General features: G+C 41.5%; 4 protein-coding genes and 1 pseudogene across 5 annotated transcripts in view; 1 reads left to right on the forward strand and 4 right to left on the reverse strand.

The window, feature by feature from the left end:
* Window positions 1-19,523: 19,523 nt before the first annotated feature.
* Window positions 19,524-29,366, reverse strand: LOC110496044 (chloride intracellular channel protein 1). Of its 2 annotated transcripts, none has more exons than XM_021571686.3 (7): window positions 28,067-29,366; window positions 27,681-27,759; window positions 26,584-26,693; window positions 25,593-25,718; window positions 25,168-25,274; window positions 22,681-22,862; window positions 19,524-22,048 (listed from the first exon to the last, which is right to left on the reverse strand). In XM_021571686.3, the coding sequence occupies exons 2-7, from the start codon at window positions 27,720-27,722 to the stop codon at window positions 21,887-21,889; spliced, it is 729 nt and encodes a 242-aa protein (XP_021427361.1). In that variant the 5' UTR covers window positions 27,723-27,759; window positions 28,067-29,366; the 3' UTR covers window positions 19,524-21,886. The 2 variants fall into 2 exon arrangements, with proteins under 2 accessions (XP_021427361.1, XP_090064561.1); XM_090208435.1 differs by having other exon boundaries at window positions 27,976-28,073.
* Window positions 29,367-29,488: 122 nt separating this feature from the next.
* LOC110496045 (uncharacterized) lies at window positions 29,489-31,649 on the reverse strand. Its single transcript, XM_021571687.3, has 3 exons — window positions 31,436-31,649; window positions 30,589-30,699; window positions 29,489-30,004 (listed from the first exon to the last, which is right to left on the reverse strand). The coding sequence occupies exons 1-3, from the start codon at window positions 31,488-31,490 to the stop codon at window positions 29,796-29,798; spliced, it is 375 nt and encodes a 124-aa protein (XP_021427362.3). The 5' UTR covers window positions 31,491-31,649; the 3' UTR covers window positions 29,489-29,795.
* Window positions 31,650-37,598: 5,949 nt separating this feature from the next.
* Window positions 37,599-39,686, reverse strand: LOC110496046 (uncharacterized). The gene is made up of 3 exons (XM_036952525.2): window positions 39,545-39,686; window positions 38,699-38,809; window positions 37,599-38,114 (listed from the first exon to the last, which is right to left on the reverse strand). Exons 1-3 carry the CDS (start codon window positions 39,597-39,599, stop codon window positions 37,906-37,908), a joined length of 375 nt encoding a protein of 124 aa, XP_036808420.2. The 5' UTR covers window positions 39,600-39,686; the 3' UTR covers window positions 37,599-37,905.
* An 11,120-nt stretch (window positions 39,687-50,806) lies between these two features.
* Window positions 50,807-52,293, forward strand: LOC149975507 (uncharacterized; annotated as a pseudogene).
* Window positions 52,294-66,729: 14,436 nt separating this feature from the next.
* Window positions 66,730-72,089, reverse strand: part of LOC110496048 (uncharacterized) — an 11,544-nt gene continuing 6,184 nt past the window's right edge. Inside the window, exon 3 of the mRNA XM_090208436.1 lies at window positions 66,730-67,018. Coding sequence (XP_090064562.1) covers window positions 66,807-67,018 — 212 coding nt within the window. The 3' untranslated portion in view covers window positions 66,730-66,806. The remainder of the gene's footprint in view (window positions 67,019-72,089) is intronic.

The raw sequence follows: 72,089 nt of genomic DNA on the forward strand, positions 1-72,089 counted from the left end.
TTTTAAGTTAATAATTAATATTGTGGATTCATTGCAACATTTACCTGGAGCTAACTCTGCAAATAGCACTGCTGGGTGATTTGAAAAGTCATCGTCAATTGATCAATAATATAATGATACTTTTAGCAAAAAATGTATCTTTCATTTACAATCTGTAGAAACCATGAGAATAGAAAGGTTCAGAACTTTTGTGAAACATCACAGCACAGTTGAAAAAGATATGGAAAATGGATGGTGTTCAGAGATAGATAGGAGGGGTTGAGTGGAGATGAAGTGTTGGGACTAAAAACAACAAGATAACTAATGTCAAATATACTGTGTCCGTAAAATGTTTACAGATTCAGAACCTTTGTGAAACAGCACAGTTAAAATGATATGGCAATCAGAAATTAGACTGGATGTTCTTCAAAGATAGATTCGAGGGTGTCTTGTTTTGCACACTTTGTAGAAAATAATAAAATGCAGTACTACAGGATATTTCTTAACGTAGCTCTTTATTAGCTAGCTATAACTGGCATGTTCACGTATCGCCAACCAGGATCAAACTGCCTGTGACCTAACCGTTTGGGTGGCCTTAACCAATCATAGCACAGTATGACATGGCGGTAAAATGCATCCAATTACAATTCAGTATGTTTACACATATGAATATTACATCCCCCTTCTTTTAAAACAAAATAAACATGTTTTACGTATTCTAAGGGTTTCTTTTGAATACATGCTCTGTAGTTTGAACTCACGGTAAGTAACCATTTATATTGCATACTACACCAACTGAATCAACAGACTCTGAAACAATAATCCAACATACTGTTACTTTTCAAACAAGGGATTCTCAGCAACTCAGCTTTCACTGTAGAAATAACATCTTAACATTTCAAACAAATACAATACCAAAGCATTTCAAGTGAACGTTCAATAACAAGTTTACAGTCTGGAACTCTTTTAGGGCAGCGATCCGCCTACACCCTTTGACATTTCACAGGTCTAGGACAGCTCTTGGCTTGACCTCTCTTCCTGACCTTGTGCGATATGATGCTGAGCATGCTTCTGTGTCAGTCAACTGTTCTTGTGGTGTTGCAGGTAAGCATGGTGTATGTTGTGCTGTGTGTGTTTAGTCCATCAAGTTCTCTTTCAGGGGAACAGTTCATCTCATCAGTGTGTTGTTCTTTTGAGTTCAGTAGGTGATGACGATTGCGGCGGTACACCGCTCCTTCTGTGGTGCGGATGTGATATGAAAGTTCAGTGTCAGCTGGCTGGATGACGACTGCTGGCTTCCAGAGGCCATGCTCCTGGATTCTAACTGACTCTCCGTCGATCAGTGGTGGCAGTGGTCTAGCTGACTTGTCGTAGTATCGCTTTTGTTGTTGTCTCTGTGCATGTTTTTCATGCATTTCCTTGTAGCTGACGACCTCAGGTTGCAGCTGCTGGTTGGTACTTGGAAGGATTGAGCGAAGTACGCGGCTCATCAACAGTTGGGCTGGTGATATAAAGTTGTCAACTGGAGTGTTGCGGTATTCAAGGAGACTGAGGTAGGGGTCTCTCTTGTCTGCTTTTGCTTTGTCCATGAGTGATTTAGCAATCTGCACAGATTTTTCAGCAAGGCCATTACTTTGAGGGTAATGCGGGCTTGAGGTGACGTGTGAACTCCCATGCTTTTGTGAAGGATTCAAACTCATTGGATTTGTAACAGGGCCCATTGTCAGATATTAAAGTATCTACAATGCCATGCCTGGCAAAGGCTGCTTTCAGCTTCAATCACAGCTGCAGATGTGGTGCTGTGAAGCTTGTTGAGTTTGAAGTATCTGCTGTAGTAGTCCACTGTTACGATGTAGTTCTCGTTGTTCCAGGTGAACAGATCGGTTGCCACGACCTGCCAGGGTCGGTCTGGGATACAATGAGATAACATTGGCTCTTTGGTGTTTGAGGGGTGTCGTTCAAGCCATATGGCACATTTACCAACAATGTCCTCTATTTGTTTGCACATTCCGGGCCAAAACAAAATGTCCCGTGCTCTCTGTTTGCACTTTTCCATGCCCATGTGTCCAGCATGGATCTTTGTCAAAATCTCTTCTCTGAGACTGGAAGGAATAATGATTTTCTCTCCTTTGAAAATGATTCCTTGCTCTGTGATAGTTCATCACGATGGTTCCAGAATTCTGAGACGCTCTGAGGGCATTTTCTCCTCTCCTCAGGCCATCCATCCTGTATGACTTTCCTCAGCTGTGTGAGTTACGAGTCCTTTTCTGTTTCTGCTTGGATCTCCTTCAGTTTTGTGTCACTAACTGGTCAGTTGCTGTACAAAGTGTGCACTTGCATGTCCATGCCTTCACTGAGGCTGCTGTCCTTATAGGTAAGAAACTTCCTGGAGAGTGTGTCTGCGACAGGGATGTCTTTTGCCTGGACGGTGAGTGATTGTGAAGTCGTATTTTTGTAGTTGAAGGATCATTCTCTGTAGCATTGGCGGGGCAGCGACTAGTGGTTTCCTCACGATTGACTCAAGGGGCTTGTGGTCGGATTCCACAATGACTTGTCGTCCATATATGTACTGATGGAAACGTTTACATCCGAACAGAATGGCGTAGAGCTCCTTTTCGATTTGAACGCAGTTGATTTCACAGTCTGTGAGAGATATGGAAGCATAGCCGTTGGGCTTTCCTTCTTGCAGTAGCACTGCACCTAGTCCATACTTCGACGGGGTCGTAGTAGGCCAGGACTGGTCCTGGTCCTCTCGTGATCAAGTCTTTCACATTCTGGAAAGCAATGTCGTGTTGCTTGTCCCAGAGGAACTCACTGGACTGCTTTAGCAGTTGACGCAGGGGTCCATTAGCGTTGGAGAGGCTGGGTGCGAACTTGGCTAAGTAGTTGACCATGCCAAGCACTGTTTCCAGCTCTGCACGGTTCTTTGGTGGCTCCATTTCTTTTATGGCTGAGATCTTCTGTGGATCTGGCTTGATTCCATCGGTCGTGCTCCTCTTTGGTTCGACCATAGACAAGGATGTCGTCCACAATTGCCACAACTCCGTCGATGCCTTTGTACACTTCGTCAATCTTTCGCTGAAACTCGTCTTGGGCTGAGATAATCCCAAAAGGTAGGCGACAGAACCTGTAGTGTCCAAATGGTGTGTTGAATGTTGAGCTTAGATGACTCTTCTGTGAGTTTGATAGCCCAGTAGCCTGATCTAGCGTCCATGACACTGAAGTAGTGTGCTCCCGCTAGCTTGTATGTGATGCCATCTAGTGTCGGTAAAGGATAATGGGGGCGTTTGATAGCCTTGTTCAAGTCTCTTGGGTCGAGACATACTCGGAGCTTGCCTGTGAGTGGTTTCTCCACTAACACATTTATCCAGTCAGTCGGTTTTGTAACCTTGCTGACTATGTCAGATTGCTCCATGCTCTCCAACTCTTTCTTCAGACGGGCACGGAGAGCAAGGGGAATCTTTCTCGGTGGGTAGACCACAGGGGTTGCGTCTGGTTCAAGGTGAATGGTACATTCTCCTGGGAATAATCCTATTCCTGTAAAAACATCAGCAAACTCCTCCAGTAAATTGTCTGTCTCTACTGGTGCTGTCACTGATAAAACTAGCTTGATGAGGTCCATGTCTAAACATGCTTTAAGATCTAGCACTGCAGGTGCTCTAGTGTCAACAACATAAAAGTTCAACATGTCACTTTCCTTGTATTTGCATTTGAAAGTGCATGTGCCTTTTACTGGGAGCTGTAACCAGTCAGTCTGCACGTGGTGGGCTGTAGCTCGCACTCAGATGTCAAGCTGCTGTACTTATTCAGAGGAATAATGTTTACTTGTGCACCAGTGTCTAGTTTGAACTTTAGCTTTGTGCTTTGTGTTCCTATCTCAATGTCAGCAAAGGCTTGCTCTGTCTCTGATATTTGACTTTTCTGTGTCACTGAATCAATAAACAGTTCATCAGCGTTTGACTCTTTGATTGACATTTCATCTTCACTCACTGTGTGTACTGTTTTTCCACGGTAAGCTCTGCACACTTTTGCAAAGTGATTCCATTTTCCACATTTAGTACACTGTTGTTAGCTGGGCAATTTCCTTGTTCGCCGTGCACTTTGTATCCACAATATCCACATGTTTTGAGTCTGTGTTGCTCTGTTTTGGAGTTACGTCTCCCTCCGTTCTAAAACACGCTCTCTGTGCACCGCAGGTGTGCTTTGATGTTTGCCTGACTGCACTGCTTGTTCACATGATGCTCTCGTGCTGCGGCGCGAAATGGTTTTCATCTGAGCCTGTGCTAGCTTGTGAGATCTGGCTATGTCGATAGCTTTGTCCAGCGTTACCTCAGACCCAACATTCAAAAGTTTCTCTCTCACTCGCAGTGAGTGTATTCCAAATACAATAACGGTCCCTGACCATTGTGAGGGTTGAAATTATGCTTGGCCTATCATGAGGGTGTAGGTGTGTGTGTGTGTTAGAAGTAACATTAGCGGAAAATGGCCTTGGGTGTAGGCAGTTATCATGAGTTATGGGGGACACATACAGAGCATAGTGTTGCGAAAACAGACTGTCTTTTGTTAGAACTGCCCAGAAACAGCTACACCTATCAACTGGAGCGCCTAGGGGCTGGGACCAACTCGTGCGCCAACAATCAACGATAGGTTGAGTAAGTTTAAACCACACTTGACCTCTACTCTGACAGTCCGGCTCGGAAGCAGGAACTACTTCTGTCAGAGTATTAAAGAAGATACCTTTAGGGTGTTGGCCAGTTCTCTGCGGGTTTGAGTTGTTTAGAGTAGGCAAGGTTGTTACTTGGGCAGAGCCAGGTATCAAAAGGGGGATGGGTAAGTTGTGGTCTAGGATAGGATGGGGCCTATTGGATAATTAACAAAAAATATATATATATTCTAGCTAACAAATAGGCATAGAAGGTAAATATATAATCAGATAGAACAAATTAGAAACTGTTTGTTAACCAAACCTGTATGTCCAATATGTTATGCATTACAGGTGAATTACAGGAGAAGGTGATTCACTCAATCCAGTCCCTGAGGAGAATAGACGGGAAGCCCGTTGGGAGGGGCCATACCAAGTACTCCTGTGAGAATAGCTGAAAGAGGTACCTGCATTCATATCGCACTGCAAAGTGGTAGGACACACTGACACTGTCGAACAATCACAGTGTTAGAGAGGAGAACTGGAATCAACAGGATCCGGGGGTAATCTCTCTAACAAACTCTTTAACCCCGTCATTTCATCCCTGTGTTTGTTCGTAGAAGTGGAAGTGTGTCTGGCCTCTGGCTGCTGATATGTTTTCCGGGAAAGGGCGGGGCTTTACAGGTGTGCTGGCCGTCCTGAGCTGTCTGATCGTGGGAGCCATATTCCTGATACACCATGAACCCCGAGAAGGCCAAAGAGGGTAACTTGACTCGTGCTAGATGAGCGGAATTTGATATTACCATTGCATCTTAACAGGTCACTGGAACTGAATAGTAAGGAAGGGAGAGTGAGATTGGGAAGGATGTCTCAGTGGAGTTCTATGTAGACCAAATGGGGTCTCTGACTCCTTGGCAGTCTAGGACTATGAGCCATTATGGAAGATATCTGTGCAAGTCCCTGTGTAGTTTGTAGACACAGGTCATATCTCACACCGAGAGAGAGGGCAACATAAATCCACATACCCAGTATGGAAGAAGATGGAGTGTAGTGAAATTAAAGGTTTAACCTAGTGCCATTCTGGGTAGAAGTGCAGATGAAAGATCTTAAGGAAGTAATTGAGGTGGAAACTGGTTATGGGGATTCTAACCTATGGTTAGAATGGATTCAGTATAAAGCCAGATCAGTAGCGAAATAACAATGTTAGGCCTGCGTCTCAGCAAAACCTCAGTTCATAACCATTCCCTTTCCATTTGATGGAATTGATACACCCAGGGGAATGGCCTGTATGGTAAAGCTGTTCATGAAGGCAGGGAGCTGAACAATGACAGTTGCATTGATCTGTGATATGTGTCCCCAGGTGCCGATTACATCCAGACTTTCCCCTTTTCACAGTTACAGGAGGATATTAGTATTGTATGGCTCGCTACATAACACACAGATGGGACGTAGGGGAAGTAAGAACATGCAATAGGACAGAGAATGTTACAACCGACGAGACAATGAGGGAGATGAGAAGGCTTAGAGTGTGGAGGTATGAAGCTGTGACCTAACCTGCCTACCAATTGGACCGGTAGTTGTGCAGTTAGGCATGCTCTTTACCCTTACCTGGAGCCAGGTAGAAGAGAGAGAAGGAGTGCTCCGTCAGGATCTTTTGACAATAGAGTTTACATTGATAGCATTGGAGTTCAAAGGGTTTTTCATCTGTATTCTTTGTAGCTGTTTACATACCACCACAATCGGAGGCGGGCACTAAGACAGCATTGAATGAGCTGTATTCCACAATAAACAAAAAAGAAAACGCTCACCCAGAGGTGGCGCTCATAGAATCCTGGGACTTTAATGCAGGAAAACTCTGTTTGACCAAATTTCTATCAGCGTGTTAAAGAAGATACCTTTAGGGTGTTGGCCAGTTCTCTGTTTGCCCTGCGAGGTGTGACAGAGAGCCCGTATATACGAAATCCGCATTTGCCATTTATTGCTTGAGTTAAATAAATACGTGTAAGAAAATTGATGACTCTGAATTACACTTTATCCCGATACCAGATTAGGTAGACGCAACCCTTAACACCATCTCATCCGTGTTTGCATAATCACAGTCTTTCACAAGCAGACGCAGCTCTGTCACAAACTGTTCAAATGACTCGCTATCTCCCTGTACTTTCTCATGGAATTTGTACCTAGCGACAATCGTATTGGTCTTCGGCGCAACATATGCTTCGAAACGATCGTAGTATATTTTCAGTACCTTTGATTCAGCCTCGGTTAGTGTCCATGTGTTGTAAATATCTCTCCCTGTTTCACCGATCCAGAGGAGCAGGTAGCTGCATTTTTCCTCTTCTCCTCTGTCCTTTTAATTTTTTTAAAACAAATGTAATAATGTGTAATGTAAGTGTAAAACAATTAAAAGCTGAAATGTCTTTTGTCAATAAGTTAAGCATTCAACCCCTTTGTTATTTTCATGCCTAAATAAATTCAGGATTAAAAATGAGTTTAATAAGTGGCACGTTGCATGAACTCACTCTGTGTGCAATAATAGTGTTTAAAATGATTTTTGAATGACTACCTCATCTCTGTACCCCACACATACAATTATCTATAAAGACCCTCAGTGAAGGAGTGATTTTCAAACACAGATTCAACCACAAAGACCAGGAAGTTTTCCAACGCCTCGCAAAGGGCAACCATTGGTAGATGGGTAAAAAAAAAAATGGACATTGAATATCTCAATAATAGTCTCAATCTACAAGATCAAGGTCATCAAAACAGTCAAGCAGATCCTCAAAGGCGAGTTCTGCATCCATCAAAGCACGCGCCAAGGCAGACGCAGCACGTGCACAAGTCTCTTATGCTGAGAAGGAAGCTTCTGTGATGAAGCAAAAAGCTGACCTCGAGGCAACTTTAAATGTTCTCCAAGGTGAGAGAGCAGCTGCTGCTGCGTTGGCTGAAGCTGCAGCCTTTGAAGAAGCTGTAGGATCAGAACGCAGAGAGCTTCGCAAAGAACTAGACACAGGGACACAGCCCTTAAGTCCAGTCCAACATTCATGTGAGTATGTGCAACAACATGCTAGGCCCTACTTTGCTGAACTTCCATTTGAAGTGGAGAAACAAGAGCTTAGTGTTGACCCAGCTACATGCCATAATCCAGTAAGTAGCAAACAACAGAACATGAGCAGAGACTCTCCGTTCAAAAGAAATGAACAGCAGCAGTGGAAATGGAAAGCAAGCCCACTTCCAGTCACACACACAAAACTTCTCACGTCGTGAGATGGTGAGTTCCGGACTCCTGAAGTTTGATGATCGCCCTGAAAATTATTGGGCATGGAAAGCATCCTTTCTCAATGTGACCAGAGACTTGAATTTATCAGCCAGGGAAGAGTTAGATCGAATTACCAAGTGGCTAGGGGCAGAGTCGTCTGAGCAAGCAAACACAATTAGATCTGTCCATATTTTCAACGCAGCAGCAGGGCTTAACATGGTCTGGCAACGACTAGAAGAGTGCTATGGTACACCCGAAGTGATCGAGAACGCACTGTTGAAGAAAATGGAGGATTTTCCAAAACTGGCTAACAAAGACAATCACAAACTAAGAGAACTAGGTGACATTCTTCTTGAACTGGAGTGTGCTAAAGTAGAAGGGTACCTTCCAGGCCTCGCTTATCTGGACACATCTCGGGGGGTAAACCCTATTGTAGAGAAACTTCCATTCAGTTTACAAGAACAATGGATAGCACAGGGATCCAAATATAAGAGGACTATCGGGTAGCATTCCCACCATTCTCGTTCTTCTCGAGATTCATCAGGAACCAGGCGAAAATTAGAAATGACCCCAGCTTCACCCTCTACACCTCAACTAACCAGGTGTCTATGAAAAGTGAGAAACCTGCCAGGTACAGCAGCAAGACACCTGTGACTGTATACAAAACAGATGCGTCATCTGAGGCCTCAGACCACCAAACCAAACCCAGTAAGACAAAGGTTGAAAAACCTGACCATCACTGCCCAATACATAACAAGCCTCATCCTCTTAAAAACTGTTGTGGGTTTAGATACAAAACTCTAGATGAGCGCAAATCATATCTCAAAGACAATGGCATTTGTTTCCGATGTTGTGGGTCAACTCAGCACAGAGCTAAAGACTGTAAGGTTTCAATCAAGTGCTCTGAGTGCGACAGCGACAAACATCTTGCTGCTCTGCATCCAGGCCCAGCCCCTTCAAATACAGACACCGCTACAGCAGAGACGATACTCTTCTATCTGTCACCTCAAAGTGTACAGAGATCTGTGGTGAGGCAGTCAATCCAAGATCATGTTCAAAAATATGCCTAGTCAAAGCTTATCCGGCTGGGAAAAGAGAGAAAGCTGTCAAAATGTATGTAGTGCTTGATGAACAGAGTAACAAATCTCTGGCCAAGACAGAGTTTTTCAATCTCTTCAACATCAATAACAACTCTGCTCCATACACCATGAAGACGTGTTCTGGGGTAACAGAGACTTCAGGCAGGAGAGCCGTCAACTTCATGGTGGAGTCTATAGATGGACACATACAGCTCACTCTCCCTACTCTGATAGAGTGTGATATAATGCCAGACGATAGGATGGAGATTCCCTCCCCCGACATTGCGTATCATCATCCCCATCTGCAACCAGTTATGGACAAAATTTCAGCGGTGGACCCAGATGCTCCCATCCTCCTGCTCTTGGGACGAGACATCTTAAGGGTACACAAGGTACGAGAACAAATCAATGGGCCTCAAGACACTCCTTATGCACAGCGACTCAACCTCCGGTGGGTCATCGTAGGTGAGGCCTGTCTGGGAACGGCTCACCGACCAGCCAATGTTAACGTGTTCAGGACAAACATACTTCAAAATGGTTGCACATCCCATCTGAGCCCTTGCCCTGACATCATCCAGGTAAAAGATAACTACAACAGCGTAGCTCAGAAACACATCTCTCCCTCTACTCGAGAGATCCAATCACAACTGTGAACACCGACAGCCTGGGATGTTCCGTGTTCGACAAAACACAAGACGATGATAAACCAGCACCATCAGTGGAGGACAAAGCCTTCTTAGACATTATGGACAAACAGGTTTTCCAGGATGATGGAAACAACTGGGTGGCTCCTCTACCCTTTCACCCCACTAGACGTCGCCTTCCTAATAACAGGGAGCAGGCCATGAACCGTCTCACATCACTTCGCAAGACTTTAGACAAAAAGCCTGACATGAAGCGTAATTTTATTGACTTCATGCAAAAGATGCTGGATAACGACCAAGCCGAACCTTCACAGCCACTAGAGGGAGACAAAGAACGTTGGTATCTGCCCATATTTGGTGTTTACCATCCACAAAAGCCTGAACAAATAAGAGTAGTATTTGATTCCAGTGCTAAGTGTCAAGGCGTGTCACTTAACGATGTTCTGCTCAGTGGTCCAGACTTAAACAACACACTCTTGGGTGTCCTAATGCGTTTCCGCAAGGATTGCATTGCACTAACAGCAGATGTGCAACAAATGTTTTACTGTTTTGGTGTACGTGAGGATCACAGAGATTACTTAAGGTTTCTCTGGTATGAAGACAACATCCCAGATAGAAACATAACTGAGTACAGGATGAAAGTCCATGTATTTGGGAACAGCCCTTCACCAGCCGTAGCCATCTACTGCATGAGACGAGCAGCGCTACAGGGTGAGAAGGAACACGGGTCAGAACCCAAGCAATATGGAGTGAGGAACTTCTACGTCGATGATGGTCTGACATCAGTAGCTACTACAGAAGAAGTTATCAACATTCTAAGAAAAACACAAGCAATGTTGGCGGAGTCCAACATGAAACTACACAAGATTGCATCCAGTAGCAAAACAGTTATGGAAGCCTTCCCTATGGAGGACCGTGCAAAAGACTTAAAAGATCTGGACCTAGGAGTGGATCCTCTCCCCTTTCAACAGAGTCTGGGACTTTCCTGGAACCTGGAAACAGACAGCTTCTCATTCCAGGTGTCCCACAATGAGAAACCTTTTACGCAGAGAGGCATCCTGTCCACAGTGAATAGTCTTCATGACCCGCTTGGGTTCGTGGCTCCAATAACAATGCAAGGTAAAGCCTTAATCAGAAAGGACATTATTTGTTTCTTGATATGTTTTATTTCATAGTGGCACAATTTCATTATACCAGGCAGGGAGTGTGTTGACATTCTGTTAGAAGGTAACAGATTATTTTATTACAATGGTTAAATTGGATTTTCATTGTGTTCAATGGTGTTATTTGCCCCCTAGTGGAGCTTTCTGGTACTTAGAAAGACTACGCAAACAGGAAGTAGAGAATTTGTTCTGCACGCATAGAAGCAGCTACAAACAACGCTACGGTGCAGGGGACTGTTGCACAAAAGTAGAATTAAGACATCCGGGATAAATGACTCAGCTGAGCTCAATGAAGCCAAAACATGTGCGTCCAGGCTTAATTGGTTGCACAAAGACCAAGCCAGGATGAGCAGACACGGATTCATTAAGCCAGGTGAAACCAATCCTGGATAGGTGCGCGCTCACGGCTCACTCAAATAGACCCCGCCACAGATCACAGATTAACTGATTTACCATGGCAACTAGAGCCGCGTACTTTTCCCCGTCGGAAGCACAAATCCTCATGGAGGCATACGAGGAGGTAAAAGATATAACTAAGAAGAAAGGCAACACCGCCACAGTGATAAAGCAAAGAGAAAAAGCGTGGCAAAGTATTGCAGACCGCCTGAATGCGTAAGTAGTGCACAATTACACACTCACCGCTCCGCTGAAACATCACAATTACAATTCAAATATTTAATTCACATCTCCAAAAATGCAGTTGTACTGTAATTATGAAACGGTTAATTTTTTTTATTGAAATGCACTGCAGATATGAGTGAAATTGTGTAAAGTAACTCCATCACACTGTATAAAGCTATGATAAAATTTTTGATATTTTTTACTGAAAACAAGACAAAAATACCAAGTAATTTTTTGCAGTGTGACTCCATTAAGTGTGTGTGTGTGTGTGTGTGTGTGTGTGTGTGTGTGTGTGTGTGTGTGTGTGTGTGTGTGTGTGTGTGTGTGTAGATTAAACATGAACGGGCCAAAACGGACATGGCAGCAGGTCAAAATCAAATACAAGAACATTCTGCAGAATGGTATGGTCCCTGACTAATATTTAACAAAGCACAAGCATATATTGTACCCAGAAGGTGCCTGCTCACACATTGTCTGTACTGTTTTAGCAGTGAAAAAGAATACCCACAGACAAGGCACGGGTGGTGGGTCACCAAAGGCTGACCTTACCCCAGCAGAGGACATGGCCTTGGAGCTAAATAAAGGCAGGCCCGTCTTAGAGGGGATCCCTGGGGGGAAAGAGACGAGCATAGGTTCCTCCCAAGATGCCACCCGCTTCATTCAAGGTATGTCCTTCCATCTCTACATGGGATACAACCACATTCATATTGAATCAATTTGGACTGTCTGACTTTGGTTTACCTATTGCCTTGCAGTGTCTGGCAGCACTGTGTTCCTGTTAGAGCCACCAGCACAAGCACCAGACGATGCTGATCCAGTGAGTACTCCATCAAAGGCATACTGTAGGCCTGGCATGTCTTGTCTACTAGCTTCAATATGAATCCGATTAAATGTGATAGGGTGAAGGCCCCAGTGCAGCAGCAACAGCACATGATGGAGACGATGATGAGGAGGAGACCATCTCTCTGGATTCCAGAAGGCATGAGGTATCATGTTAAGACTGTGAAAGTACTATTTACTCTACAATGGTGAGGAGTCCTCATCAAAATCAAAAAATCTAATTTATTTTACAGGACCCAGATGCTATACAGTGGGAAAACCAGCCTGGCAACATAGTGCGTATTAATAAAAGGACACCACATCCTGCCAAATTCCAGCTGCGCTAATTGTATTGTGTTCACAGAGCTCACAAGCTATCAGAAAGTTGTATGGCAACCACCTCCGGTGCCAAATAGAACTGGCAGACATAGACATTCAGTACAAGAAGAAAAAGATGGAAAATCTTGCACTGGAGTTCGAAATAAAAAAGAGGACAATTAGGAAACTGGACCTTGAAATAAAAAAACTTGAGAGGGAGGTGAGATATGCCTTCAATGTACACTGTATGCTAACTGTAACACAAATGTATTAATCATTATTTTTCTTTCCTCCCCCAGCTCCAAGAAGATGACACAGCTCAAAATAAAAATTAGGTATATTCTCGTAAAGTCAAGTGAGCCATGACATATGAGCTCTTATTGTGAGCACACAGGACGGTGGCATCTTTCTAAGGTTTTTTTTATTTTCCCAGCAATCAGTACAACCAAGTCATCGTTATAAGGCATCGCCCTCTTTTGCCCACCCCCCCCAGCACCAGGTGTGGCCACTAGCCTATATGAAGGCCCAAAATTGTGTGTTCCTTTCTGCTCTGACAATGGCATGCCCATTCGTGCGAGATGTGGTGGATGAAGAAGCACTTGTGCTGAGGAGAGCCTTCAGGTGAGAAAGGGTCTTCAGGGACCGGTTGGACCCACTGGCCTTCCCTGATGACCATCTATATGAAAGATACAGGTTTTCTGCAGATGGCATCAGGTATCTATGCAGACTACTGGGTCCCAGGATTAAGCACCGCACTGCACGGAGCCATGCACTGAGTGTGGAGCAAATGGTTTGTGTGGCCTTGCGCTTTTTTGCTAGTGGAGCCTTCCTGTACTCAGTGGGGGATGCAGAACAGCTGAACAAGGCCACAATTTGCCGCACAATAAGGAGTGTGTGTCTGGCTATCAAAGCATTAGCAGATGTCTTCATCTCCTTCCCTGGCCACAGAAGACTCTGTGACATCAAAGAGGAGTTCTATAGGATTGCAGGTAAGAGGATCTACAAATTACAGGACAACTGTTAACACATAGTAGGATACTCATTACTTTGTGTGACAGGTTTCCCCAATGTCATTGGTGCAGTGGACTGCACACACATAAGGATAAAAGCCCCCTCAGGTGCCCATGAGGCCGATTTTGTGAATAGGAAATCCTTTCACAGCATTAATGTTCAGGTGAACATAACTTTTTGATATTGTCCATTGACGAACACTCTGCATTGCCAGTGATGTGCATTGATTGGTGTAATATTCCTCATCTTATGATTTCAGATGGTCTGCAATTCTGACTGTGTGATCAGCAATGTTGTGGCAAAATGGCCTGGCTCAGTCCATGACTCCAGAATCTTTCGGGCCTCTGAAATCTATCAGTGCCTATCACAAGGTAAGCCACACAACCCCTATTTATAACCATCATGGCTGTGTCAAGAATATCACTGTGTTTATGAGGTAGTAATGATGAGATTTTGTGTTGACAGGTGAATTCTCTGGTGTGTTGCTGGGAGACAGGGGGTATGGCTGCCAGCCTTTTCTCCTGACACCTTTCACAGACCCCCAGGAAGCACAGCAGGCCTACAACCATGCCCATGCCAGGACCAGGGCCAGAGTTGAAATGACCTTTGGCCTCCTGAAGGCACGCTTTCACTGCCTTCACAAATTAAGGGTCAGCCCTGTTAGGGCATGTGATATTACTGTGGCTTGTGCTGTCCTCCACAATGTGGCCTGCCTGAGGAAGGAGAGGGCCCCCAGAGTGCCACCAGCCATGGACTGGGACAATCCGGCAATCTTCCCTGATGACGACAGTGGTCGGCTGCTGAGGGACCAATATGTGTTGAATTATTTTAGTTAGTATGTGTGCTTTCAATTTTGGTTAAATATGTCCTGCGGTGGCAGAGGAATTTGGGTTTTTTTGGGTTCGTTTTTTGACGAATTTGGCCTCTTATGATGTTTGTGCGGTATACTGTGTGTAATACAAGGCTGCAGGGAGGCTACTGCATCCATTCATTTGTCTGTTCAGTTGATGTGTATGGATTTGTCCTGCATTTATTTTAGTGTGCAGACATGCAGGGTGTGTTATACACATTCAAAGGTCTGTATATGTATCATTTTGTATAATATGCTTAGATTCTGTGCTTTCCATCTTGTAGAGTCACTGTGACTTCAGTTTTGAAAGGAGCTGATGGTTTACCTGCTTTGTTTTGTCCTTATTCAATAAAGGAACATAATGTTACACATTGTGTTTTTATATTCATATGGAATGTGTATTTGTTTATATGACAGAGTACTAGGGCCACACTGAAGAAAAAGGATAAAGTCATAAATTTATGAGGCTGGTTCTTTCTGCAGAAAAGCTACATATTGTTTTTACAGTTTTGATACTTATGACAATGTGATACTTAATATTCTGGCACATCAGCATGTCTTTGTTTATGAAACCATACTGAAGTACAATTTCACGAAATGCCCCACATCTGTCATTTTAACAACTGTCCTCCTTTAAAACAACTGGTTACAATATTATGACTTGTGTTTTTTTCCCCTCTGTGGCCCTAATATTCTAGCATTTTATATATAGCCTTATAGTCTATGGGAAACTGTAAATTATCTAATGATAGCAACATCATCTAAAAATCATTTTTTATCCAAAATCATTGAAATTAATGATCACAAACGTTTAAATAACAGTGGGTCTAGTTATATGTGATAACAATGTATAGTGAGCAGTGAAATAACTATTGGTTTCCATTTGTGGTGACTGCTGACTGACATTAGGGATGAGATTAAATAGATCCTGGAATTTAGCCTGGTCTGGAGCAGGCTAGCTCCACAGAATAAATCTCCATGGTAATTTATACCATAACATATCCTCCTGCCCCCTATCCATCTTTAGTGCAACCGGATTACGGATCAATTGAGCCAGGATCACCAAGATATCCTGGCTTAATCCCTTATCCTAGTTTTGTGCAACAGGCCCCAGGTCTTTCAATGTAGTTATTTCTTGTCACGCTTCAGCCTTGGAAAATATTTGTTTGTAAATTCGATTCAAGCATTTAGCTAATGATGATAATCTTGTTATTGATAGAGTTGCTTACATATCAATGTTGGTATGTCGTTAGCTGTATTACTTTGCTCGTGCGTCATGCAAACGAATTGTAAAATATACAATACTGTAGTTTGTTACTGTTTATAGTGTAATGTGCTTTGTTATCCTACATGGATGGTTGTACATTATTAGAGTAATGAAAGGAGCCAATTACCATATGAGTAACAATTAGCTATATGGTTTGGCATCATGCCAGATGCATGGTACCTTAGCACGTGCTTTGTATTTATGCAACTTCAAATGTTTAATGTACAGCTACAGTATGTCGGTGTGAATTGAATACTAAAGTATATTATTTTCTGTATTTTGCAGTTTCACAACATAAACGTTTTCAATATATTCATTCAAGAAAAATCACGCCTTGGGAGTTTTATTGAAGACTTAGTTGTTAGCTATATGTCTAGTTTTGCATGGGAACGCAACTCAAGGGCAGAATAGCTGCCAAAGGTGATTCTAACATGTATTGACTCAGTAGGTTGAATCTAATCAAGATACATTTGATACAAATGTTAGAATTTTTGATACAAATGTTAGAATCTTCCACTTTTACAACAGTTTTTGTGTAGTTTGTTGACAAAACAATAAAATGAAATCCATTTTAATCCCACTTTGTAACATAAATACTTGTGAATACTTTCTGAAGGCACTGTATCAATTATTAATTTGTAGACAAACTATCAACCAAATATCAGCATTTGATGGAGATGTATCTTCTGCTTGGATAGTACCATCAATGCCATTGACCTAGTCTGGCTTTAATTCCAGTTTAACTACAAATGAATCATTGATATGTTAGATTCACGTCTCCATCTCAACCAAAGAAAAGAATAGGACTAAATCAAATCAAACTTTAAATGCACTTCAAATAATGTTTGATTCAGTCCTATTCTTTAAAATTTGATATTTGGTTGTGTTGTCAAGCAAGCACAATTCTTTATTACTTTTGTAATACAGTAAATCGCCTACATTTAAGGCCGTATTGCAAACTGTAACAGTATTTCTTCAACCTCAAAATGAGTAACAAATCCATGGCCACATTTTGAAGTTACTGTAACTATAAATGTATTCTTATGTAATCATGAATATATGCAAAGGTCACAGGTTTGTGGAGATCTTCACAATTGCTATAATATTCAGTGCAGAATCTCAAACAGCATTGATCACTTGCACTATGTGCTTATACTGTAATCTCAACTGCAATCCAGGTCATTTGGTTGTGCTATTAGATGAAGCACAGTGATAACACATTAAGTTGTTGTATACACACCAAATATCTGACATTGTATTCCCATTTTCATTTTGTTGTGCTTTTAAATGGTTAAAAGTACAGTGATACATTCAGATGACAACTAAACCAAAAATCAGACATTGTCTTTCTGTTGGAATTTGGTTGCTTTTAGATGCTTGAAAGCATAGGGATAACACACTGGGAATTCAACAAACTTCCTTTTAAGTGCGTAAATAAAGGTTGAAATCGAATTGAACATTGCCTTAACCAAATATGACCTAAATGTGCCCAGTGGGTCATCCCACATGTTGAGGAAACGAAAGTATAAAATAGCTGACATAACAACGCCACCTCCGATGCTAAATATGTTGCAAATGACATCCCCATGGCTGTACTATTCAATAACGTGAATGGCACTTAGGTGATAGTCTTACAAAACCTTACCCTGGAAGACATACAAAATACACGGAATGTACAAAACATTAGGAACAACTTAATATTGAGTTGCACCCCCTTTTGCCCTCAGAACAGCCTCAATTTGTCGGCGCATGGACTCTACAAGGTGTCAAAAGTGTTCCACAGGGATGCTGGCCCATGTTGACTCTAATGCTTCTCACAATTGTTTCAAGATGGCTGGTTGTCCTTTGGATGGTGGACCATTCTTGATACACACGGGAAAATGGTGAGCATGAAAAACCCAGCAGCGTTGCAGTTCTTACATGTATTGAACCATTTTTGTTGTTGTCATTTAGCAGACTCCAGAGCGACTTACAGTTAGTGCATTCATCTTAATAAGATAGCTAGGTGTGACAACCACATATCTCAGTCATAGTAGGTACTGTACATTTTCCCTCTAAAGTACACTGTAAAACTTGATTGTTGTTTTGACAGTATTATACAATAAAGCTAACAGTAAAATACAGTTATTTACAGTAAATTGCTGCAAATGGTAATGCACTCTAGGTGATTTTATGCGTAAACAGTAAATGATACCGTAAATTCCAAATAAGCTTTGGCTTAAAGGTCTGAGCAGCCATTCTGATTCCCATGTAAAATAAGCCTTTTGAATGACTAAAACATCACCCAAAATATTTTTTCCAGATAAAAATGCTCAAAATCGGACAAAAATGACTTTTTCTCTCATGTCAAACTGCCAGTAAGACTGAAAAGATACACTGAGTGGACGGGGAGCTAGTAGACTGAGTGGGCGGGGAGCTAGTAGACTGAGTGGATGGGGAGCTAGTAGACTGAGTGGACGGGGAGCTAGTAGACTGAGTGGGCGGGGAGCTAGTAGACTGAGTGGATGGGGAGCTAGTAGACTGAGTGGGCGGGGAGCTAGTAGACTGAGTGGCCGGGGAGCTAGTAGACTGAGTGGACGGGGAACTAGTAGGCTGAGTGGGCGGGGATCTAGTAGGCTGAGTGGGCGGGGAACTAGTAGGCTGAGTGGACGGGGAAATAGTAGGCTGAATGGGCTGGGAGCTGGTAGACTGAGTGGGCGGGGAGCTAGTAGACTGAGTGGACAGGGAGCTAGTAGACTGAGTGGATGGGGAGCTAGTAGACTGAGTGGACAGGGAGCTAGTAGACTGAGTGGATGGGGAGCTAGTAGACTGAGTGGACAGGGAGCTAGTAGACTGAGTGGATGGGGAGCTAGTAGGCTGAGTGGGCGGGGATCTAGTAGGCTGAGTGGGCGGGGAACTAGTAGGCTGAGTGGGCGGGGAACTAGTAGGCTGAGTGGGCGGGGAGCTAGTAGGCTGAGTGGGCTGAGAACTAGTAGGCTGAGTGGGCGGGGAGCTAATAGCCTGAGTTGGCGGGGAGCTAGTAGGCTGAGTGGACGGGGAGCTAGTAGGCTGAGTGGGCTGGGAACTAGTAGGCTGAGTGGGCGGGGAGCTAGTAGGCTGAGTAGGCGGGGAGCTAGTAGGCTGAGTGGGCGGGGAGCTAGTAGGCTGAGTGGGCGGGGAGCTAGTAGGCTGAGTGGACGGGGAGCTAGTAGGCTGACTGGACGGCGAACTAGTAGACTGAGTGGACAGGGAGCTAGGAGACTGAGTGGACGGGGAGGTAGTAGGCTGACTGGACGGCGAACTAGTAGACTGAGTGGGCGGGGAGCTAGTAGGCTGAGTGGACGGGGAGCTAGGAGACTGAGTGGACGGGGAGCTAGTAGGCTGACTGGACGGCGAACTAGTAGACTGAGTGGGCGGGGAGCTAGTAGGCTGAGTGGACGGGGAGCTAGGAGACTGAGTGGACGGGGAACTTACCGTGACACACTTCAAACAGGTCCGCCAGGCACCTACTACCATACCCGTTCAAAGGCACTTACATCTTTTGTCTTGCCCATTCACCCTCTAACCATTCGATATTAAACTGATTATGGCAGAAGGCCACGTATGGCATTAGTCATGTAAACCCCTTACTCTGGTTATCCTAATCGGTTTAAGGTCAAAATCAAAGTAAGCATACGCCGATTAAAACAACTGGTTTTCTGAGCAATCTTTCAAATTATTAGCGGTGTATTTGATCTGAGCATGTGCCAGCATCGGTAGCGCAAGCCTCCATCTTAAACGCGAGTGAAGTGAGTTGTTAAAAACGGAAAGTATGCATCTTATAAATAGCTTTCACACACAAACTTTATGTGTCCGAACTCAGAATCTAATAGTCTTCTCAAAAATAACATGGTTACTGTGGTAGAACGTTTATTTTGATTGGCTATTTTCTGCATTTATCAAAAGTCCCATCAGGTAGCCTGACTTCAGATGTGTCCATGTAAACAGGATCATTAGGGAAATTGGTATTCTTGCAAAGCATGTTAACATTTTAAGCAAACTACTATATTAACCTGACTATCCACAATAATCATATTATTTTGTGCATGTCACCGCACTTCATGTCTCAATTGTCTCCAATCCTTCTTTAACCCGTCTCCTCCCCTTCATCTACACTGATTTGAAGTGGATTTAACAGGTGACATCAATAAGGGATCATGGCTTTCACCTGGATTCACCTGGTCAGTCTATGTCATGGAAAGAGCATGTGTTCCTAATGTTTTGTACACAAAGGTTTTGTACACTCAAATTGGATCAGCTTAAAACAAGGCTGTTTTAAGCTGATCCACTTAAGTCAGTACCATGAGACTGCACCATCTATGAGTCAGTCTGAGCGCTCTATTCGATCTGTGTCGCTGAAGATTGCACTATAGAGAGCTCATTTCCGATTGAGCGGCATATGCAGCGTTTAGCGTGAATACAATCTCCTTTAAAGCCGGAACATTGCCTTTAAATGTCAATCACGCTGTAACGCTGAACTTGATACGCTGATATGGATTGTATAGAACCCAAACAAATATTTCCAGTTCTTTCCCAGGGGACTGAATTTCAAGTCACTGTAAAATGGAAGACTTCAAAGTGTGCACTACAAAGCACAGGACGGTAGTAGGTTCAAAGGTGTTGTCGATTTAAACAACCTAAACAACACCCACCTCAATAGACCTCAAGTAAAACCCTTCCTTTGGCTCACTAAAGGTTCAAACTCTTTTCTTTTTTCAAGTTTAATTGAGTCTTTCATTGTCATTAACCATATCAAAGAGTACAAACTCACAATCCCGTAGCATTCTCCCCTTGGAGATTTCCGTTTCTATGCAAAGAACATCTCAAATTTGTATGAATGTGACGTTTATGGTTTAGTCATGCGAGGAGGTGTGTGCACGTCTGCATTACATCCTGTAGTTTTCCCGCAGATTTACAGTGAAACATGACTGAACGGGCTTGGTGCCTCAAGGCCATACAGAGTCAAGTACTTCCTCAAAAACCTAGTTTAACATAAACAGCGACAATAGCCATATTACTTTGTCTGGAGTAACTCAACTGCTCTGCAATAGGAGCCTCTCACAGTTTTTTTTTATTGTATCAAAAATATCCTTCACTTTGAATTACCCCCTGTATATAGCCTCGCAATTGTTATTTTACTGCCGCTCTTTAATTATTTGTTACTTTATTCTCTTGACTTTTTTTTAAAGGTATTTTCTTAAAACTACATTGTTGGTGAAGTAAGCATTTCACTGTAAGGTCTACAGACCTGTTGTATTCAGCCCATGTGACAAATACAATTTGATTTGATTCACTAGCAAAAGAGCCTTTACAATGGGGACATAAGCTTGATAAACCCTTCACAGCGCTACAAGCCGGAGAAAGGAGAAGCCGAGATCTGTTGAAATCGTTTTCTGTGTGGATAAATGTGTGCTGAGAAACACCTCTGTATAGTGTGCCCCAATGTACTACAATTGGCCCAAGACCTGCTTTCCCGTTCCCTGAGCCTAACTTCTGATCATTTAGCATGTATAAAATGACTGGTTCAAACTGACCATGTCATCCACCCTGTTAACGGCTGTTTGCCCTGAACAATATATCAACACTGTAATAATATGTCGGTAATAATGTATAATTGTAGACACGCCTAGAACTAACCTCTCTCTTTCAGCTGCAGGTAGCAGTTAAACTGGTCTAGGTATGCGTGTCTGTGTGTAATCACAACAGGAACAGTTTTTTTTATGGCTTGGCCGAGAGATAGAAATTAATAGGGGGTAATGTGGCAATGTATGCAGTGCAGAATTAATCATAGAGACTGAACAGACCACTATACCTTCAGTTGGATGCAACCATATGTAACCTACTGCCCGTGTATACAACTTTAACTGTGTGTAACTGCCCCTGAATACACAGTATCAAGAGTGGATGTGCCACGTGACAAAAAGGGAACCATAAACTATACGCCTCAGAGAGTTTCACAAACTCTTAAGTGGTCAATGAAAAATGTTCAACTTGATCTTACAGTGATTTGATTTCCTGTTCTCAAGAAAAGACTGTTGGAATGGTGTGCGTGTGTCTGAGGGAGTGCCTGTATGTTTGAGTGCATTGGTGTGTGTGTATGCTGCCACATGTACAGTGCCACAAGTAGGTAGGTGAGTGTGTCTAGGATATCTGATCAGGTGTGTGTGTATGTGTGTATTTGCTGGTGTGTGTGACTGATGAGATCCCCTTGTCCTCCTACTTAAGTGCTTTAGCCACGGCTGAGTAGGCGATGTGTATCTCTGTGTCGTTGGGGCAGGTAGAGGAGAACTCCTCGTGGGCGTACGCAGCATCCAGGTACCGCCACAGGTTGGAGAGAGACTTGGGGATGGAGAAAGTGCGATACTTCAGACACACCACCTTCGGGTTGGACAGAGAGACAGGGAAAAAGAGAAGAAGAAAGGGAGAGTTATTTCCCCCATTGCACATCATCCTGTAAAAATATTTTTTATTCATACATCTCTACATGCATAGTTCTAATGGTGCTTAGTGTTCATAGTGTAATCTGTACTTTCTGGCTTTTAGCTTCAGTGTATAAATTCTGCGTCAATATATTTAGTCTGTATATTCTGCTTATTGTCCGTCTGTATATTCTGTTTATTGTGACAGCACCATTTCACTGAGTCAATTCCTGTACATGCAAATGTATTTGGTGAATAAAGGTGATTCTGAATACACGTGGCCACTGAATAACCAAACAAAAAGTAACATACAAAAAAGCTAAGACAAGAAAGGTAACCGTTATAGCCAATAAATATAATTGTGCGTTTGTAGTCCAAACAATAATGATCAAAAGAGCCCATTGGATCTGCCTGAACACTAATGCTAATATGTGAATATGTCCTTGTGATCTTACTTTGCAGTTTTCACTGAAGTTACTACTGTACATGTGGGAACATTTAGCAAACAAGTGGTCCACCAACCTCAATTAATACTGATTTGATTATAGACCTCATGCTAGGCCACAAGCAGGGCTTAAAACAAAGGATTACCTTGACAATGTTCAGCTTGGGAAGCAAGTTGCAGTCGGCCAGAGTGAGGACCTGCCCATCCAGGAAGGGACGGGAGGAGGAAGTGACATCATCAGCGCTATTCTCATCAATCTCGTCAGGAAGTGGGGAGCCAAGGTATTCGTCTAGCTTTTTCAGGGCCTTGAGCAAGCCTTTCTCTAGGTCTGACCATGCAGAGAACACACAAAGTACAACACATGGATTAAGACTGAAACACGTACATAAACTGTAGTACGAGCAAAGGTAAAGCTCCTCAGTAGTATCAAGCGAGAAAAGCCTTCATTGAGCTCCCTGTGATTAGACTGAAACAAACCTCTGAAAGAAGGAATTGAATGTGCTGCACCATGAAACAATATGACTCATAGAAATATAATTACTATTCTATATATATGGTGCATCCGGAAAGTATTCAGACATACCCGTGGTATACGGCCTGATATACCACGGCTGTCAGCCAATCAGCATTCATGGGTGAACAACCCAGTTTATAAATAAAAAACCCTTTTCTATGAGACTCAAAATTGAGGTCAGGTGCATCCTGTTTCCAATGATCATCCTTGAGATGGTTCTACAACTTGATTGGAGTCCACCTGTGGGAAATTCAATTTTTTGGACATGATTTGGAAAGGCACACACCTGTCTTTATGAGGTCTCACAGTTGACAGTGCATGTCAGAACAAAAACCAAGTCATGAGGTCGAAGGAATTGTCCATAGAGCTCCGAGACAAGATTATGTCGAGGCACAGATCTGGGGAAGGGTACCAAATAATTTCTGCAGCATTGAAAGTCCCCAAGAACACAGTGGCTTCCATCATTCTTAAATGGAAGAAGTTTTGAACCACCAAGACTCTTTCTAGAGCTGGCTGCCCAGCCAAACTGAACAATCGGGGGAGAAAGGCTTTGGTCAGGGAGGTCACCAAGAACCCAATGGTCACTCTGACAGAGATCCAGGGTTCCTCTGTGGAGATGGGAGAACCTTCCAGAATGACAACCATCCCTGCAGCACTTCACCAATCAGAACTTTATGGTAGAGTGGCCAGACGGATGCCACTCCTCAGTAAAAGGCACATGACAGCCCACTTGGAGATTCTCTGGTCTGATGAAACCAAGATTGAACTCTTTGGCCTGAATGCCAAACATCACATCTGGAAGAAACCTGGCACCATACCTGCGGGGAAGCATGCTGTGGGATGTTTACCAGTGGCAGGGACTGGGAGACTAGTCAGGATTCAAGTAAAGATGAACGAGCAAAGTAGAGGAGGAACATTGATGAAAACCTGCTCCAGAGTGCTCAGGACCTCAGACTGGGGCGAAGGTTCACTTTACAACAGGACAATGACCCTAAGCACACAGCCAAGACAACGCAGGAGTGGCTTCGGGACAAGACTCTGCATGTCCTTGAGTGACCCAGCCAGAGCCCGGACTTGAACCCAATCGAACATGTCTGGAGAGACCTGAAAATAGCTGTGCAGCAACGCTTACCATTCAACCTCACAAGTTTTGAGAGGATATGCAGAGAAGAATGGGAGAAACTCCCCAAATACAGGTGTGCCAAGCTTGTAGCGTCATACCCAAGAAGACTTGAGGCTGATATCGCTGCCAAAGGTGCTTCAACAAAGTCCTGAGTAAAGAGTCTGAATACTTATGTGAATGGAATACTTACATTTTTCACGTTTCTAAAAACCTGTTTTTGCTTTGTCATTATGGGGTATTGTGCGTTGATTGATGAGGGGGAAAAAACAATTGAATACATTTTAGAATAAGGCAGTAACGTAACAAAATGTGGAAAAAGTCAAGGGGTCTGAATACTTTCCAAATGCCCTGTATGCTAATATCATTACAACATTATTTGAATCAAAACAAAATACATAGTTTAAAGGACTTGAGGCACAGTTGTAAATTGTTGAACTAGAGTCATTTAAAATATCCTTTTGAATCTTTGCACATGACAATTGCTTATCTGAGTAGAGCGAGAAAGAGCTGCTAAAAATACAAGACAACATGCGACCGCTTTGTGAAGAGACGCCAAGCTCAGAGACGCCAAGCTCAGAGCATAATGCCATTAACAAAGACATTCCCTGCTGTTTTGGAAAACAGAGACAGATTGTGGGAGCTTCTTGCAGGTGCTTGTGACGATACCAGTATTGCAATATTTTTTCCATTAAAAAAATGAAAACACGAAGCAGGCCAAACTCTTTGGTCATTTAAAAACCTGATGTACAGTATATAAAATATTGTATGCTATAGCTTGGAAAACAAATCAATGTGACTCTCGATGACAACATAATGATGTTTGTTTACAATATTAGGGTTCCGAAAGAAGTTACATCTGTTTTGTTTCCTTGCCACAATACTAACAAGCATCGTGATACTGGTATCGTCCCGGCCCTAGTGCTTGCTAGCATGCAACAATGTTGTTGTACATGAAGGGTCGGGCTCAGTTCATCCTGATTTGTCATTGTCACTCACTGTCATTGAGCTGGGGGTTTGAATTCTTGATGTAGGCTGAGAACTTGGAGAACACGTCTAGGCCGGCTGTGTTAGACTCAGGGTTCCTGGAAGCCAGGCGGGGGTATCTGTGGGAGGGGGTTGGGGAGGCATAAAACATTTCAGTCAGTGAGGTATCATGAGGAAAACATATTGTCTTCCGAGAGGAACATAAATACGAATGTTAAAAATATAAAGTATCAAAAGCCTTCATGCATGTACATAAACGATCAACATACTCTACAGAGGCAAACAACAGATACAAATGATTCTTCAACACAACAATGGCACATGTAACATAGACCTGGAAGGGTATGAAACTTTGCTTGATACAAGTAGCAACATAACTGTCTGGTGGTATGATCAGAGGATGGATAGAAGGATAAAATGATGGAAGGAGTGATTACTTTGGAGGGGACAGGTTCTCCTCCAGGAACTCTTCTATCTTGTTGGTGTCGGTTTTCACCTCCGTCCCGTAGAGCAGGAAGGGGGGCTGAGCACCAGGGGCCAGGTCCTTAAGGATCTCTGGTTTCCTATCAAGAGACAGAAAATGACAGAGGAACAAACAGGATTGCTCTTTAATTATTTGTTACTTTTGTTTCTTATTTTCTTGTATTTTTCTTAAAACTGCATTGTCGGTTAAGGTCTTGTAAGTAAGCATTTCACTGTAAGGTCTACTACACCTGTTGTGTTCGGTGCAACAATGACAGAATTAGAGGGAGTGAGAAAGAGGTAGAAGACATATGAGCGTATGTGAATGTGAAAAATGTATATGTTTGTGACAAAAAAAAGAGTTAAGTCTTACTATGCTGAACAAAAATATAAAACACAACATGCAACAATGGACAAAGATTTTACTGAGTTACAGTTCATATAAGGAAATCAGTCAAATGAAATAAATTCATTAGGCCCTAATCTATAGATTTTACATGACTGGGCAGCGGTGCAGCCACGCCCTGGAGAGCCAGGCCCATCCAATCAGAATGAGTTTTTCCCCACAAAAGGGTTTCATTGCAGTCAGAAATACTCCTCAGCCCCCCGTCACAAGGTGCACCTGTGTAATGATCATGTTGTTCAATCAGCTTCTTGATATGCCACAACAGTCAGGTGGATGGATTATATCGGCAAAGGAGAAATGCTCATTAATAGGGATTGAAACAAATGTGTGCGTAAAATGTTAAAGAAAATGAGCTTTTTGTGTATGGAACATTCCCCAATTTTTTATTTCAGCTCATGAAACATGGGACCAACATGTTACATGTTGTGTTTATACTTCTGTTCAGTGTACAATGGGTACAAGGGTACAAGACGGTGTATAAAGACAGATAGTAGCTTAGACATGTGCAAATGTAATATAAATGTATATGTAATATAAATACAGATTGATAGGCATTAGACCTCTTCATGTCCACGGTGGTGACGTTGAAAGTGACTCCTTTGAGCCACAGCACCATGAAGAGGCGCTGGGAGAATGGACAGTTGCCAATGCTCTGGCCATCACTGCCTGCCTAGAATGGGGTAGAAGTCCTTATATTATGGTCATTCATCCAAACAAGAAGATCATTTAATACAGAAAATCGATAGGGGAAGTCAAACAGGGATCACATGGTTTTAGATGAATTCTAAACATAAATACACTATAAAGTTGCCTACATAAGCAAAATAATTTTGAAATGTACTTGGCTTAGATGTAACATGTAAGGTGAGTGAGAATGGAATTGACAATAATGTGTGTAGTTCAAATGTTTTCATAGAAGGAATTAAATGGTTTTACTGAAATATACAATGCAATGTGTGAAAGAGTAGGGACTGTGGGTCTCTTGAAATTAGAATGGTGGGGAAATGGACAAGTCAGCATTTTAAGCTGCTACCACAAGAACATCTTTCATACATGAACAAAAAAAAAGTTACACATCTACATATTCACACAGAGAAATCATTATCGGCCATGAAGGACCATGAGAGCAGGAAAAAAAGACTCACTATTTTTATATTGGATCATTTCCTCCGAATGACCACACCCCCTGGGCTGCTCTGGCCAGTTAACTAAATATAGATTAAGGAGCCTATATGGCATATGTATTATCTTAATGTACATTTAATAAGATTAGTACATTTTCTGGCCATTCAACCGAAGTGCCAAATGGAGTGCAGCAATAGGCATAGCTTCTGTTAATAAATAGCCTAATGTAATTCCATCTTATTAAATATAGGCTATTGCCAACTATGAAAGCCATTAGGCCTTCTCTAGGCATTTAGTCTTTGAACAAATTCAGAGAAGGACCAGTGACAACAGTTGACTTTACTCACCGATAGGTAATCTTGTTTTAGAAATGCTTGGGCCATTATGATGTTTCAGTAAAATAGATGACACTGTAGGCTACCACATAGTGACATGTTGATAGCGTAATGTAATGGCCCATTGTTTACAAAGTAACTTGTCCAAGATATGATTATGCATGTCAGAGCAAAATGGATTGGATGATGTCGCTTACCTTCACAAAAAGTTCAACTTGAAGTCTATTTTCGTCACTCATCTTTTTGTTTAAAATGTTGCCGCTGGAACTGGAAGACCTAAAGGTGACACAGGGCAGTTTAGTTTTGGGACGGGAAACAACTGTCAATGTGCAGTATTACACACATTTTTTGATAGGCCTATGAGGTTCATTTCAATAATACACAGAAACCCGATGTCGACCAAGGGCTTGACCGCACCGTCTGCTATGACAAGACATATTCTGTAGTTTATATAAACGAATACAAAACAAACATCAGAAAATAAGGTCTTACTGTAAACCGTTATGACTTAATAGCAACCTTCCAAGAGATTTGGTTGAGTGAGAATGTAGTCTAAATTGTAACACATGTATGATTTCCTTACCTCGCTCACGTTCTGTGTGGGACTTCCAGTAAACGTCTAGTCAGTTTCCCCTCCCTCTGTGTCGCTCGCTACACACTCATCCTCCATTTCCTGATGGTGGAAGCCAACAACGCTCAACTAGCAACGAGTGATGTTAACCTAGCCGACTCAACTCCACCGATTGTGTGTGTACGTGAGAGATGTGGAAAAGAGAGGGGCGAAGAAGGGAAGGTGTAATTACATGTTCCCAACTATTCCGTTAGTCTATAGTAGGTCACCTATGCAATTTGGGTTATGAAATAAAAAAGAAGCCTACACAACGTGGAAGGAATTGCACCTGTACTAGCCCAACGACCGGCAGACCGCGATATTGAGTGGTTTCATCTTGTTAATGCAGCCTACTGTACATGAAGATATTTAAATGTCGGTTGTCTGCTCATCGGGTCAGGCACTCAAGCGTCAGTGATAAGCTTATGTAACAGACATTTGAAGGTGTTGTGTGACACTTAATCAGGTGTTCTGGTGTATTATTTTATTGATATGTGTCATTATGTAGGTAGACAATTATCTACATATTTTAATATTTGACTAATTCCACTTCCTGGAAAATTGTGATATCATGACAATTAGGTGGGTTTATTCATGTTTATATGCTCTACACCAGAAGGGTATAAAACACAAGCTACTATAAATAATACCATTGTTATTACATGATGTGTACATACAATTACATTCATCAGGGGAAACAGATGCTGTGTTTAAATCTGGCCTTTGAGATCAATGAGAGGTGCTTATATATATTGACGTGCTTATATTGAAATATGCATATGTAGGTATTTGGTGTGGTAGAACCACACTGAATCTGAAATCAAACCCACCAGTCATCTAATTTAAGTACTATTTTCTGGACATTTGACAGCATCGGGCCGAGTCGTCGATTCACGAATGTGCTGTCGTCTCTCTCATGCACTTGATGGCGGTATTGGTTTGAAAGTGAGTTGCAGGGAAACAGGGTGGAGAACGATTCCATCAGCCTGTCTGCCAGCTGAGTTCGGCTGCCTATGGTGTCAGGGTGGAATCTCCTACTGTAGAAGACACATTAACGTAGGCTAATGTGAATAGACACCCAAATGATGTACACGGACACTAGCTTGATGTCCACACACTGGCTCAACCCTTACCTGAGCCATAGCCTAACCCTAACCCTAGATGTATAAGTTTGTCTTGAATTTATTTGACCATTTACTCAGTTACAGTTTCTTATGTTTGACAGATTGGCAGCCTCCTAACTAAAGCAGTATTTGTTCAACTTATTATCATGCAAACATCCATTATTGTTTCAGAATTTTGTCCAAACAGTACATTCTCAATTAAAATGTCTGAATATAAAAGTGTAGAGGACATTATTGTGTCAACAATGAAAAACAGCACCTTTTTTCCCCATTTTGTGACACAACTTAATTCCTTTATTATTCAGAATAATATTACAGTATTTGTATGTGTGTTCAGTAGAGTAGTGTAAAGGCACTTTAAGTTGTTGCGTATCATAGTTGCAAGTATTATTCAGTTGATAAATGTTATTAAAGTAGATGAGGAGTTTAAGACAAATTCTGAGCTCACTGTGCCAAACCTAGTTAATAGAGGATGGAGACAAAGTAGTCTGAAACCTGTTTAAACAGTGTGAAACAGTGTGAACAGAAGTGTAACAGGTTTAAACAACACTGTGAACAGAAGTCATTGTTTGTCCAGTCTAAACACCCCAGGCCATCAGGGCGGCGCTGAGTGCCACAGTCACAGAGACCTGGACGGAGCTGGCCCCGTTACACAGGTCTGTCTGGCAGCATGAGGAGCTGCTCGTGACACCAGCACTAAAGATGGTTGCAGTGATGGTCTTGCCACACAGGTCTGAGTCCAGACAACCACGGGTGTGGAGTGTCAGAAACTCAGTGGAATTGAATTCTAGATGGAATGAGATTTAGAACAAAACATTAGGAAAACATGCTCTTTCCATGACACAGACTGACCTGGTGAATCCAGGTGAAGGCTATGATCCCTTATTCAGGTCATTTGTTAAATCCACTTCAATCCGTATAGATGAAGGGGAGGAATCAATTGCACTGATACAATTGAGACATGGATTGCGTATGTGTGCCATTTATAGAGGGCAAGACAAAAGATTTAACTGCCTTTTGACAGGGTATGATAGTAGGTGCCAGGCATGCTAGTTTGAGTGTGTCAAGAAATGCAACGCTGCTGGATTTTTCATGCTCAACAGTTTCCTGTGTGTATCAAGAATGATCTACCACCCAAAGGACATCCAGCCAACTTGACACAATTGTGGAAAGCATTAGAGTCAACATGGGCCAGCATCCCTTTGGAAAGCTTTCGACACCTTATAGAGTCCATAACCGGAAGAATTGAGGCTGTCCTGAGGGCAAAAGTGGGTGCAACTCAATATTATGAAGGTGTCCCTAATGTTTTGTACACTCAGTGATTGCTAATTCATTGCATATTCACAAGTCTTTGTGTACAGGTTTCCTTACTTGCTTCTCCGGTGAAGCAGTTGAGAGTGGAGTTGTCACACACCATGTTTTTGGGAAAGAAACATGTCCCAAAGAGCCCCACACTGCACTGCTTACAGGTCAAGGACTGGGCTGTGGAACATGGAGGAGAGGCAAGATAAGTGGATGAATCATGTGCAGTTCAACACAATACAATACGACACAAACAATGATACAGTAGGTAGATAGGAGCATGAACGTCATGAGTGGCATCAGGTGGAAGAATGAAAGAAGACAGATTGACGTCATACCTATAACTCACCCAGCAATTCACAATAAAAAGCTGAAATGTACATGTTTAGACATTCACAGTATGTATTTGTATCAGGTATATATATATATATATGAAAATGAATGGTTGATTGTATACTGTGTAAATTGATGTTGTACACAGTGCAGCCCTGAAACTAGAAGTGTGTTTAGTGGCTTCTCTTATCTACAAGTTTGCCAGTTAAATGTGGTTCAGTCATTACAATAGAGTCAATATCCTCTTATTAGTGAAGGTACTGCTACCACAGGAGACTAAACTTGTCATACAGTATAAGAATGGCCTCGGTACCCATGGAAAATACGCATCATTATTACTGGTAATCAGACTAAAACAATAGAAAGCACTCTCAGGTTCTTCAAACTCCTTTGTTGTGTACAGAATATGTGACATGCATCCATTGGATGTCTACCATTATATCATATTACAATTTTATAGCCTTAGAAAATAAAAGCACCTAGTACAGAATTTGCGAAAAACCTGAACTAATCAAATCACAACCTATTACTGTATCTGTCTTTGAATATTGCCATAGGAACAGAAAAAGCTGATATGACTTACCCACTGCTATGAAGACCACCAGGACAGTCAGCACAATCAAAATTGTACTCTTCATCTTCTTGTAGGAGGCTAGTGTTTGTTGTTCTCAATAGGAGGGCTATTCGCAGAATCTATTCACTTTACAGAGACTGGAAAGAACACTAATCAAATGAATGGGGAAACATCCAGTTTCCTGCTAAAGGTGTGATGCAGATGGAGACTAGAATGAAGTATAGCAGGTTTTATCCAGCACAAGTCTGGAATGCAGACAGTATCTTATCATTTACATCACATTGAAATGCTCAGTCAAAAAGTTAAGTTGACATCTTGATTTTATTATTTGTTCCAGCCTTTCACACACACCAAAATACACCATGTAGTGTCTCGTAGTAGCAAATATTTTCGAAAGTGTATTCAGTATGATTATTAATTGCACATAGTATACATAGAAAGGTTATCTCTATAAAAGAGCAACATGCTCAATGGGGAAACTCACTACGCATGATAATGGTAATTAATAGTGACATGGTTGAGAAGTTATTCCATTAAAAAGTGAATAGTGACTCTGACGTGTTGCAAATGTGAATGCAGTAAAGTACATACATTGATTAGCTGTTCATTCCGATGCTGTAGTAGGATGTTGAGTATTCTAGGCCCTAGAAGTTAAACCAGTTTGAATTGGTACTTGGAACTAAAGCTTAGAGTGAAACTAGCCTGAATAAACATTGTAGTCTTTTCCAGAATAAACCATTTTCAATACATTGTGTATCTAAGAACTACAACCGACAATAACATCATTCAATGGAAACCTATGGAGGAGTTGTCCTTATTGTGAATAGTTTGTCGAGGCGAAGGCCAGATGGCCACCAGGGTGGCACCAGGGGCCAGGAGTTTGGCTAGCACTTTATTTAACAGTACACACATTGCTAGGTTAACTGAGAAATGACACAGTAATTATCAAAAAATTACACTTAAATAAGCTAAGAATTACTTTTCTTATTTTTATTGTAGCTTTCTACTTGGATGAAACCACAGGGTCAGTACCTGCTTGTCCGCTCTAGCAGTTGGGCTCTGAGGTGCTACATGTTGTATTGTACCAAACAGACAAAGACTGGTGATCCCCATAGAACATGTGTTACGATGCAGAGACTCTGCTGTGAGATGGGATGGAGAGAAAGATGGTGAGAAGGAGAACAAAAGGAGAGAAACAAATAAGATTGCTGTCATCATGACACTATTATGTACAATCACTAGTAACGGTAATCAAAAATTGCTAAAAGGTTTAAAAACAATTTAAAATTTAAAAACTATTATAATGAATCCAACAGCTGGACAATGGATGAAGATACTCCAAACTGTATATATATATATTTTTAAATCAGATATTGACTGAATTATAGCACATAAAACATTTAACTGGCACAGACAAAATAATGGAGTTCAGGGACTTGGGTTTATTGTCAAATTGAACTTTTTTTATTTCTTAGAATGCACTCATACATACATTTTCTAACGGTATCATGTATTTTATTTTGTGTTAAAATAAAGTTAGATGTGCCTCATTTGCATAAATACACTGGGTTATTTTGCATATATTAATACATATGAATACATAAAGGGGTGGAACAGGGCTGCAACCACCAAAAACTTGTTCATTGTAATGGCTGGAATGGAATAAATGGAACGCTATCAAACAAATAAGGAAACCATGTTTGACACCGTTCCAATAATTCCATTCCAGCCATTACAATGAGCCCGTCCTCCTATAGCTCCTCCCACCATCTCCACTAATCTATGCCTACCTGCAGTCACTAGCGCTGTCTAGTCTGCCTCATTAATTACTGTTGTTGTCACGTTCTGTCGCATAATTCAACAGGTGTGTCAATAGCAGGATAGTTTCAGATTACAAATCAATAGACTTGGCTCTAAATAACACCTATCTATACATACTTTACATTGTTTGCAAGATCAGACATAGTATTACTATAATCCGAATGTTCAATTTCGGAAGTTGCTTTCATTTCAGAGCATAATTTGTAAACATTTCAACTGCATTCAATTATTACTTTTTTTCAATTCTACAAAAAATGCACACCCATCAAAATGATGTCTTTCTTCTCTTTCTTGTGACGTACAGTGCCTTCGGAAAGTATTCAGACCCCTTTACCCTTTCCACAGTTTGTTACATTACAGCCTTTTTCTAAAATGGATTAAATATTTTTTTAAATCAGCAATCTATACACAATTCCCCATAATGACAAAGCGAAAACAGGTTTTTAGAAATTGTTGCATATTTAGGAAAAATTAAAAACAGAAATACCTTATTTAAATAAGTATTGAGACCCTTTGCTATGAGACTCGAAAATTGAGCTCAGGTGCATCCTGTTTCCATTGATCATCCTTGAGATATTTCTACAACTTGATTGGAGTCCACCTGTGGTAAATTCAATTGATTGGACATGATTTGGAAAGGCACACACCTGTCTATATAAGGTCCCACAGTTGACTGTGCATGTCAGAGCAAAAACCAAGCCATGAGGTCAAAGGAATTGTCCGCAGACAGGATTGTGTTGATGCACATATCTGGGGAAGGTTACCAAAACGTATCGGCAGCATTGAAGGTCCCCAAGAACACAGTGGCCTCCATCATTCTTAAATTAAAGCACCAAGACTCTTCCTAGAACTGGCCGCCCGGCCAAACTGACCATTCTGGGGAGAAGGTTCTTGGTCAGGGAGGTGATCCTGATGGTCACTCTGACAGAGCTCTAGAGTTCCTCTGTGGAGATGGGAGAACCTTCCAGCAGGACAACTACCTCTGCAGCACTCCACCAATCAGGCCTTTATGGTAGAGTGGCCAGACGGTAGAGTGGCCACTCCTCAGTACAAGGCACATGACAGCCCGCTTGGAGTATGCCAAAAGGCACCTAAAGACTCTCAGAAACAAGATTCTCTGGTCTGATGAGACCAAGATTGAACTTTTTGGCCTGAATTCCAAGCGTCACGTCTGAAGGAAACCTGGCACCATCCCTATGGTGAAGCATTGTGGTGGCAGCATCATGCTGTGAGGATGTTTTTCAGCGGCAGGGACTGGGAGACTAGTCAGGACAGAGGCAAATATGAACGGAGCAAAGTACAGAGAGATCCTTGAAGAAAACCTGCTCCAGAGTGCTCAGGACCTCAGACTGGGGCGAAGGTTCACCTGGCTTCGTGACAATGCTCTGAATGTCCTTGAGTGTTCCAGACAGAGCCTGGACTTGAACCCGATCGAACATCTCTGGAGAGACCTGAAAATAGCTGTGCGGCGACATTCCCCGTCCAACCTGATAGAGCTTGAGAGGATCTGCAAAGAAGAATGGGAGAAACTCCCCAAATGCAGGTGTGCCAAGCTTCTAGCATCATACCCAAGAGGACTCAATGCTGTAATCGCTGCCAAAGGTGCTTCAAATAGGTACTGAGCAAAGGGTCTGAATACTTATGTAAATGCAATATTTACGTTTTTTATTTGTAAAAATTAGCAAACATTTCTAAGAACCTGTTTTTGCTTCGTCATTATGGGGTATTGTGTGTAGATTGATGAGGGGAAAATACTATTTTAATCCATTTTAGAATAAGGCTGTAACGCGTCTGTAACGTAACTAAAAGGTCAAGGGGTCTAAATACTTTCCGAAGACACTGTAAGTGTCAAGACGATGCGTTTACTCCGAGACAAAGTTTTAGCGTTCTTATAGATGCAACGGAAAGACAATGCACTCAATTGAGCCCATTTCAGCCATTAATCCGGGGTGTGATACAAGCATTTCCATAGTCGTAACGTTAACAAGAAAAAAACGTCAGGCCCAACAGACCCGGCTCCAGGATGACATGCGTGAGGGGGCATTTCAAATCCATGGGGGGGGGGCACAACTAGTCTTGCTTTAAAGCTTTAATAACGTAAGGTAGATTGGTCCTACTATTGTGTGTCAATTTGCTAAATTTCCACACACTATTCATTCCAAAACTTTACAAAAATATATCTGAAATTTAGCTGTACACATCAACAACCACGGCTTTATATAATAACAGAAAACTATGCACCCCACTACAACATGTGTATCCAAAATGCAGCCTGTAGCCATAGCTGCCATTGGTCTAATTTTTTTATTTCACCTATACTTAACCAGGTTGACCAGTTGAGAACAAGTTCTCATTTACAACTGCGACGTGATAAAGCTAAGCAGTGCGACACAACCAACACAAAGTTACACATGGAATAAACAAATGTACAGTCAATAACACAATAGAAAAGTCTATATACAGCGTTTGTGCAAATGAAGTAAGATTAGGGAGGTAAGGCAATAAATAGGCCATAGTGGCAAAATAATTACAATTGTGCAATTAAACACTGGAGTGGTAGATGTGCAGAAGATGAATGTGCAAGTAGAGATCCTGGGGTGCAAAGGAGCAAAAAAAAAAAAAAAACAATATGGGGATGAGGTAGTTGGGTGGGCTATTTACAGATGGGCTATGTGCAGGTGCAATGATCTGTAAGCTGCTCTGACAGCTGGTGCTTAAAGTTAGTGAGGGAGATATGAGTCTCCAGCTTCAGTGATTTTTGCAATTTGCTCCAGTCATTGGCAGCAGAGAACTGGAAGGAAAGGAGGCCAAAGGACGAGATGGCTTTGGGGGTGACCAGAGAAATATACATGCTGGAGCGCGTGCTACGGGTGGGTGCTGCTATGGTGACCAGTGAGCTGAGATAAGGCGGGGCTTTACCTAGCAAAGACTTATAGATGACCTGGGGCCAGTGGGTTTGGCGACAAATATGTAGCGAGGGCCAGCCAACGAGAGCATACAGGTCGCAGTGGTGGGTAGTATATGGGGCTTTGGTGTCAAAACGGATGGCACTGTGATAGACTGCATCCAATTTTGTGAGTAGAGTGTCAGGGGCTATTTTGTAAATGACACCGCCGAAGTCAAGGATTGGTAAGATAGTCAGTTTTACGAGGGTATGTTTGGCTGCAAGAGTGAAGGAGCCTTTGTTGCGAAATAGGAAGCTCATTCTAGATTTAATTTAGGATTGAAGATGCTTAATGTGAGTCTGGAAGGAAAGTTTACAGTCTAACCAGACACCTAGGTATTTGTAATTGTCCACATATTCTAAGTCAGAACCGTCCAGAGTAGTGATGCTAGATGGGCGGGCAGCTGCGGGCAGCGATCGGTTGAAGTGATAAGCTTATGTGACAGACCTTTGAAGGTGTTGTGTGACACTTAATCAGGTGTTCTGGTGTATTATTTTATTGATATGTGTCATTATGTAGGTAGACAATTATCTACATATTTTAATATTTGACTAATTCCACTTCCTGGAAAATTGTGATATCATGACAATTAGGTGGGTTTATTCATGTTTATATGCTCTGCACCAGAAGGGTATAAAACACAAGCTACTATAAATAATACCATTGTTATTACATGATGTGTACATACAATTACATTCATCAGGGGAAACAGATGCTGTGTTTAAATCTTGCCTTTGAGATCAATGAGAGGTGCTTATATATATTGATGTGCTTATATTGAAATATGCATATGTAGGTGTTTGGTGTGGTAGAACCACACTGAATCTGAAATCAAACCCACCAGTCATCTAATTTAAGTACTATTTTCTGAACATTTGACAGCATCGGGCCGAGTCGTCGATTCACCAATGTGCTGTCGTCTCTCTCATGCACTTGATGGCGCTATTGGTTTGAAAGTGAGTTGCAGGGAAACAGGGTGGAGAACGATTCCATCAGCCTGTCTGCCAGCTGAGTTCGGCTGCCTATGGTGTCAGGGTGGAATCTCCTACTGTAGAATACACATTAACGTAGGCTAATGTGAATAGACACCCAAATGATGCACACTGACACTAGCTTGATGTCCACACACTGGCTCAACCCTTACCTGAGCCATAGCCTAACCCTAACCCTAGATGTATAAGTTTGTCTTGAATTTATTTGACCATTTACTCAGTTACAGTTTCTTATGTTTGACAGATTGGCAGCCTCCTAACTAAAGCAGTATTTGTTCAACTTATTATCATGCAAACATCCATTATTGTTTCAGAATTTTGTCCAAACAGTACATTCTCAATTAAAATGTCTGAATATAAAAGTGTAGAGGACATTATTGTGTCAACAATGAAAAACAGCACTTTTTTTCCCCATTTTGTGACACAACTTAATTCCTTTATTATTCAGAATAATATTACAGTATTTGTATGTGTGTTCAGTAGAGTAGTGTAAAGGCACTTTAAGTTGTTGCGTATCATAGTTGCAAGTATTATTCAGTTGATAAATGTTATTAAAGTAGATGAGGAGTTTAAGACAAATTCTGAGCTCACTGTGCCAAACCTAGTTAATAGAGGATGGAGACAAAGTAGTCTGAAACCTGTTTAAACAGTGTGAAACAGTGTGAACAGAAGTGTAACAGGTTTAAACAACACTGTGAACAGAAGTCATTGTTTGTCCAGTCTAAACACCCCAGGCCATCAGGGCGGCGCTGAGTGCCACAGTCACAGAGACCTGGACGGAGCTGGCCCCGTTACACAGGTCTGTCTGGCAGCATGAGGAGCTGCTCGTGACACCAGCACTAAAGATGGTTGCAGTGATGGTCTTGCCACACAGGTCTGAGTCCAGACAACCACGGGTGTGGAGTGTCAGAAACTCAGTGGAATTGAATTCTAGATGGAATGAGATTTAGAACAAAACATTAGGAAAACATGCTCTTTCCATGACACAGACTGACCTGGTGAATCCAGGTGAAGGCTATGATCCCTTATTCAGGTCATTTGTTAAATCCACTTCAATCCGTATAGATGAAGGGGAGGAATCAATTGCACTGATACAATTGAGACATGGATTGCGTATGTGTGCCATTTATAGAGGGCAAGACAAAAGATTTAACTGCCTTTTGACAGGGTATGATAGTAGGTGCCAGGCATGCTAGTTTGAGTGTGTCAAGAAATGCAACGCTGCTGGATTTTTCATGCTCAACAGTTTCCTGTGTGTATCAAGAATGATCTACCACCCAAAGGACATCCAGCCAACTTGACACAATTGTGGAAAGCATTAGAGTCAACATGGGCCAGCATCCCTTTGGAAAGCTTTCGACACCTTATAGAGTCCATAACCGGAAGAATTGAGGCTGTCCTGAGGGCAAAAGTGGGTGCAACTCAATATTATGAAGGTGTCCCTAATGTTTTGTACACTCAGTGATTGCTAATTCATTGCATATTCACAAGTCTTTGTGTACAGGTTTCCTTACTTGCTTCTCCGGTGAAGCAGTTGAGAGTGGAGTTGTCACACACCATGTTTTTGGGAAAGAAACATGTCCCAAAGAGCCCCACACTGCACTGCTTACAGGTCAAGGACTGGGCTGTGGAACATGGAGGAGAGGCAAGATAAGTGGATGAATCATGTGCAGTTCAACACAATACAATACGACACAAACAATGATACAGTAGGTAGATAGGAGCATGAACGTCATGAGTGGCATCAGGTGGAAGAATGAAAGAAGACAGATTGCGTCATACCTATAACTCACCCAGCAATTCACAATAAAAAGCTGAAATGTACATGTTTAGACATTCACAGTATGTATTTGTATCAGGTATATATATATATATATGAAAATGAATGGTTGATTGTATACTGTGTAAATTGATGTTGTACACAGTGCAGCCCTGAAACTAGAAGTGTGTTTAGTGGCTTCTCTTATCTACAAGTTTGCCAGTTAAATGTGGTTCAGTCATTACAATAGAGTCAATATCCTCTTATTAGTGAAGGTACTGCTACCACAGGAGACTAAACTTGTCATACAGTATAAGAATGGCCTCGGTACCCATGGAAAATACGCATCATTATTACTGGTAATCAGACTAAAACAATAGAAAGCACTCTCAGGTTCTTCAAACTCCTTTGTTGTGTACAGAATATGTGACATGCATCCATTGGATGTCTACCATTATATCATATTACAATTTTATAGCCTTAGAAAATAAAAGCACCTAGTACAGAATTTGCGAAAAACCTGAACTAATCAAATCACAACCTATTACTGTATCTGTCTTTGAATATTGCCATAGGAACAGAAAAAGCTGATATGACTTACCCACTGCTATGAAGACCACCAGGACAGTCAGCACAATCAAAATGTTACTCTTCATCTTCTTGTAGGAGGCTAGTGTTTGTTGTTCTCAATAGGAGGGCTATTCGCAGAATCTATTCACTTTACAGAGACGGGAAAGAACACTAATCAAATGAATGGGGAAACATCCAGTTTCCTGCTAAAGGTGTGATGCAGATGGAGACTAGAATGAAGTATAGCAGGTTTTATCCAGCACAAGTCTGGAATGCAGACAGTATCTTATCATTTACATCACATTGAAATGCTCAGTCAAAAAGTTAAGTTGACATCTTGATTTTATTATTTGTTCCAGCCTTTCACACACACCAAAATACACCATGTAGTGTCTCGTAGTAGCAAATATTTTCGAAAGTGTATTCAGTATGATTATTAATTGCACATAGTATACATAGAAAGGTTATCTCTATAAAAGAGCAACATGCTCAATGGGGAAACTCACTACGCATGATAATGGTAATTAATAGTGACATGGTTGAGAAGTTATTCCATTAAAAAGTGAATAGTGACTCTGACGTGTTGCAAATGTGAATGCAGTAAAGTACATACATTGATTAGCTGTTCATTCCGATGCTGTAGTAGGATGTTGAGTATTCTAGGCCCTAGAAGTAAAACCAGTTTGAATTGGTACTTGGAACTAAAGCTGAGAGCGAAACTAGCCTGAATAAACATTGTAGTCTTTTCCAGAATAAACCATTTTCAATACATTGTGTATCTAAGAACTACAACCGACAATAACATCATTCAATGGAAACCTATGGAGGAGGTGTCCTTATTGTGAATAGTTTGTCGAGGCGAAGGCCAGATGGCCACCAGGGTGGCACCAGGGGCCACGGTGAGTTAGTTGGATGGCTCCGGCAGCCTGCCACTTTGCTCGGGTTGGTGCTGCAGCAGGTTTGTGAGATGGTGTAGCCGGCTCCTAGATGCTAGCAGTGAATGTGGTGTTACAGGAAGCTGTGGCCATGCAGCCCTTGCACGTGATGTTCAGATTGCTACTGATGTTGAACAATAAATGAAGAAGGAATAAAGCAGGAGCAAATACAGGTAAATACAGGTATTTTTTGTTTGGCTAGCACTTTATTTAACAGTACACACATTGCTAGGTTAACTGAGAAATGACACAGTAATTATCAAAAAATTACACTTAAATAAGCTAAGAATTACTTTTCTTATTTTTATTGTAGCTTTCTACTTGGATGAAACCACAGGGTCAGTACCTGCTTGTCCGCTCTAGCAGTTGGGCTCTGAGGTGCTACATGTTGTATTGTACCAAACAGACAAAGACTGGTGATCCCCACAGAACATGTGTTACGATACAGAGACTCTGCTGTGAGATGGGATGGAGAGAAAGATGGTGAGAAGGAGAACAAAAGGAGAGAAACAAATAAGATTGCTGTCATCATGACACTATTATGTACAATCACTAGTAACGGTAATCAAAAATTGCTAAAAGGTTTTAAAAACAATTCTAATGAATCCAACAGCTGGACAATGGATGAAGATACTCCAAACTGTATATATATATTTTTAAATCAGATATTGACTGAATTATAGCACATAAAACATTTAACTGGCACAGACAAAATAATGGAGTTCAGGGACTTGGGTTTATTGTCAAATTGAACTTTTTTTATTTCTTAGAATGCACTCATACATACATTTTCTAACGGTATCATGTATTTTATTTTGTGTTAAAATAAAGTTAGGTGTGCCTCATTTGCATAAATACACTGGGTTATTTTGCATATATTAATACATATGAATACATAAAGGGGTGGAACAGGGCTGCAACCACCAAAAACTTGTTCATTGTAATGGCTGGAATGCAATAAATGGAACGCTATCAAACAAATAAGGAAACCATGTTTGACACCGTTCCAATAATTCCATTCCAGCCATTACAATGAGCCCGTCCTCCTATATCTCCTCCCACCATCTCCACTAATCTATGCCTACCTGCAGTCACCAGCGCTGTCTAGTCTGCCTCATTAATTACTGTTGTTGTCACGTTCTGTCGCATAATTCAACAGGTGTGTCAATAGCAGGATAGTTTCAGATTACAAATCAATAGACTTGGCTCTAAATAACACCTATCTATACATACTTCACGTTGTTTGCAAGATCAGACATAGTATGACTATAATCCGAATGTTCAATTTTGGAAGTTGCTTTCATTTCAGAGCATAATTTGTAAACATTTCAACTGCATTCAATTATTACTTTTTTTCAATTCTACAAAAAATGCACACCCATCAAAATGATGTCTTTCTTCTCTTTCTTGTGACGTACAGTGCCTTCGGAAAGTATTCAGACCCCTTTACCCTTTCCACAGTTTGTTACATTACAGCCTTTTTCTAAAATGGATTAAATATTTTTTTAAATCAGCAATCTATACACAATTCCCCATAATGACAAAGCGAAAACAGGTTTTTAGAAATTGTTGCATATTTAGTAAAAATTAAAAACAGAAATACCTTATTGACATAAGTATTCAGACCCTTTGCTATGAGACTCGAAATTGAGCTCAGGAGGAGGCTTGGGCAAGTTGCTGTCGGGGGGTACAGAGCTGTTGACCGGGGTAGGGGTAGCCAGGTGGAAAGCATGGCCAGCCATGGAAAGATGCTTATTGAAATTCTCGATTATCGTAGAGGGTATGGTAGAGGGTATGAGGGTATGGTCGAATGTGAGTACATTGGAGGTAAATCTATGCGTTGGGTGACGATGAGAGTGGTTCCATCTCTGGAGGCATCAGTTAACCTAGGCGAGGTCTCCACATGTGTGTAGGTTGGGACGAAAGAGCTATCTAATGCATTTTGAGCGGGACTGAGGTCTCTACAGTGAAATAAAACAATAACGACTAGCCAAGACAGCAGGAGATAAGGCATGTTGACATTAGAGAGAGGCATAAAGCAATCACGGGTGTTGATCAGGAGAGCTAAGACAACAACGGGTAAATGGCGATGAATGGGCAGAGAGGGTCAGTTAGGTACATACAGGACCTGAGGTCGAGGCTGGGGCCGACAAGTAAACAAAATGAGGTACTGTGTTATTGAAACAGTCCAGGGGGCATCAGCTGTGTAGCCGAGTGATCATAGCCTGCACAAAGTGTGCCTACCAACACGCACAGATCAAGTGTACAGGATCAGCACCACTTGCTTATCAAAGATTCTTATTGGTTTCATAGCTTAAACTTCAATAATTAGGACTATAGGCTACATTTCTGTTGATTTTGTGACACTACGCAATGAGCGTAACCAAGCCGCCACTTTTACAGGTGCACAATATTTTCTGTGTGGGACAGTTTCAGAAAAGCAAACTAAATCCAACTAAGTGCATAGTCATAGCTGATTTAAAAAAAAAATTTTTTACAAGGCTTTAGCTCATTTGAATCTGCCGCGAATAAGAGCAAAGGACCATTCTGAGAGCAACACACACACTATAGCAAGAGAGCAGGGAGGGGCGAAAAAGTAGGCTGTGTCGTTTTGATAGTATTGTCATCATTTTAACAGTACCCTATCACACATTGTGTAATGTAAATGAATGATAACTGAGTGAAAGTTTGCCTTCTTCTATAAGTAGGCTACACACAGTACGGTACTGGTCCAACATACAGCATTTATAAAAATGTAGGCCTATCTGAAATGCAGGGAAAGATGAACGGAGCAAATTACAGAGAGATCCTTGATGAAAACCTACTCCAGAGCGCTCAGGTCCTCAGACTGGGGCAAATGTTTTTAACATGTGGAGCCGCACATTGCAGTTTACATGTGAGGTGAAAACATGTTAAAGGTGGTATTAAAGGTGGTGTTAACATGTGAACTCTACATGTAATACATGTGAAAATGTGGTTTTACATGTGAAATTTAAGTTCAACATGTGAAAACAGCAATTTCACATGTGAAAATGTGATTTTTCACATGAAACTGCAAATTTGACCTGCGTTTTATTGTAAGGGAAACTAGACCTCATAACTTGTCTTGTAATCCGTATATAAGAGAACTAACGGGACTGCCCCAGTGGAGCTCACTTCAGACTGGTACTTTATGCATCTAAGTTTGACTGTGACCTCTCCAGCTTGCTGTTAATGAACAATGATTCAACCACCGTTATGCAGGGATCTTTTGACCCAGGCGAACGGGGAGATTTCCCACCTTAACACAGGATCCATGGCCCCCTGGGCTTGGCCTGAGAGTTGATAAATCTGAATGCACGTTTGTGAGAAGTGGTGTGACCAGAAACCGTTCACTGTTAAGGTCTTTTCAGCTGCTATCTCTGCCTGTCATATAGGTAATCTTCGACAATAACACAGTAGCGAAACATCCTCTGTTATGTCGTTTCATGAAGGGAGAGCTTTGCTTTACACCCAGTCTCCATGCCTCTAGCTCCGATCTGGGACATGTCTATTGTGCTTGAGGTGAATTATCAGCAACCTTTTGAGCCGCTGGAAGGAGTTGAATATCTCTCCTTCAAGAGAGAAATTTACTGGGGGGAAGGGTGGTCCAAAAAGAGGAGGGTTTTTTTTTGCTCTGGGGAGGTTTTGTTGTTTTTGGAGAGGGGCACAGGGGAGGGTAGTGTGTTTTTTCTCTGGTTACATTTGCTTTTCTGCTTGTATTTCCCTATAAACAATGGCTTGACTTACTTTTGATATTATCCTAAAACAGTTTAGAAACGCTTGTGAAGGTTTAGTGTGGTGTTGCTATTATTAAGCTTTAGCTACTGCAGGTCTATGATATAAAGGCAGTGCGCCCAGGCGCTCCAACTGACTTGAGGCGGGGAAAACTGTTTCAGGCCTATCAGAGTTACTCCTATAATCTAACAATATAATGCTTATCTTTAAGCAAATTTGGATTGAAAATTAACAAAGTACCCTCCTTCTGTACGTCTACAGTATGCTGCAGTAGCCAGTAGCTGCAGTAGCCATCTAACATAAAGAAATGCATTTCGGTGTCGTAACATGCCACCGGCATATCTCTATCTCTATATCTCTATCTCGCTGGGGTTAGGCCTAAGCTTCTCTTCCTTTATATTGGCCATATGTCACACCCTGACCATAGAGAGCCCTTGGTTCTCTATGGTGTAGTAGGTCAGGGCGTGACTAGGGGGTGTTCTAGTTCAATATTTCTATGTTGGTGTTTTGTATGGTTCCCAATTAGAGGCAGCTGGTAATCGTTGCCTCTAATTGGGGCTCAGATTTAGGTAGCCATTTCTCCCACTTGTGTTTGTGGGATATTGTTTGGTTTTGTGCTTGTTGCACCACAGAGTCACGTTTTGTTGCTGGTTTATTGTTTTGTTGAAGAAGTTTCACTGTAATTAAATATGTGGAACTCCCTGCCCAGACCCCGGATCCGGCCATGGCACTGGGCTGAACTGGACTGGGCATCGGCGCAGAGGAGGGCTCCCGCCATAGAGCTGGGTTGGACGCCGTGCCTGGACTGGGCACCACATACATTGCATCTCAATGTGAAAAAAACTGTTTGCATGTTCTTCACAAAGAGGGCAACAGATGCTACTGAGCCAGATGTCTATGTGTCAGGGGAGAAGCTCCAGGTGGTGTCTGATTTTAAGTACCTTGGCATCATACTTGATTCCAACCTCTCTTTTAAAAAGCATGTGAAAAAGGTAATTCAGATAATCAAATTCAACCTAGCTAATTTCCGATTTATACGAAATTGTTTGACTACAGAGGTAGCATAACTGTACTTCAAATCTATGATACTTCCCCACTTAACATACTGCTTGACTAGTTGGGCCCAAGCTTGCTGTACAACATTAAAACCAATTCAGTCTGTCTACAAACAGGCTCGCAAAGTGCTTGATGGGAAGCCCAATAGCCATCATCACTGTTACATCCTCAGAAAGCATGAGCTCCTGAGTTGGGAAAATCTTGTGCAATACACCGACGCATGTCTTGTATTCAAGATCCTAAATGGCCTCGCTCCCCCTCCACTGAGTATTTTTGTTAAACAGAAAACCCAAACATATGGCAGCAGATCCACAAGGTCTGCCAAGAGAGGTGACTGTATAAGGAAAAGCAACTTTAGTAAATCCGCTTTCTCTGAGAGCTTCCCATGTCTGAAATACACTGCCATCAGACACACATAACTGCACCACATATCACACTTTCATTGAAGACATGGCTAAAGGTCAATCAGATTTGTGAACATAATCCCTAGCTGTGTATTGCCGCTTTCCATGTTGTCTGTTGTCTGTAGCTTGTGAGGTGTGGAAACACTTTGTTGCTTTTATGAATTTTGTCTTGCTTGTCCTATGTTGCTCCATCTGTATGCTATGTCTTGCTTGTTCTATGTTGCTCTGTGTGTGCTCACTGCTCAATGATTGTCTATACTGTAATTGTTTTTAATAACCTGCCCAGGGACTGCTGTTGAAAATTAGCCGGCTGGCTAAAACCGGCACTTTTACTGAAACGTTGATTAATGTGCACTGTCCCTGTAAAAATAAACGAAATAAACTAAACTAAACACACGCCTTGGTCCGTTTCGTACAACAATCGTGACACTATATATATATTTATTAAAATGTTAATATCATATAGTGGACACCTTCGCCTAATAGGCCTATCTGTGCGTGCAATGCCCTCATACATTTAGTGCTCAAATCTCTAACAGCTGAACCATGAGTTGGACAATTATTGTTTTAGGAAAGTAGCCTAAAAACCAACAGAAAAAATAGGCTATAAAGTTTGGCTACACAAGGAATAGTGTTCTTGTAATTTGTTATAGTCTGTTTTTAAGGTAAATGTGGCTCATTTGGCCAATATTCCTCGTTTATTGATGGTGCTGACTGCGCCAGGTCGGATCTGAATGCTAATGAAGATTCATATGAAGATTATGAAGATATTAGAATATTTGCATGAAAATCTGTCACCAATTGGATGGAAACCTAACTAGTGCAGGAGTCCAGTGTCACTGTGATTATGCCTGCACATCATAGTTCACCAGCAGCTCCAAACATCTAAAGAATAAGCTACCAGCCAAACAAGATTGTAAGAATTGTACTTTAACTGCCCCCTCATACTCAACTCTGTAATGTGTCTGTATCTATGTAATTGTATACTGTATGTATTTATGTAAAAATAGGATGGAAGTAAGTCCCCGACTTTATTGTGCAATTTCGCTCACTTTTTTTGGGGGGTATGTATGTATTTTGTTTAACTGACAAATAAAATCAATCAATCAATCCAATCTGTGCAGCGGCCAATTGATGAATGGAAAGAGTCATCTGTTACAAAACACCAAAAAGTTGAATGACATTCGGAGATTGTCAAACCAAACCTTCAATACTGGGTAAGCTTACAAGGTAGGGAGATATGTACAGTTAAAGTCAGAAGTTTACATGCACTTTGGTTGGAGTCATTAAAACTTGTTTTTCAACCACTCCACAAATTTCTTGTTAACAATGTTACGTTCCCCAGTTTATGTGTTGTAGATTGTGTTTGTGCATGTGTTTATTTCAGGAAATGGCTTCCTGAAATCCCTCAAGCAGCTGATTGGTCGACTCAAGATCTAATTGGAGAGCTGACCCCGCCCCCTCGTCAAGACGCAGCTGTCTCCAATTACCCATTCAATCTGAAGCTATATAAAAGCCAGTGTTCTGTTCAGCAGAGAGAGATTTGCTGGGAGGTCATTGCATAGGGGATTTGCTAGAGATTTGCTGGGAGGTCATTGCAGAGCGATTGATTGTGATAGAGAGATTTGTAGGTAGGGATTGCTGAGAGAGATTTTTGCTGGGAGTTCGTTGTTGGTATGTTTTGTGAGTTTGTTGCTCAGGTAGAGCTTATTTGATGTGCTTTGTTAGTTTGTGAAATTGTTTAATATCCTGTTTCATTTGTTCCCAGGGGGGAAGGGGAAGGTACCTTGGGAGTGTTTAGGCAAGAGGCCCGCGGGCATACATATACCCGTAGTATATTCACTGTCTAGGCACACTAGGTAAGACCTGGGCAGACCACCCCTTGTATTTTGGTTAGGGCACCAGGTGGTGCTAAATTAGGTAAGTAGTGGGTAGGCAGGTAAGATAGGAGAGGGGGGGGGGGCTTTGAGATTTACTTTCTTTGCTTTGGTTCCGTCCAGCCCCTTTTCCCCATATTACCGCGTAAAGGAATAAAGTCCTTGTAAACGGTACCACATTCTGTCTGTCATCCTTACTCGCACCTACAGTCCATACCTCTTTCACTTCACAGAGTTTAGTGGTAGCAGGGTGTTGCGTTCCCTCTTCATAGAGGCGTGCGTAACAACAAACTATAGTTTTGGTAAGTTGGTTAGGACATCTACTTTGTGCATGACACAAGCAATTATTCCAACAATTGTTCACAGACAGATTATTTCACCTATAATTCACTGTATCACAATTCCAGTGGGTCAGAACTTTACAGACAGTACACTAAGTTGACTGCATTTAAACAGCTTGGAAAATTCCAGAAAATTATGTCATGGCTTTAGAAGCTTCTGATAGGCTAATTGACATCATTTGAGTCAATTGGAGGTGTACCTGTGGATGTATTTCAAGGCCTACCTTCAAACTCCGTGCCTCTTTGCTTGACATCATGGGAAAATCAAAATAAATCAGCCAAGACTCTCTTTTCATTGTCAATTAGGTTAGTATTGTGGAGTAACTACAATGTTGTTCCATCCTCAGTTTCCTCCTATCACAGCCATTAAACTCTGTAGCTGTTTAATACTCACCATTGGCCTCATGTTGAAATCCCTGAGTGGTTTCTTCCTCTCCGGCAACTGAGTTAGGAAAGACACCTGTATCTTTGTAGTAACTGGGTGTATTGATACACCATCCAAAGTGTTATTAATAACTTCACCATGCTCAAAGGGATATTCAATGGCTGCTTTTTACTTATATTTTACACATCTACCAATAGGTGCCCTTCTTTGCGAGGCATTGGAAAACATCCTTGGTCTTTGTGGTTTAATCTGTGTTACAGATTCACCTCGACTGAGTCACTCAACAATCAAGTTAAACACTATTATTGCACATAGAGTGAGTCCATGCAATGTATTATGTGACCACTCCTGAACGTATTTAGGCTTGCCATAACAAAGGGCTTGAATACTTACTGACTCAAGATATTTCAGCTTTTTATTTTTTACTGAATTTGTAAAAAAAAATCACAACTCCACTTTGACATTACGGTGTATTGTGTGTAGGCCAGTGACAAAAAAATGTCAATTTAATCCACTAACTTCAAGCTGCAACACAAAATGTGGGAAAAGTCAATGGGTGCGAATACTTTCTGAAGGCACAGTACATTACATTACTTCTGTGATATTTTGTGGTCGTGGTGCCTGTACCACTGCCTCGATTTTGTCCTGTGTTTTGTGCAATCCATTGCAGTCAATCTCATGTCCACAGAAGACAATCTTGTCTTTGAAGAACTCACACTTCTTTAAGTTTGCCTGTAGACCATACTCTTTCAGTCTTTTCAGGACCTCTTCCAGGTTAGCCAGGTGCTCTTTGTCGGTGCGTCCTGTTATGATCATGTCATCCAGGATACACTGGGTTCCTGGGATTCCTTGCAAAATCTGGTCAGTAGTTCGTTGCCAAATGGCTGGGGCTGATGCAATGCCAAAAACCAGGCGGTTATACCTGTATAGACCTTTGTGTGTGTTTATTGTCAGGTACTGTTTGGAACTCTCTTCAACCGGTAGCTGCAGGTAAGCCTGTTTCAGATCGATTTTACTGAAGTGTTTCCCACCAGCTAGTGCAGCAAAGATGTCATCCAGACGTGGTAGGGGGTATTGGTCCACATGCAACATTGAATTCACAGTTACCTTGAAGTCCCCACACATTCTAACAGACCCGTCTTTCTTCACAATAGGAACTATGGGTGTGGCCCATTCGCTTCTGTCCACTTTCGTCAGGATCCCTGTATCCTGCAAGCGATCGATTTCCGCTTCCACCTTTGGTCTCAGGGAGTATGGAACAGATCTGGCTTTGCAGAATTTCGGGGTTGCGTCATCTCTTAGTACCAGTTTTGCTGTGAAGCCTTTTACTGTTCCCATCTGATCACTGAAAACTGTGTTGTATTTCTTCCGCAAGTGTTCCAGTGTTTGGTCTGTGCCTTTCTCTTTGGACTGGAACGTGTGGAGCATTTTCAAGTCACACCAATTCAGCTTTATTTTTGAAATCCATTCCCTGCCAAATAATGGGGGGCCACTTCCAGGCACCACATACAGCTGTAACTGCTGTGTTTGCCCCCCATAATGCACTCTGACCTGGAACGCCCCCATTGGGCTCAATCTCTCTCCTGAGTATCTTCAGCAACACATTTGTGTTCTTCAGCTTGATAGCCTTAAAGTGCTCATTGTAGACAGTAGTGGAAATTATAGACACTGCAGATCCTGTGTCCAGCTCCATTTTGAGGGGTTTGCCTTCGATATCTGGTGTCACCCATATTATGCTACTGCTGGGAGAAGTCACTGTGTTTAACTCCATTGTACCAATTAATCGTTCATCTGAATCACTGCCACTGTTCTCTGCTAGTGCATTCACCAACCCTTTAATTTTCTCAGTTTTACTGTTGTGACTGAATTTTGCTTTGCATGCTCTTTGAATGTGCCCTCTTCTACTGCATTTGTGACAAATTTCGTCTTTGAAACGGCAGTCCTCTGCTCTGTGACCATCTCTGTCACACCTGTTGCATTTTCCGGCCACACGGGGGCGCTGTCGACTGCGTGAAAACTTGTGCAGGGAAATTTGTGACAGGTCAGTACTTCTTTTACTTTGCAACTCAAATGCATCTTTAGTCGCGATTTCCATAGCCACAGCAATTTCAACAGCCTTTGCAAACGTGAGCTCTGATTCTGTGAGCAAACGTTTTTGAATGTGTTCATGTTTCAGTCCACACACAAATCTATCCCTTAATGTGTCATTTAGGTTCTCTCCAAACTGGCAATGTTCAGACAGTTTCTTCAACACTTAGTACTTATTTATGTAATAAGAAAGACTCGGAATACAAGCAATTGAACTGGAGCTTCACATTTACTCAAACTAGTTAGTACCAGAATAACATAGAACAATACTGCGCATGACCAAGGGTGCTCCATCCTTAAAGGGGACATCAGTAATTAACAGAACATAACAAAAATGACTGTAAAAACGGTTAAATCCCTGTGAATTGATGAGTAATTCAAAAAATTCAGCCAGGTCACCCTTGATGCAAGTTAGTTGTCGACGTTCATCCATGTCTGAGGACGTCGGGAGATGACGTGGAAACTGGCAACGAGGGGCAACAGTGAGTAAGTATCTGCCTCTGATTCCAAAGGTTGCAAGTTCTAATCCAGCGAAATAAAAACATTTTTATAATGTTTCATTTACGCCTGTCGCAAACCTTACGCCTTTGAACACACCGACTGCGTCATTTCATCACTGCTGCGTAACATTTTGCACAGCTGGGCAGCTATACTGATGAAGGTACCTTTTGCACTGGTCGCATGCGGTTGGACACATGGAGGATAGAATCATTTTCGCAGTATCCTCAAAACCATGTATTTTTGACACAACTGCTGAACAGCTACAGGGACATAATCACAAAAAATGCTGCTTGGAGACACGTGTCCACGATAGTAGGATTGCCAGATCAGTTTAGTAGTGAGCTTGTGCTAGATGTGGCTAACCTGGCTTGCTAACCTAGCCAATGAGGTGTGTGTGTGAAGAAATAGTCATATAAATGATGCTAGTTACTACCCCTGATAACTTTCCCAAATAATCATGTTTGAAAGAGTGTGAATGTCAGATAAATAGTAATAGAAATGGTAGATACTGTACCCCTGATAATTTGGTCATATAACCGTGTGTGTGTGTGTGTCTATGTGTACAGTAGGTGACATGTCCATGATAGCTATCTAATAACTATAGTTATGCTAGGTAATGGTTTGGCTTATCATGTTCATGTCTATGTAGAAGAAGACTGTAGGAGGAAGTGGAGAGGACTCAGGGACAGGTATCAGAGAGAGAGAAGGGCAGAGAAAGAGAAGAAAAGGTCTGGGTCAGCAGCTTCAGGCCAGCAGCCTTGGCACTTCTGCCACAGTCTTTCTTTTCTGGATCCATTTATTGTGCCTAGGGCAACGAGTGGCAATTTAACAGCCAGACCCTCTACTACGTCATCCACAAGTGTTGTCGCCAAGACCCTCGTCAAGACCCTCAACGTCATCTACAAGTGCGACCATCGCCTCCACCGGAGGAGCGAGACCCTCTACAACGTCTACATCATCCACGAGTATGACCACTACCGGTGCAGCCATGGAAGATGATGAAATGGAGGAAGCACCTTTGGATCTATGACCACCTGAGATTATTATGAACCTCACGGAAGGGACCACTGAGGACCTCGTTGAACAGGATGTGGCCGTGGAGACAAACAAGGAGAGAAACAGAGAGAAACGAAGAGGAACAACGTCACACCAGGCGTCCACAGAGGTACCAGCCCATAGATCCACTCAACTCGTTTCAGCAAGGCTCCTCCAAGCCGTCGAGAGGGATGCAGCCCAACCTGATGCTCACAGGAAGGAGGATGAAGAGACCCTCTTTGCCATGAGCCTGGTGCCAACACTGAAGAGGCTGCCTCAGCAAAGAAAAGCGGTAGTCAAGGTTAAAATGTATCAGCTGCTTTTCCAAGCCGAGTTCAATGATAAAAAAGTGTTTTCTCTACATCACAGGAAGTGTCATAAGTGTTGAGACAGTGAAGTAAAGTAGGCTACTAGCCTACTCATGTAGGCTAATTGGTATTTCAGATCAAAGTATTAATATGAGGCAAATGTATAGCTGTTGTTTCTAGGTTAGAAAATATCCCAAAACAACAGTTTGCTGTCTAAATATTTGCCTGTCATATTCATCTTTTGATCTGAAATACAAATTCCATGAGTAAACAGCGAGTATTACCAACTTTGCCGCACTGTTCCAATATTTATGCCTATAACTACACTACACAAGCAGTATTTAGTTAATATAACACCATAAAAGGTGAGATTTATGTTATGTTAAGCTTGTATGTGTTGTTTTTCTCTTCGCCTCCGGAGATGGAGTGAATTTAGCCGACCAGCTCACAGGAAGAGGAGAGGAGTTGTCCTAGTTGTTGTTTTGATCTCTCTCATTGTACCTTTCTTTTCACACACGTCAGTTCCGTTTAAATTCGGTCAATTCATAAAGTCATTTTTTATAAAGTCTTAGGATAGCATAAATGATTAGTGTTACATATATTTCTGAATTGACAAAATTGAAACTCATACACCGGAGAATTCACAGATGCTCTTGTTGGTCTCCTACAAGACTAAATGTGAATATATTGCTTTCATTTAAAACCACTTGAAAACCAGGGTGTTGAAACTGTTTGTGAAGTTAAGTTCAATCGACTGGTCCATGACGTCCAGGGGCCATTTGTTTGTTTAGCTGTGTTATGGCTACATATTATTTTTTTCCAGAGAGACACACACACTCCTCTTCTCCACTCCTCTCTGTCCCTCAGATCTCCAGTTACCTGCCCTCTCTCTCTTTATGGCCATGTCTGAAGTTCCCCTACTACGTCTAGGCTTCATGAGTAGTCCCTGTATCGGTCTGCAGTTGTGCCAAAAATACATGCTCTTGTTGTTCTCTTACAGATTACAGGCTACACATTCATTTTTTAAAAACATTTTATGTACACGCACACACATCTCTTTCAATAGTTCTATTTTTAAAAACATTTTTACAACACACACACCTATCCTGTTCTTTCCTATACTTGAATACTAATTAAATTATGTTTTCATAGTCAGTTGTTTCAGTTGTTTATTAATATCTCATTTAGACTTCATCTGCTTATTTCTTCCTTACACCTTTGCAGATCTAAGACGAGATGAAAGTAAAAACACATTCGCTTCCTAATTAGTTTTTTTTCCCACCTGTATTTTGTCAGGCCAGTGAACATGGTGGTAAACTGTACTATTTGTATGGACCCTAGGTTACCTAGGTTACCCTTTCCCTTTGTTATCATACTAACTGTATGTCGTATAACCTTAATTAGTGCTCCCGCTCACCTGGTGTACCATGCCTGGTGTGTATAATACTGATGTTAATGGGAGAGGGAAGGGTTCAGGTGTGGTCTTTACTCACAAATTTCACTTAAATATAGCTTCCAAATGAAGAGAGACAATGATACATAAAGTAATCTGGGGGAAAATGCAATTTTATGGACAATGGTGGATGGTTCTTAAAATAACCTTTGTTTGATCTTAAAAGACCTGTTTCACTCCACGGCATACTGCCATGGGACTTCACCTGCTGCCGATGAGAAGTAGGTTGTCAGCTTCTCCCTCACCTGCAGTGCCTGTCTGGGGACGTTGTTGGCACCTGCCCTGGTGACATCAGGTTGGTGACTATTTGGCGTGGCCATCTCCACCCGGAGCAGCTCCTGGAATGACCTCCGCATGTAGTTGTGGAGAACTTATGTGGCCTTTACGCAGGCATCGACATTTGAGGGGCTGAGACCAAGCACGCTCCAATACATTCCCCACCGGGCTGCCAGAATCCCAAAGGCGCATTCAACAACTAACCTTGCCCTGGATAGTCGTTTGTTAAAGATCCTTACAGGCTTTGGCAATGGCAGCTGGCGTCCAGCGTAGGGCCTCATGAGGTTGGTTCTTAAAGGGAAGGCCTCGTCGCCGACGAAGACGTGGGGAACAGGTCCCAGGTCTTCAGCCCCAGGGAGTGATGCAGGTGGTGGAAACTCCAGGGTGCTATCCTGAAGTGCCTGGCCGAAGGCAGTGTCCCGGAGAGTCCCGCCATCACTGCCCTTGCCGTAAGCACCAACATTGACAACACGAAAATAGTAGATGGCATCAACAACAGCCAAGAGTACAACTGAATATGTACCCTTGTAGTTGTAGAATTGCGAACGTGAGCACGGTGGAGCCTGGATTACTACATGTTTCCCATCAATGGAGCCAAGACAGTTGGGGAAATTCCACCTCTCCTAGAACTCGGCAGCGATGGCCCTCCAGTCTTCCTCCTTGGGGACAGGCATGTATTTACCAACTAGACAGTCCCAAATGGCTTGTGCCACAGAGGGGACAATGCCTGCCACCGTGGACCGTCCAACTCGGAAGCTGAATCCTATGGTCCTGTAGGAGTCTCCTGTCGCCAAGAATCTGAAAACATAATTCAAAATAATGATCAATATTGTGTGTAACTTGAATTCCACCCACATATTATATCTACTGCATAGCTACCTCGCTACAGTTTATTATGCTCTACTAATTAAATTGTAATACTCATCAACCATCATTAACAATGCCGTGAAACTGTACAATTCAGTCTATGACTATATCAATAAACTGTAGCCCAGGCCAACTCTACTCTTAGAAAGAATGGTACTATCTACTTAAAAGGGTTCTCCAGCTGTCCCCATAGGAGATCCCTTTTTGGTTCCAGGTAGTACCCCTTTTGGTTCCAAGTAGAACCCTATTGGGTTCCATGTATAACATTTCCCCCAAAGGGTTATACCTGGAACCAAAAATGGTTATCCTATGGTGAAAGCAGGACACTTTTGGAACCTTTTTCTCTAAGAGTGTATGTGAGTACAATAAGAATGTAATGAATGACTAACTGTCTTGAACAACAATGGGTCCTGGAGAAGACTAGCCTACCTTCATCAGAGCAGAAGGCACCTTTCTTTTCATTTGGTAACATTGCATAATTAAAAAAGGATTATAAACCAACTTTGGGAAAAGTTATAGTCCTAATGAACATTCTGTAAAAGTACATCTGATGTCAAGTAGGGATTATTAATAGAGAGCCCTTTAGCTAGCTAGGTTGCACATAAAAACAACGTATCAAATATCAATCAATTATGGTATCAAAGGCTTTCAAAATGTACTAGAATGTATCTTACCGGAGACAAATCGCCAGCAGCCATTTGTCAGATAGCAGCTCTTCCCTGTGCTTCAAGCATTGAGCTGTTTATGACTTCAAGCCTATCAACTCCCGAGATTAGGCTGGTGTAACCGATGTGAATGGCTAGCTAGTTAGCGGGGTGTGCGCTAATAGCGTTTCAAACGTCACTCGCTCTGAGACTTGGAGTAGTTGTTCCTTTGCTCTGCAAGGGCTGAGGCTTTTGTGGAGCGATGTGTAACGATGCTTCAAGGGTGGCTGTTGTCGATGTGTTCCTGGTTCGAGCCCAGGTAGGGGCGAGGAGAGGGACGGAAGCTAAACTGTTGCACTGGCAATACTAAAGTGCCTATTAGAACATCCAATAGTCAAAGGTATATGAAATACAAATGGTATAGAGAGAAATAGTCCTATAATTCCTATAATAACCTCAACCTAAAACGTTTTACTTGGCAATATTGAAGACTCATGTTCAAAGGAACCACCAGCTTTCATATGTCCTCATGTTCTGAGCAAGGGACTTAAACTTGAGCTTTTTTACATGGCACATATTGCACTTTTATTTTCTTCTCCAACACTTTGTTTTTGCATTATTTAAACCAAATTGAACATGTTTCACTATTTATTTGAGGCTAAATTGATTTGATTGATGTATTATATTAAGTTAAAATAAAAGTGTTAATTCAGTATTGCTGTAATTGGCATAATTACAAATAAATAAATACATTTTAAAAAATTCCAATTAATCGGTATCGTATTTTTTGGGGGGTCCTCCAATAATCAGTATCAGTATCGGCGTTGAAAAATCATAATCGGTCGACCTCTAAACATCACTCAGAGATGCACAAACTAGGCAAGTCAGTTAAGAACAAATTCTTATTTTCAATGACGGCCTAGGAACAGTGGGTTAACTGCCTGTTCAGGGGCAGAACAACAGATTTGTACCTTGTCAGCTCGGGGGTTTAAACTTGCAACCTTCCGGTTACTAGTCCAACGCTCTAACCACTAGGCTACCCTACCGCCCCCATATAACATTCAAAATGGGTGAACCTGGGCAGGGATTCCTTTAACAATTGACTTTCAGCACGCTTATAGGGAAGGGCATTCAACATCTACAGCACGTACAAAAATGACTGATGATTGGATGAAATTGATAAGAAGATTGTGCGAGCTGTTTTTTTTAGACTTCAGTGCAGATTTGGACATTATTGATTATAATCTACTGCTGGAAAAAATGTATGTGTAATGGCCCCTGCTATATCGTGGATTAAGTTACCTGTCTAAGAACACAGAGGGTGAACTTTAATGGAAGCCTCTCCAACATAATCCAGGTAGAGTTGGACATTCCGAGGGCTGTTCTCTAGGCCCCTTACTTTAGTTTTAGAATGGGTAACAAGCAGTAAGCTAGTACAAAATATGTTTTTAAACTAAAAGCATTGTTTAAGGGACAAAATATTGACTAAACCCTAAGCCTCAACTAAATCTTGTAATTGAGCAAGTTGAGGAGACTAAACTGCTTGGAGTAACCCTGGATTAAAAAACTCTCATTGTCAAAACATATTGATGCAACGGTAGCTAAGATAAGTAATAAAGAGCTGCTTTCTTGACATTGCTATCAACAAAACAAGTCCTACAGGCCCAAGTTTTTTTGCAACTGGACTACTGCCCAGTCATATGGTCAAGTGCCACAAAGAAGTTGGCAAATTACATTTGGCCCACAACAGAGCAGCTTAAATGTACAGGGCTGACGTCAGTGACATGCATGTCAGTCTCTCCTGGCTCAAAGTAGAGAGATTGACTGTGTCACTTCTTGTCTTTTGAAAGGTTTTGACCTGTTGAAAGCACCAAGATGTCTGTTCAAACAACTAGCACACAGCTCAGACAACCATGCATATCCCACAAGACATGTCACCAGGGGTCTCTTCACAGTCTCCAAGTTCAGAGACTTTGGGAAACGCACAGTACTGCACAGAGCCATGACTACATCAAACTTTATTCCACATCAAGTAACTCATGCAAGCAGTAAAATCAGATTTAAAATACAGATAAAACTATACCTTATGGAACAACACGGACTGTGAAGAAAAACACACCTGCAAACACGCTAGTACACACACTCTACACACGTACATTGTAATATTGTTGTATGGTGGTATTATACATTTTGTAATGTAGATATGTAGTGGTGTAAAAATGTCATAGGATGTACTGTTTTATTTCTGGTTTTGTGTAACTGCCTTAATTTGTTTGGACCCCAGGAAGAGTATCTGCTGCCTCGGCATCAACTTGTGGAGATCCCTAATGAATTCGATACTCTTATCCAAAGTGACTTCCAGAAGCAATAAGGGTTAAGTGAATTGCTCAAGGTCACACAGACAGAATTTTCACCTAGTCGGCTCTGGGATTCGAAACAGCGACCTTTCTGTTAGGCTACCTGCCGCCCACCGATATAGACGTTTAGGTGCAAAAAATTGGAAATTGAAAGTGATCTGGTGCAGTGAAAAAGTGACTTGTGAATTTGTTTGTTGTACTCAGTCAATTGAACATGTACTTAGAGTATTGAAACATGATGCATTTTGATGATCTGTTTCGATTTTTATGCTAAGAGTTGTACCACGTGAATATTGCACCAAAGTGGGTGATTTCTTTTAATTACAAAACTTCTGATAATTCAAAACAGCAAAAAATGAAAGATTGCTTTCCATTATTTTCATTCCATAATACACACGCCGCCACACATTGTAGTAACTTAAGCTTAATTAGAACGAAGAAAAACACTTATGTAAAGTTTAAGAATTCAATGTTACAGCTTCAACAATACACTGATCGACTTCCAAAACAATAAGTATCTAATAAGTAACAAAATGAGTGTCTTTAATGCATTCTGAGACATGTGCTTCTCTCAAAATTTGAGGTGATAACTAAAAAGCCCTTGATTATGGATACTCGTGCATTATTCTGATAGGAGGCAAAGAACTTGAGAGGGCGATGTGACAGCATACCATCAAAACATGAGAAAAACAAGTCAAGCTGGTTTAAACATGCAGTGTGAATGATACACACATTTCGTCAAACCGGTTTACTAAAACAACACTAATTTCATGATGTATAAACATACTAAGATTGGTCTTTATTTCAGACTGGAGGATGTAAAGTCTTTATTTCGATGTAGGGGCTGTCTTCTGGTTCTTCGGAATCAGAATCAGAATGTGTCTTCTAGTTGTTCTAGTTCTAGTACAGCATGCTGCCCCACACGGAGGCCACCAGGGCGGCACTGAGGGCTGCGGTGATGATTGTGACTGGGTTACACTTGTTGGTGTCGCAGCAGGTCCTGACAATGGTGTAGGTGGCGCCCATGAGGGTGGCATCGGTGGTGTTGCACATAGCACTCTCTAGACAGCCTTGGGTGTTGAAGCCTAGGAAAGTACTGAGGGAGGGGAAGGCTAGAGAGAGAGAGATGATAAGAAGTTTAGAATGATGATGAACCTGATTCTGTGTGTGTGTGTGTGTGTGTGTGTGTCGGGCAGGGATGGGCAATTGGTGAAATTGGCACCCCTTTTGTAGGCTTGCAGATCAATTTCCAGTTGGGATCTCAACTTACTGTTGTCAGTCACTCAATTAACCATGTCAACTAACAATTTTTAGATTGGTAAATTAGGGGCTATTCCCATTGATGGAAGTTTAAGGAGAGGAAGAGATTTCAATTTACATAATATGTGCATAAGCTTTCCATTTAAATTATGTCCTTGCCTTACCTTTTGTTGTGGCTGGCAACGTGAAATTTTTTCACTGCAGCTCCAAACAGTAAATATCAGTTTACTTGTAGCCACTATCTAGTTAGCTCTAGTTAAGATCTAATAATGGGATTTTCAGTTATTTTGACTGACTCTTGATCTTTGACTAATTTCGTTAATTTGAGTTAGTAGCATGTAGGAATCATGATTCTACAAGCCTCTCGTTCGCACGTCCATAGCGGGCTTATTGGAGCTTTCATTTGTTACTGAGACCTGTGAAAGTGTTTTAAAAAATTGAATTTGTTGATTGCTAGGCATACAAATAAGATTATTTCGTGATACATTTGAAACAAGGTCTATTTGTGGCCGCAACTGGACAAGATTGTGAACGACTCTTGGTGGAATGCATTGCTTGACTGCCGTGAGGATGATAAGCACAAAACGTATTGATGCAACGGTAGCTAAGATGGGGAGAGGTCTGCCAGTAATAAGTAATAAAGAGCTGCTTTCTTGACATTGCTATCAACAAAACAAGTCCTACAGGCCCAAGTTTTTTTTCAACTGGACTACTGCCCAGTCATATGGTCAATTGCCACAAAGAGGTTGGCAAATTACATTTGGCCTAGAACAGAGCAGCACGGCTGGCCCTTAAATGTACACAGAGGGCTGACATCACTGACATGCATGTCAGTCTCTCCTGGCTCAAATAAGAGAGACTGACCGTGTCACTTCTTGTCTTTTGAAAGGTTTTGACATGTTGAAAGCACCAAGCTGTCTGTTCAAACAACTAGCACACAGCTCAGACAACCATGCATATCCCACAAGACATGTCACCAGGGGTCTCTTCACAGTCTCCAAGTTCAGAGACTTTGGGAAACACACAGTACTGCACAGAGCCATGACTACATCAAACTTTATTCCACATCAAGTAACTCATGCAAGCAGTAAAATCAGATTTAAAATACAGATAAAACTATACCTAATGGAACAACGCGGACTGTGAAGAAAAACACACCTGCAAACACGCTAGTACACACACTCTACACACGTACATTGTATCATTGTTGTATGGTGGTATTATACATTTTGTAATGTAGATATGTAGTGGTGTAAAAATGTCATAGGATGTACTGTTTTATTTCTGGTTTTGTGTAACTGCCTTAATTTGTTTGGACCCCAGGAAGAGTATCTGCTGCCTCGGCATCAACTTGTGGAGATCCCTAATGAATTCGATACTCTTATCCAAAGTGACTTCCAGAAGCAATAAGGGTTAAGTGAATTGCTCAAGGTCACACAGACAGAATTTTCACCTAGTCGGCTCTGGGATTCGAAACAGCGACCTTTCTGTCAGGCTACCTGCCGCCCACCGATATAGACGTTTAGGTGCAAAAAATTGGAAATTGAAAGTGATCTGGTGCAGTGAAAAAGTGACTTGTGAATTTGTTTGTTGTACTCAGTCAATTGAACATGTACTTAGAGTATTGAAACATGATGCATTTTGATGATCTGTTTCGATTTTTATGCTAAGAGTTGGGAAAATGTACCACGTGAATATTGCACCAAAGTGGGTGATTTCTTTTAATTACAAAACTTCTGATAATTCAAAACAGCAAAAAATGAAAGATTGCTTTCCATTATTTTCATTCCATAATACACGCGCCACACATTGTAGTAACTTAAGCTTAATTAGAACGAAGAAAAACATATGTAAGGTTTAAGAATTCAATGTTACAGCTTCAACAATACACTGATCGACTTCCAAAACAATAAGTATCTAATAAGTAACAAAATGAGTGTCTTTAATGCATTCTGAGACATGTGCTTCTCTCAAAATTTGAGGTGATAACTAAAAAGCCCTTGATTATGGATACTCTGTGCATTTTTCTGATAGGAGGCAAAGAACTTGAGAGGGCGATGTGACAGCATACCATCAAAACATGAGAAAAACAAGTCAAGCTGGTTTAAACATGCAGTGTGAATGATACACACATTTCGTCAAACCGGTTTACTAAAACAACACTAATTTCATGATGTATAAACATACTAAGATTGGTCTTTATTTCAGACTGGAGGATGTAAAGTCTTTATTTCGATGTAGGGGCTGTCTTCTGGTTCTTCGGAATCAGAATCAGAATGTGTCTTCTAGTTGTTCTAGTTCTAGTACAGCATGCTGCCCCACACGGAGCCAACCAGGGCGGCACTGAGGGCTGCGGTGATGATTGTGACTGGGTTACACTTGTTGGTGTCGCAGCAGGTCCTGACAGTGGTGTAGGTGGCGCCCATGAGGGTGGCATCGGTGGTGTTGCACATAGCACTCTCTAGACAGCCTTGGGTGTTGAAGCCTAGGAAAGTACTGAGGGAGGGGAAGGCTAGAGAGAGAGAGATGATAAGAAGTTTAGAATGATGATGAACCTGATTCTGTGTGTGTGTGTGTGTGTGTGTGTGTGTCGGGCAGGGATGGGCAATTGGTGAAATTGGCACCCCTTTTGTAGGCTTGCAGATCAATTTCCAGTTGGGATCTCAACTTACTGTTGTCAGTCACTCAATTAACCATGTCAACTAACACTTTTTAGATTGGTAAATTAGGGGCTATTCCCATTGATGGAAGTTTAAGGAGAGGAAGAGATTTCAATTTACATAATATGTGCATAAGCTTTCCATTTAAATTATGTCCTTGCCTTACCTTTTGTTGTGGCTGGCAACGTGAAATTTTTTCACTGCAGCTCCAAACAGTAAATATCAGTTTACTTGTAGTCACTATCTAGTTAGCTCTAGTTAAGATCTAATAATGGGATTTTCAGTTATTTTGACTGACTCTTGATCTTTGACTAATTTCGTTAATTTGAGTTAGTAGCATGTAGGAATCATGATTCTACAAGCCTCTCGTTCGCACGTCCATAGCGGGCTTATTGGAGCTTTCATTTGTTACTGAGACCTGTGAAAGTGTTTTAAAAAATTGAATTTGTTGATTGCTAGGCATACAAATAAGATTATTTCGTGATACATTTGAAACAAGGTCTATTTGTGGCCGCAACTGGACAAGATTGTGAACGACTCTTGGTGGAATGCATTGCTTGACTGCCGTGAGGATGATAAGCACAAAACGCATTGATGCAACGGTAGCTAAGATGGGGAGAGGTCTGCCAGTAATAAGTAATAAAGAGCTGCTTTCTTGACATTGCTATCAACAAAACAAGTCCTACAGGCCCAAGTTATTTTTCAACTTTACTACTGCCCAGTCATATGGTCAATTGCCACAAAGAGGTTGGCAAATTACATTTGGCCTAGAACAGAGCAGCACGGCTGGCCCTTAAATGTACACAGAGGGCTGACATCAGTGACATGCATGTCAGTCTCTCCTGGCTCAAATAAGAGAGACTGACTGTGTCACTTCTTGTCTTTTGAAAGGTTTTGACATGTTGAAAGCACCAAGCTGTCTGTTCAAACAACTAGCACACAGCTCAGACAACCATGCATATCCCACAAGACATGTCACCAGGGGTCTCTTCACAGTCTCCAAGTTCAGAGACTTTGGGAAACGCACAGTACTGCACAGAGCCATGACTACATCAAACTTTATTCCACATCAAGTAACTCATGCAAGCAGTAAAATCAGATTTAAAATACAGATAAAACTATACCTTATGGAACAACGCAGCTGTGAAGAAAAACACACCTGCAAACACGCTAGCACACACACTCTACACACGTACATTGTAATATTGTTATATGGTGGTATTATACATTTTGTAATGTAGATATGTAGTGGTGTGAAAATGTCATAGGATGTACTGTTTTATTTCTGTATTTGTGTAACTGCCTTAATTTGTTTGGACCCCAGGAAGAGTATCTGCTGACATTGCAGCAACTTGTGGAGATCCCTAATAAATACAATACTCTTATCCAAAGCGACTTCCAGAAGCAATAAGGGTTAAGTGAATTGCTCAAGGTCACACACACAGAATTTTCACCTAGTCGGCTCTGGGATTCGAACCAGCGACCTTTCTGTTAGGATACCTGCCGCCCACCGATATAGACGTTTAGGTGCAAAAAAATGGAAATTGAAAGTGATCTGGTGCAGTGAAAAAGTGACTTGTGAATTTGTTTGTTGTACTCAGTCAATTGAACATGTACTTAGAGTATTGAAACATGATGCATTTTGATGATCTGTTTAGATCTTTATGCTAAGAGTTGGGAAAATGTACCATGTGAAAATTGCACCAAAGTGAGTGATTCCTTTTAATTACAAAACTGCTGATAATTCAAAACAGCAAAAAATGAAAGATTGCTTTCCATTATTTTCATTCCATAATACACACGCCGCCACACATTTTAGTAACTTAAGCTTAATTAGAACGAAGAAAAACACTTATGTAAAGTTTAAGAATTCAATGTTACAGCTTCAACAATACACTGATCGACTTCCAAAACAATAAGTATCTAATAAGTAACAAAATGAGTGTCTTTAATGCATTCTGAGACATGTGCTTCTCTCAAAATTTGAGGTGATAACTAAAAAGCCCTTGATTATGGATACTCGTGCATTATTCTGATAGGAGGCAAAGAACTTGAGAGGGCGATGTGACAGCATACCATCAAAACATGAGAAAAACAAGTCAAGCTGGTTTAAACATGCAGTGTGAATGATACACACATTTCGTCAAACCGGTTTACTAAAACAACACTAATTTCATGATGTATAAACATACTAAGATTGGTCTTTATTTCAGACTGGAGGATGTAAAGTCTTTATTTCGATGTAGGGGCTGTCTTCTGGTTCTTCGGAATCAGAATCAGAATGTGTCTTCTAGTTGTTCTAGTTCTAGTACAGCATGCTGCCCCACACGGAGGCCACCAGGGTGGCACTGAGGGCTGCGGTGACAGAGAGCTTGGCAGAGGTTGCGCCGCTGATTGTGACTGGGTTACACTTGTTGGTGTCGCAGCAGGTCCTGACAATGGTGTAGGTGGCGCCCATGTGGGTGGCATTGGCGGTGTTGCACATAGCACTCTCCAGACAGCCTTGGGTGTTGAAGCTTAGGAAAGGACTGAGGGAGGGGAAGGCTAGAGAGAGAGAGAAGATCTGAGGTTTAGAATGATGATGAACCTGATTCTGTGTGTGTGTGTGTGTGTGTGCGTGTGTGTGTGTGTGTGTGTGTGTGTGTGTGTGTGTGTGTGTGTGTGTGTGTGTGTGTGTGTGTGTGTGTGTGTGTGTGTGTCGGGCAGGGATGGGCAATTGGTGAAATTGGCACCCCTTTTGTAGGTTTGCAGATCAATTTCCAGTTGGGGTCTCAACTTACTGTTGTCAGTCACTCAATTAACCATGTCAACTAACACTTTTTAGATTGGTAAATTAGGGGCTATTCCCATTGATGGAAGTTTAAGGAGAGGAAGAGATTTCAATTTACATAATATGTGCATAAGCTTTCCATTTAAATTATGTCCTTGCCTTACCTTTTGTTGTGGCTGGCAACGTGACATTCTTTCACTGTAGCTCCAAACAGTAAATATCAGTTTACTTGTAGCCACTATCTAGTTAGCTCTAGTTAAGATCTAGTTAGCTCTAGTTAAGATCTAATAATGGGATTTTCAGTTATTTTGACTGACTCTTGATCTTTGACTAATTTCGTTAATTTGAGTTAGTAGCACGTAGGAATCATGATTCTACAAGCCTCTCGTTCGCACGTCCATAGCGGGCTTATTGGAGCTTTCATTTGTTACTGAGACCTGTGAAAGTGTTTTAAAAAATTGAATTTGTTGATTGCTAGGCATACAAATAAGATTATTTCGTGATACATTTGAAACAAGGTCTATTTGTGGCCGCAACTGGACAAGATTGTGAACGATCTTGGTGGAATGCATTGCTTGACTGCCGTGAGGATGATAAGCACAAAACGTATTGATGCAACGGTAGCTAAGATGGGGAGAGGTCTGCCAGTAATAAGTAATAAAGAGCTGCTTTCTTGACATTGCTATCAACAAAACAAGTCCTACAGGCCCAAGTTTTTTTTCAACTGGACTACTGCCCAGTCATATGGTCAATTGCCACAAAGAGGTTGGCAAATTACATTTGGCCTAGAACAGAGCAGCACGGCTGGCCCTTAAATGTACACAGAGGGCTGACATCACTGACATGCATGTCAGTCTCTCCTGGCTCAAATAAGAGAGACTGACCGTGTCACTTCTTGTCTTTTGAAAGGTTTTGACATGTTGAAAGCACCAAGCTGTCTGTTCAAACAACTAGCACACAGCTCAGACAACCATGCATATCCCACAAGACATGTCACCAGGGGTCTCTTCACAGTCTCCAAGTTCAGAGACTTTGGGAAACACACAGTACTGCACAGAGCCATGACTACATCAAACTTTATTCCACATCAAGTAACTCATGCAAGCAGTAAAATCAGATTTAAAATACAGATAAAACTATACCTAATGGAACAACGCGGACTGTGAAGAAAAACACACCTGCAAACACGCTAGTACACACACTCTACACACGTACATTGTATCATTGTTGTATGGTGGTATTATACATTTTGTAATGTAGATATGTAGTGGTGTAAAAATGTCATAGGATGTACTGTTTTATTTCTGGTTTTGTGTAACTGCCTTAATTTGTTTGGACCCCAGGAAGAGTATCTGCTGCCTCGGCATCAACTTGTGGAGATCCCTAATGAATTCGATACTCTTATCCAAAGTGACTTCCAGAAGCAATAAGGGTTAAGTGAATTGCTCAAGGTCACACAGACAGAATTTTCACCTAGTCGGCTCTGGGATTCGAAACAGCGACCTTTCTGTCAGGCTACCTGCCGCCCACCGATATAGACGTTTAGGTGCAAAAAATTGGAAATTGAAAGTGATCTGGTGCAGTGAAAAAGTGACTTGTGAATTTGTTTGTTGTACTCAGTCAATTGAACATGTACTTAGAGTATTGAAACATGATGCATTTTGATGATCTGTTTCGATTTTTATGCTAAGAGTTGGGAAAATGTACCACGTGAATATTGCACCAAAGTGGGTGATTTCTTTTAATTACAAAACTTCTGATAATTCAAAACAGCAAAAAATGAAAGATTGCTTTCCATTATTTTCATTCCATAATACACGCGCCACACATTGTAGTAACTTAAGCTTAATTAGAACGAAGAAAAACATATGTAAGGTTTAAGAATTCAATGTTACAGCTTCAACAATACACTGATCGACTTCCAAAACAATAAGTATCTAATAAGTAACAAAATGAGTGTCTTTAATGCATTCTGAGACATGTGCTTCTCTCAAAATTTGAGGTGATAACTAAAAAGCCCTTGATTATGGATACTCTGTGCATTTTTCTGATAGGAGGCAAAGAACTTGAGAGGGCGATGTGACAGCATACCATCAAAACATGAGAAAAACAAGTCAAGCTGGTTTAAACATGCAGTGTGAATGATACACACATTTCGTCAAACCGGTTTACTAAAACAACACTAATTTCATGATGTATAAACATACTAAGATTGGTCTTTATTTCAGACTGGAGGATGTAAAGTCTTTATTTCGATGTAGGGGCTGTCTTCTGGTTCTTCGGAATCAGAATCAGAATGTGTCTTCTAGTTGTTCTAGTTCTAGTACAGCATGCTGCCCCACACGGAGCCAACCAGGGCGGCACTGAGGGCTGCGGTGATGATTGTGACTGGGTTACACTTGTTGGTGTCGCAGCAGGTCCTGACAGTGGTGTAGGTGGCGCCCATGAGGGTGGCATCGGTGGTGTTGCACATAGCACTCTCTAGACAGCCTTGGGTGTTGAAGCCTAGGAAAGTACTGAGGGAGGGGAAGGCTAGAGAGAGAGAGATGATAAGAAGTTTAGAATGATGATGAACCTGATTCTGTGTGTGTGTGTGTGTGTGTGTGTGTCGGGCAGGGATGGGCAATTGGTGAAATTGGCACCCCTTTTGTAGGCTTGCAGATCAATTTCCAGTTGGGATCTCAACTTACTGTTGTCAGTCACTCAATTAACCATGTCAACTAACACTTTTTAGATTGGTAAATTAGGGGCTATTCCCATTGATGGAAGTTTAAGGAGAGGAAGAGATTTCAATTTACATAATATGTGCATAAGCTTTCCATTTAAATTATGTCCTTGCCTTACCTTTTGTTGTGGCTGGCAACGTGAAATTTTTTCACTGCAGCTCCAAACAGTAAATATCAGTTTACTTGTAGTCACTATCTAGTTAGCTCTAGTTAAGATCTAATAATGGGATTTTCAGTTATTTTGACTGACTCTTGATCTTTGACTAATTTCGTTAATTTGAGTTAGTAGCATGTAGGAATCATGATTCTACAAGCCTCTCGTTCGCACGTCCATAGCGGGCTTATTGGAGCTTTCATTTGTTACTGAGACCTGTGAAAGTGTTTTAAAAAATTGAATTTGTTGATTGCTAGGCATACAAATAAGATTATTTCGTGATACATTTGAAACAAGGTCTATTTGTGGCCGCAACTGGACAAGATTGTGAACGACTCTTGGTGGAATGCATTGCTTGACTGCCGTGAGGATGATAAGCACAAAACGCATTGATGCAACGGTAGCTAAGATGGGGAGAGGTCTGCCAGTAATAAGTAATAAAGAGCTGCTTTCTTGACATTGCTATCAACAAAACAAGTCCTACAGGCCCAAGTTTTTTTTCAACTGGACTACTGCCCAGTCATATGGTCAATTGCCACAAAGAGGTTGGCAAATTACATTTGGCCTAGAACAGAGCAGCACGGCTGGCCCTTAAATGTACACAGAGGGCTGACATCAGTGACATGCATGTCAGTCTCTCCTGGCTCAAATAAGAGAGACTGACTGTGTCACTTCTTGTCTTTTGAAAGGTTTTGACATGTTGAAAGCACCAAGCTGTCTGTTCAAACAACTAGCACACAGCTCAGACAACCATGCATATCCCACAAGACATGTCACCAGGGGTCTCTTCACAGTCTCCAAGTTCAGAGACTTTGGGAAACGCACAGTACTGCACAGAGCCATGACTACATCAAACTTTATTCCACATCAAGTAACTCATGCAAGCAGTAAAATCAGATTTAAAATACAGATAAAACTATACCTTATGGAACAACGCAGCTGTGAAGAAAAACACACCTGCAAACACGCTAGCACACACACTCTACACACGTACATTGTAATATTGTTATATGGTGGTATTATACATTTTGTAATGTAGATATGTAGTGGTGTGAAAATGTCATAGGATGTACTGTTTTATTTCTGTATTTGTGTAACTGCCTTAATTTGTTTGGACCCCAGGAAGAGTATCTGCTGACATTGCAGCAACTTGTGGAGATCCCTAATAAATACAATACTCTTATCCAAAGCGACTTCCAGAAGCAATAAGGGTTAAGTGAATTGCTCAAGGTCACACACACAGAATTTTCACCTAGTCGGCTCTGGGATTCGAACCAGCGACCTTTCTGTTAGGATACCTGCCGCCCACCGATATAGACGTTTAGGTGCAAAAAAATGGAAATTGAAAGTGATCTGGTGCAGTGAAAAAGTGACTTGTGAATTTGTTTGTTGTACTCAGTCAATTGAACATGTACTTAGAGTATTGAAACATGATGCATTTTGATGATCTGTTTAGATCTTTATGCTAAGAGTTGGGAAAATGTACCATGTGAAAATTGCACCAAAGTGAGTGATTCCTTTTAATTACAAAACTGCTGATAATTCAAAACAGCAAAAAATGAAAGATTGCTTTCCATTATTTTCATTCCATAATACACACGCCGCCACACATTGTAGTAACTTAAGCTTAATTAGAACGAAGAAAAACACTTATGTAAAGTTTAAGAATTCAATGTTACAGCTTCAACAATACACTGATCGACTTCCAAAACAATAAGTATCTAATAAGTAACAAAATGAGTGTCTTTAATGCATTCTGAGACATGTGCTTCTCTCAAAATTTGAGGTGATAACTAAAAAGCCCTTGATTATGGATACTCGTGCATTATTCTGATAGGAGGCAAAGAACTTGAGAGGGCGATGTGACAGCATACCATCAAAACATGAGAAAAACAAGTCAAGCTGGTTTAAACATGCAGTGTGAATGATACACACATTTCGTCAAACCGGTTTACTAAAACAACACTAATTTCATGATGTATAAACATACTAAGATTGGTCTTTATTTCAGACTGGAGGATGTAAAGTCTTTATTTCGATGTAGGGGCTGTCTTCTGGTTCTTCGGAATCAGAATCAGAATGTGTCTTCTAGTTGTTCTAGTTCTAGTACAGCATGCTGCCCCACACGGAGGCCACCAGGGTGGCACTGAGGGCTGCGGTGACAGAGAGCTTGGCAGAGGTTGCGCCGCTGATTGTGACTGGGTTACACTTGTTGGTGTCGCAGCAGGTCCTGACAATGGTGTAGGTGGCGCCCATGTGGGTGGCATTGGCGGTGTTGCACATAGCACTCTCCAGACAGCCTTGGGTGTTGAAGCTTAGGAAAGTACTGAGGGAGGGGAAGGCTAGAGAGAGAGAGAAGATCTGAGGTTTAGAATGATGATGAACCTGATTCTGTGTGTGTGTGTGTGTGTGTGCGTGTGTGTGTGTGTGTGTGTGTGTGTGTGTGTGTGTGTGTGTGTGTGTGTGTGTGTGTGTGTGTGTGTGTGTGTGTGTGTGTGTGTGTGTGTGTGTCGGGCAGGGATGGGCAATTGGTGAAATTGGCACCCCTTTTGTAGGTTTGCAGATCAATTTCCAGTTGGGGTCTCAACTTACTGTTGTCAGTCACTCAATTAACCATGTCAACTAACACTTTTTAGATTGGTAAATTAGGGGCTATTCCCATTGATGGAAGTTTAAGGAGAGGAAGAGATTTCAATTTACATAATATGTGCATAAGCTTTCCATTTAAATTATGTCCTTGCCTTACCTTTTGTTGTGGCTGGCAACGTGACATTCTTTCACTGTAGCTCCAAACAGTAAATATCAGTTTACTTGTAGCCACTATCTAGTTAGCTCTAGTTAAGATCTAGTTAGCTCTAGTTAAGATCTAATAATGGGATTTTCAGTTATTTTGACTGACTCTTGATCTTTGACTAATTTCGTTAATTTGAGTTAGTAGCACGTAGGAATCATGATTCTACAAGCCTCTCGTTCGCACGTCCATAGCGGGCTTATTGGAGCTTTCATTTGTTACTGAGACCTGTGAAAGTGTTTTAAAAAATTTAATTTGTTGATTGCTAGGCATACAAATAAGATTATTTCGTGATACATTTGAAACAAGGTCTATTTGTGGCCGCAACTGGACAAGATTGTGAACGACTCTTGGTGGAATGCATTGCTTGACTGCCGTGAGGATGATAAGCACAAAACGTATTGATGCAACGGTAGCTAAGATGGGGAGAGGTCTGCCAGTAATAAGTAATAAAGAGCTGCTTTCTTGACATTGCTATCAACAAAACAAGTCCTACAGGCCCAAGTTTTTTTTCAACTGGACTACTGCCCAGTCATATGGTCAATTGCCACAAAGAGGTTGGCAAATTACATTTGGCCTAGAACAGAGCAGCACGGCTGGCCCTTAAATGTACACAGAGGGCTGACATCAGTGACATGCATGTCAGTCTCTCCTGGCTCAAATAAGAGAGACTGACTGTGTCACTTCTTGTCTTTTGAAAGGTTTTGACATGTTGAAAGCACCAAGCTGTCTGTTCAAACAACTAGCACACAGCTCAGACAACCATGCATATCCCACAAGACATGTCACCAGGGGTCTCTTCACAGTCTCCAAGTTCAGAGACTTTGGGAAACGCACAGTACTGCACAGAGCCATGACTACATCAAACTTTATTCCACATCAAGTAACTCATGCAAGCAGTAAAATCAGATTTAAAATACAGATAAAACTATACCTTATGGAACAACGCAGCTGTGAAGAAAAACACACCTGCAAACACGCTAGCACACACACTCTACACACGTACATTGTAATATTGTTATATGGTGGTATTATACATTTTGTAATGTAGATATGTAGTGGTGTGAAAATGTCATAGGATGTACTGTTTTATTTCTGTATTTGTGTAACTGCCTTAATTTGTTTGGACCCCAGGAAGAGTATCTGCTGACATTGCAGCAACTTGTGGAGATCCCTAATAAATACAATACTCTTATCCAAAGCGACTTCCAGAAGCAATAAGGGTTAAGTGAATTGCTCAAGGTCACACACACAGAATTTTCACCTAGTCGGCTCTGGGATTCGAACCAGCGACCTTTCTGTTAGGATACCTGCCGCCCACCGATATAGACGTTTAGGTGCAAAAAAATGGAAATTGAAAGTGATCTGGTGCAGTGAAAAAGTGACTTGTGAATTTGTTTGTTGTACTCAGTCAATTGAACATGTACTTAGAGTATTGAAACATGATGCATTTTGATGATCTGTTTAGATCTTTATGCTAAGAGTTGGGAAAATGTACCATGTGAAAATTGCACCAAAGTGAGTGATTCCTTTTAATTACAAAACTGCTGATAATTCAAAACAGCAAAAAATGAAAGATTGCTTTCCATTATTTTCATTCCATAATACACACGCCGCCACACATTGTAGTAACTTAAGCTTAATTAGAACGAAGAAAAACACTTATGTAAAGTTTAAGAATTCAATGTTACAGCTTCAACAATACACTGATCGACTTCCAAAACAATAAGTATCTAATAAGTAACAAAATGAGTGTCTTTAATGCATTCTGAGACATGTGCTTCTCTCAAAATTTGAGGTGATAACTAAAAAGCCCTTGATTATGGATACTCGTGCATTATTCTGATAGGAGGCAAAGAACTTGAGAGGGCGATGTGACAGCATACCATCAAAACATGAGAAAAACAAGTCAAGCTGGTTTAAACATGCAGT

This window comes from Oncorhynchus mykiss, chromosome 18, assembly GCF_057628025.1.
Source record: "Oncorhynchus mykiss isolate SJ-2025 chromosome 18, ASM5762802v1, whole genome shotgun sequence".
NCBI classification, from domain to species: domain Eukaryota; kingdom Metazoa; phylum Chordata; class Actinopteri; order Salmoniformes; family Salmonidae; genus Oncorhynchus; species Oncorhynchus mykiss.

What these genes read in the sequence shown, in the direction of transcription:
- LOC110496044 (XM_021571686.3), bottom strand. Translation starts at nt 27,722, where the DNA reads ATGAGTGACGAAAATAGACTTCAAGTTGAACTTTTTGTGAAG. An exon ending in AAGTTGAACTTTTTGTGAAG is followed by an intron (nt 26,694 to 27,680) that starts GTAAGCGACATC and finishes ACCCCATTCTAG; the next exon opens with GCAGGCAGTGATGGCCAGAG. An exon ending in AAACCCCCAGCTCAATGACA is followed by an intron (nt 22,863 to 25,167) that starts GTGAGTGACAAT and finishes CTGCATGGTCAG; the next exon opens with ACCTAGAGAAAGGCTTGCTC.
- LOC110496046 (XM_036952525.2), bottom strand. Translation starts at nt 39,599, where the DNA reads ATGAAGAGTAACATTTTGATTGTGCTGACTGTCCTGGTGGTCTTCATA. An exon ending in GGTGGTCTTCATAGCAGTGG is followed by an intron (nt 38,810 to 39,544) that starts GTAAGTCATATC and finishes CATGTTCCACAG; the next exon opens with CCCAGTCCTTGACCTGTAAG. An exon ending in CTGCTTCACCGGAGAAGCAA is followed by an intron (nt 38,115 to 38,698) that starts GTAAGGAAACCT and finishes CATTCCATCTAG; the next exon opens with AATTCAATTCCACTGAGTTT.
- LOC110496045 (XM_021571687.3), bottom strand. Translation starts at nt 31,490, where the DNA reads ATGAAGAGTACAATTTTGATTGTGCTGACTGTCCTGGTGGTCTTCATA. An exon ending in GGTGGTCTTCATAGCAGTGG is followed by an intron (nt 30,700 to 31,435) that starts GTAAGTCATATC and finishes CATGTTCCACAG; the next exon opens with CCCAGTCCTTGACCTGTAAG. An exon ending in CTGCTTCACCGGAGAAGCAA is followed by an intron (nt 30,005 to 30,588) that starts GTAAGGAAACCT and finishes CATTCCATCTAG; the next exon opens with AATTCAATTCCACTGAGTTT.